This window comes from Macaca thibetana, chromosome 14 (genome assembly GCF_024542745.1).
Source record: "Macaca thibetana thibetana isolate TM-01 chromosome 14, ASM2454274v1, whole genome shotgun sequence".
Taxonomy (NCBI): Eukaryota; Metazoa; Chordata; class Mammalia; order Primates; family Cercopithecidae; genus Macaca; species Macaca thibetana.
In genome coordinates, this window is record NC_065591.1 from 86,225,218 (window position 1) to 86,286,165 (window position 60,948).

The following is a 60,948-nucleotide window of genomic DNA, read 5'->3' on the forward strand; positions in this document are numbered from 1 at the left end:
TCTGTGCTTCAACATCATGCTTGGTCTGCGCTTTGTGCAGCTACCCACAGGTAATCAATAGGAGGCTGACTTTGTGTGTCCTCCCACAGAGGATTCCCGTCATCAACTTTGTATTAGCTATCCATTGCTACGTGTCTTAGTACATTTTTGCTATTATTACAGAATACATGAGACTAGGTAATTTATAATAAACAGAAATTTATTGGCTCACAGTTTTGGAGGGTAGAAAATCCAATATCAAGGTGCAGACATCTTGCAAGGGTCTTCTTGCTGTGTCATATGATGGAAGGAAGGGAGGAAGAATGAAAGAAAGAATGTGTTTAAAGGGGGCCAAACTCTCCCTTTTATAGCAAACCCACTCCCTCAATAATGGCACTAATCCGTTCACTTCACCTTCATGGCCTAATCACTTTTCATTAGGTCCCACCTCCCAACACTGTTGCATTGGGAATCAAGTTTCTAACACTTGCTTTTAGGGGGACATATCCAAACCATAGCACTGTGTAACGAATTACCCCAACAGTTAGTGTCTAAAATATTTATTATCACACATTTTCTATGGGCCAGAAATCCAGGTATGGTTTAGCAGATTCCCTGGCTCAGGATCTCTTACAAGGACATAGTCAAAGTATCATCTGGTTGTGTAATCGTCTTAAGGCTCAACTGGGGAAGGATCAATTTTCAAGCTCACTTACAACTCTGATGTTCACATGGCTGTTGGCAGAATTTAGTTTTTTTGTGGGCTATTGGACCAAGAGCCTCAGTTCCTCACTGGCTGTTGGCCAGAGACCACTTTCAATTCCTTTTAACCTGTGTTTCTCCACAGGACAGCTCATAACATAGCAGCTCATTTCATAAGAGTCAGCAAACCAAGAAAAGCCAGGGAAAAAGAATCAAGACAGACTCTGCAATCAAAACAGAAATGATAGCCTTTTGCAACCCAGTCTCAGAAGAGACATTGAATCACTTTTACCTTATATTCTATTCATTAGAAGCAAAGTATTAGGTCTATCCCAGAAAGATCAACTCGGGGTGTGATGGGGGCGTGGAGCGGGGATTACAGAAGGGAGTGAACACCAGGAATGGAGATCATTGGGGGCTGTCTTGAAGGTTGTCTAATCACAAAACTCTGTCAAATAGAGGCATAACCTGGAGATATTGTGGCTTTGGTTCCAGACTACCACAATAAAGTGAATATCGCAATAAAGTGAATATCACAATAAAGTGAGTCACACAAATTTGTTGGCTTACCAGAACATATTAAAGTTTACACTATATTGAGGTCTACTAAATGAGTGATAGCATTCTGTCTAAAAAAAAAAAGTACATATCTTAATTTTAAAATACTTTATAACTAAAAAATGCTGACAATCATCTGACCCTTCAGCAAGTTGTGATCTTTTTGCTGGTGGAGTTTTGCCTCGATGTTGAACATTTTGCTTTGGATTAGGCTTTGACTTAAGGGAATGTTGTGGCTGGTTTGATTTTTTTATCCAAATTATTAACACTCTCTCCATATAGCAAGAAGGCTGTTTGGCTTTCTTATCATTCACACGTTCACTGGAGCATCACTTTTAATTTCCCTCAAAGACTTTTCCTTTGCATTCACAATTTTTCTAAGTGGTGCAAGAAGCCTAGGTTTCAGCCTATCTCAGCTTTCAACATGCCTTCCTTATTAAGCTATTCATTTCTAACTTTTGATTTAAAGTGAGAGACATGTCCTTCTCACATATAAAACATATTCATTCCATCCCATAGCCACAAAAGCCTTAACCCCTTCAGTACTAACTCAAAAGTCTATAACCTAGAGTCTTATCTAAATATCACCTAAATCAGATATGGGTGAGATTCAGGGTATGATTCACCCTAAGGTAAACTGCTCTCCAACTGTGAAGCTGTAAATTCAAATAATTTATGTACTTCCAAATACAATGATGGAATGGGCATAGGATAGACATTCCCACTTCAAACAGGAGAGATAGTAAGGAAGAAAGGGATAATGGGTTCCAAGTAAGTCTGAAACACTACAGGGCAAATAACATTAAATCTTAAGGCTTCAGAATAATCTTTAATTCAATGTCCTTCCAGACACACTAGGGTGAGGGTTAGGCCCTGAAGCCTCCAGGGTTTTGCTGGGCGCATCCCATACAGCAACTGTCATGCACTGGAGTCACATGCTTGCAGCTCTCCCCAGGTTGGAGCTGCATGTTGGTGGCTCTACCAGCCTGGGGTTTAGGAAGTGGACCTGCCTTCATGACTACACTGAGCATTGCTCTAGTGGGGATTCTCTGCAGTGGCCCCATCCCTGTGACACTTCTCAGCCTGGGCGCCAAGGCTCTTCAGTGTATTTTTTGAAATCTAGCTGGAAGTAGTCATGCTCCTACGATTTGTGCACTCTACACACCTGTGGAGATGGTACTGCATGGATGCTGCCATGGTTTACCTCTTGTGCCTTCCATAAGAACAGGCACTGCCATACCTGGGCATGCTTGAGCCACACTTTAGGTGGCTAAGGAATGCTGCACTGGAATGCAGGCAGCAGAGGCTTGAGGTGGCCTGATGCCAAGCTTCTACAGATGCCCAAAGCCCCTCTTTTGACAAATTTCTGTCTTCCAGCTGTTGCACTGAGCCTGTGCTGGGAGAGGCAACCCTGACTATCTCTGAAATGTGTTCAGGGTCATTCCTTTATTGTCTTAATGAAGAGCATTTGGCTTCCGCCCACCCGTATTAATCTCTTTGGCAGTTGCTTGGTCACACCTTGATGTTTTGTCTCTATTGTGCCATTTTATTCTTTACAACATGGCCATGCTGACAATTTTCCAAATATTTAAGTTCTGCTTGCGTTTTGGTTATAAAGTTCATCTTTAATTTGCTTCTCTCTTTTCGTATTTACTATGAGCAGTCAAGAGAAGCCATGCTGCACCCTGAACTCTTTACCTGTAGATTTCTTCTGCCAAATCCAATTTCATTGCTCATTCATAAATTCCTCTTTTCATAAAACACTAGGACAAGAAAGTAATTCAGTCAAGTTCTTTGCCACAAGAATAGCCTTGGCTCCAGTTTCCAATAATATACTCTTCGTTTCCATCTGAGATCTCATCAGAGTGAACTTTACTGTCCATATTTCTACCAACATTCTGATCACAATCTCTTAGACAATCGCTAAGAAGATTGAGCCTCTCTCTATAGCTTTTCTCTTCTTCTAACCCTCACCACAACCACCCTTTATGGTTTATTCATGGCAACAGAGACCTTTTCTAGCCTGCTCCTCCAAACTCTTCCAGTCTCTGTCCATTACCCAGTTCCAGAATTGCTTCCACATTTTTAGGTGTTTGTTACAGCAGCACCCTACTTCTCAGTACCAATTTCTGTCTTAGTCCACTGATGCTGCTATAATAAAATACCTGAGACTGGGTAATTTATAAATAATAGAAATTTATTTCTCACAGTTCTGGAGGCTGAGGACTTCAGGTTCAAAACACCAGCAGATTGGGCATCTGGTGATGGCTTGCCCTCCACTTCAGATTGTGCCTCTTGCTGCATTCTCACATGGTGGAAGGGGCAAGGCAGCTCCCATCAATCTCGTTTATAAGAGCATCAGTCCCATGAGCGCTTTGCCCTCATTACTTAATTACTTCTGAAAAGGCCTCATCTCTTAAAATACCAACATATGAATTTTGGGGAGACACCAGTATTTAAACCATAGCACTACTACTTATAAATTATTTATAGACTGCAGGCTGAGTGACCCATACATTTTTGCCACTTCCTGGGTCTTCTGTCTTTTATCTGTAAAACCCGACAGTGAAGAAGTGAACATTGTGTTGGGTTGATAGAATCTTAAAAGATTTTCTCAGCTGGCTGAACAGAACTTGGGAGAAACAGGTCACACAAAGTCTCGAGTCTATCTCGGAAAAGGAAACTTTTACAAAAACTGTAGAGATCAGGCTCTTTTCATTACGATAATATCTCCTGCAACATTCTACCAATGCCACCCCTCCCCGATCCCACCACTAATACACCTCACATCCTATAATAAAACAAATGGGCAAGCAGGGAGACTTCTGATATTTGGCTATTTGAGGTGTTTCTTATCTCCTTTCCACAGTTTCTCATAACTCCTTAACATTCCAATAACTTCCTTGCTTCTATAATCATTTCTGAATTCCTGGCACTACCATAATATTTTAAATTCAACAAGAAATAAATTTCTATCAGGAGAACCATAAACCACTGCAGATAAAAGGAAATACAGAATGTAACAAAGGTAGGTAATTACATAAAAAACATTAAGGGCTGTTTGGCCTTGGGGAAAATGTGACTCACTTGTTAAACACAGAGCACAGAGTAGAGAGTAAGCATATTCTTAAAATTTTTTGGTTTTCAGGGCAGCACAAAGCTATTATGTTTGGAAATAGACTTCTGTAAAGATTAACCTTCAGCCTCCACCATTTCAGTAAATATGAACACACACATTATCTTTCTCGGTCCTCGCCATAGCCCTTGGGAGGTTAGTATTACCATCCCCATTTTGTGAATGAGGTTACCAGGTCTGGGCTTTGCAGGAGCCAAGGCAGGGAGAGAAGGTGAGAGGTGAGGCTCCACAGGTGGGTCGGCAACAGGAGCCATGAAAGAGTTTTAAGCAAGGGATGACAGGTTTGGCTTTGAGTCATTTTAATATATGGCATGAGGAGTGAATTGGAGGGGCAAGGCTGGCACATGGAGGCCAGTTTGGAGACCATTGTGTTTTCCAGAGGGAGGCATAGCGGGTGCAAAAATTAGAGATGCTCATTATCAGGGTTGTGCAAGTGTCTGCTTAAATTTGTGTCCTTTCGTGGGGTAGGGGGCTAGAGGAGGGATAGCATTAGGAGAAATACCTAATGTAGATGATGAGTTGATGGGTGCGGCAAACTACCATGGTACGTGTATACCTATGTACCAAACCTGCACGTTCTGCCCATGTATCCCAGAACTTAAAGTATAATAAAAATAAATAAATAAAAATAAAATAAAAATTTGCTTCCTTGCACGTAACTTGCCTCACCAGTTCCAGCTCACTGAGAATATGAACTGCTGAATTTGTAACTGATCGTTTTCCTGTCAGCTGAGGTATTCGCCCTTATGAAAACCCTCAAGCTGGAGGGGTAATTACTAAAAATGAGAGCCTGTAAAATGCTGCTATACCCAACATACAGCAGCATACATAAACACACTTATGAGTATGACAAAGAGAGCTCATTCCTGTGGTGAGCAAGATGGGGTTGACTGCTCAGGATGAGACACTTGGGAAAGTGTAATGACAATGGGGGAAACAGAGATGCTTTTTCTTCTCATGTGGGAACAAGTTTATCAAGAGAGATGGTGGCTCCTCAATGTGGGAGGTAGCTCAGTTTTAAGAGCCAAGATCATGCGAAGGAGGACAGTGTTCATCCATGTGCAAGGCAGCCTTAGAAAAGAATGGAGTTGAACGTTCTTGATATCCACTCGCGTGCTTCACCAGTGGTCTTCAAATGTATTTCCTTGGATGTCCTCTAAACAAACAAATCGCCAACCATAACAAAATCCTCGAGGATAGGAACAAACGGAGGTGAAGAACGGGAAAATTAAAGCCTCGAGGGCTGTTGCAAAAATTAAGTGAGAAAGTGAATGGAAAGTCCTGTTAGCACAATGCCCACTGTTTTAGTTCCCTTGATGTTCATTTATTTCATAATTTCATTCTGAGCTATTTAGGGAATCTGATAGGTGATAATAAGAGCTATCATTTGTTGAACAATTACAAAAGTATAAGCACTTTATCTGCATTATTTAATCTTTACAATGACCTATTTTACAGATAATGAATTGAGGCTCAGAGAAGTTCATTTAGTTGCCCAAGGGCATGCAGTTGTAAATGGCTTTGATGGATTTGAGGCCCAGTCAGTCTGACCCTAGCAGAGCCATGACATTAACCACTGCATCCTACTGCCTCTCCTGGCTTCAGAGCCACAGGATGAGACAAACACCTGACAAAGGACCTCACACTGAGCCCTGTTTCCCAGACCAGCACCTCCAGGGAGAAATTTTTCAGCCTTCCTGAGGAAACAATTTCATGTCTTGAAGCCTCTCACTGGGACTACTCTGAGAACATCTCTCTTCTGTCAAAACCTAATTGTTTCTCGCTTTTATTTCAACTCTGTGCAGCTTATTTAGTTGAGCTGGAAAAGCTTGAAATAATATGAAATTAAAATGTTATTTCAAAATACTTATGTCACTACTCTTCATGACAAACAGCTCCATCCTTTGGACTCATGGGCAACAGTGATTCATTTCTGACTTTCAAGATCATGCCCCAGTTGGTAAAAATAAAATGTATTTTGGGGGTAACAAAATAAAATTATTCATTGCCAAGGGACTGAGGCTCAAAAATCATTTTTTCTTGAATAGAATTTATGAAAAAGAAACTAGCTTGCTTTCCTGACAATTGGACACCTCTTCATGCTTTGTTCCTATTGCTGTGCTTTTTATTCATGCTGAAGTTTGAGGGCGGCTTTACATCCCGCACCACCTCAGATATGTCTATTTGTAGCACCATATGGAATGCCAAATAGTCACCAAACAACATATCCCCAACTTTCATTATTGTACCTTCAAAAGAAGAAAAAGCAAGCCGTTGTAAATGGCTTAGCTGGAATTAAGGCCCAGTTAGTCTGACCTAGCAGACTCCCTGCTAGGGTCTCACTGACACAAGACAGCAGATCCTTGACATTTTCAAGAAGCATTCCCAAGACTCTGACAAATCTCTCAGAATGACGTATATGAGAATGTTTATATGGGAACCTAATTGCCCTCCAAATTACATTTTTATCAAAAGTCAGATGCTTCCTATATACAACCTTACAATATAATTAAGTAGTCATTTTTCACTGAAGGTTTAGCCTCCTCTTAATAAGCAAATCGGGGCTGTCTGGGCACTCACTGAAAGTACCATAAAGTCCTCTTTTCTCTTTTTCAGTGTATGGATTGTTCACATCAGACACCTGAGCCCTTTCTAACAGTCCCTTCTTTAAAGTAACTTGAAGTTTGAATCTCTGGTCAACCACAATGACTTCTTCTTAGAAGTAAGCGGTCATTTTTCATGGTGAGTAATCAAAGTAAGTGGTGTAAATGTGATAAAACAGAAATGAAAGTTTAAGAAAATCATTTATAATAATACTTGTTATAGATTTGTATCCCCCCAACCAAAAAAAAAAAAAAAAATTCATCTGTTGAAGACTTAACCTGCAATGCGACTGTATTTGGAGGTGGGGTCTTTGGGGAAGTAATTAAGACTAAATGAAGTCATAAGGATGGGCCCTAACCTAATCGAACCAGTGTCCTCAGAAAAAGGGGAAAAAATACCAGAGTTCTCGCTCTTTCTTTCTCTCTCTGTCTGCATACACACAGAAGAAAGCCCATGTGAGGACACAGCAAGAAGACAGATATCTACAAGCCAGAAAGAGAGCCCTCACTAGACATCCACCCTGATGTCACCTTGATCTTGAATTTCCAGACTCTAGAATTGTGAAAAAGCAAATTGCTACTGCCAGGGGTGTCCAATCTTTTGGCTTCCCTGGGCCACACTGAAAGGAAAAGAGTTGTCTTGGACCACACATAAAATACACTCACGCTAATGACAGCTGATGCGCTTTTTAAAAATCTCATCATGTTTTAAGAAAGTTTACAAATTTGTGTTGGGCTGCATTCAAAGCCATCCTGGGCCGCATGCAGCCTGCAGGCCGCGGGTTGGACAAGCTTGGATAAAGCCCTCTAGCCTGTGTTTGTTTTTTGTTTTTGTTTTTGTTTGTTTGTTTTTTGCTGTGGCAGCTGTAGCAGACCAATACAATACCACTGGATAGACTTAAAATGATTATTTAACCAACAAAAGTAGGAAGTGGTGAGGGTTTGGAAGCAAAGTCTGGGAGAAGTGAGGAAGTGGAGCATTGTAAGTGAGGTAATTACTCACGGGTTTTGGTTGTTGTTTTTAAAAAGCTTCATTTTTTAAATAGCAGTTTTAGGTATAGATTTCCCATATATCCTCTGCCTGCACACATGTACAGCCTCTCTCATGATCAACATCCCCCACGAGAGTGATACATTTGTTACAACTGATGAACCTAACAGACACATCATTGTCATCCCAAGTCCACAGTTTACATTAAAGTTCAATCTTGGTGTTGTACATTTGTGTAAACATTGGACATTGGACAAGTCATGTATCCACCATTATAGTATTATACATAGTAGTTTCGCTGCTCTAAAAATTCTCTATGTTCATTAAATCATTAATTAATTCATTATTCCCTCCCCCCAGTCCCTGGAAACCACTGATCTTTTTAATATCTTTATAGTTCTGCCTCTCTCAGAATGTCATATGGTTGGAATCCTACAGTATGTATGTAGCCTTTTCAGATTGACTTCTTTCATTTAGTAATATGTACTTAAGTTTTCCATCATGTCTTTTTTTTTTTTTTTTTTTTTTTTTTTTTGAGACGGAGTCTCGCTCTGTCGCCCAGGCTGGAGTGCAGTGGCCAGATCTCAGCTCACTGCAAGCTCCGCCTCCCGGGTTCCCGCCATTCTCCTGCCTCAGCTTCCCGAGTAGCTGGGACCACAGGCGCCGCCACCTCGCCCGGCTAATTTTTTGTGTTTTTAGTAGAGACGGGGTTTCGCCGTGTTAGCCAGGATGGTCTCGATCTCCTGACCTTGTGATCCGCCCGTCTCTGCCTCCCAAAGTGCTGGGATTACAGGCTTGAGCCACCGCGCCCGGCCTCCATCATGTCTTTTCATGGTTTGATAGCTCATTCATTTTAGCACTGAATAATATTATATTGTTTGGATGTACCACAGTTTGTCTATCCATTCACCTACTAAAGGACATTTTGTTTGCTTCTAGATTTTGGGAAGTATAAATAAAGCTTGCCAAAATAAACATTTATGTGCGGGAATTTGTGTGGACATAAATTTTCAAATTTTGGGGGTAAAAACCAAGATGTGCAGTTGCTGAATAGTATGGTTAGAGTATGTTTAATTTTGTAAGAAACCGCCAAACTCTCTTCCAAAGTGGCTGTACCACTTTTTGCACGGCCCCGAACAATGAATGGGAGCTCCTGTTGCTCCATATCCTCATCAGCACTTGGTGTTGTCATTGTTCAGCATTTGGGCCATTCTAGTAGGTGTGTAGTTGTCTCTCACTTTTTTTTTTTTTTTTTTTTGAGACAGAGTCTCGCTCTGTCGCCAGGCTGGAGTGCAGTGGTGCAGTCTCAGCTCACTGCAGCCTCTGCCTCCCAGGTTCAAGCAATTCTCCTGCCTCAGCCTCCTGAGTAGCTGTGACTACAGGCGCGCACCACCACACCTGGCTAACTTTTTTGTATTTTTTTAGTAGAGACGGGGTTTCACCATGTTGGCCAGGATGGTCTTGATCTCCTGACCTCGTGATCCTCCCACCTTGGCCTCCCAAAGTGCTAGGATTACAGGCGTGGGCTACCATGCCTGGCCTGAATATGCTTTCATTTCTTTAAATTGCAAATTCTCTTGGAATACACATCATGTCTGAAATGTGTACATCTTTTCTGTTTGATTTTCTGTTTATGGTGACACCTAAGTAAGCTTTTAAGTTGACTAAATGGCACACCATGTCTTAAATAATTAATACATAAGAGAAGGTGGATTTTAAAAACTTCCTCAAGGAATACTTATGCAAAGTGAATTATGAGATTTTTGTTAAAGATGCATGATGAGGCAGATGCAAGATGCTCTGTGACTACTACAAACAGATAGAAAAGTTCTTTAAAACTAAGAAATGGAAAGGCCCATATGTCATCCACAAGAAGTAAACTAACAGCTAAATGGGGAGTAGGAATTGATGTGATAACTGCTCATGGTGATATCAGGATTGAATATACACTTTAGATGCTGAATTTATATTGCCTTTGTGAATATGGAGGCTACATTCATTGGTGGGGAAGGGGAAGTTGGAACTCCCTGCCTAAAGGCAGAAGCCTACATATGTGCTATCAGAGTGAATGGTGGAAGGCGGACTAGTGGCATGAGTAATGATATAGAAGCTGCTCATTCATCCTGCACCATGGATGGAAAAATAGAGTTACCGACAAGAAACTGGAAATCAAGGACAGCTCATGTTTGGATGTAAGGCCAAATTCACAATAATCGCAGGGTATGGAAAGCCTAAGCTGAGAAACAAATTTAAAACTCATAAGAATGGTAATGGCCAAATAGCTTGGTCAGATTCTCTAGTAACAACTAAATATATGGAAAAAAATATTAAAACAACTATATGAAGGCCCTGTAGAAATTGAATAGGGGTCCACCCTCAAAATACAGCAATTACAATTGGTGTGATTTTTGGGTTTGAGACATTCCCAATATACATGAAACTCAAGGGACAAATGTCAGAGCTTCCATAAAAAGGAACAAGATGATGTCCTTTGTAGGGGTATGGATGGAGCTGGAAGCGGTTATTCTCAGCAAACTAAGGCAGGAACAGAAAACCAAACACTGCATGTTCTCACTTATAAGTGGGAGCTGAATGATGAGAACACATAGACACATGGTGGGGAACAACACACACTGGGGCCTGTTAGGAGTGGGGTTGGGGGAAGGGGAGCATCAGGAAGAATAGCTAATGGATGCTAGGCTTAATACCTAGGTGATGGGATGATCTGTGCAACAAACCACCAAGACATACATTTATCTATGTAACAAACCTGCACATCCTGCACATGTGCCTCAGAACTTAAAATAAAAGTTGAAGAGAAAAAAAAAGCTCAGGGCTTGTAGAGTGGCAAGAAAGTTAGGGGGAAAATTGCAGGGGAGAGAGAGGTGCAGAAGGGATGAATCCTAAAATATGAATATACACCGAGCCCAAATACTGTGCAGACAACTGAAGTGTGCATGTGTTGGAGGCCTCAGAGTCCAGCTAAAAAGCAGCAGGAGAAAGTTGAAGAAAGTGGGTAGAGATTTCAGCTGATGCCCACCACAAGGGACATCAAGGTTAACTTCCTGAAAGACCAAAAAAAGAAAAACAAAACTCTTCAGGGAAACATAAAATCTCTCTCTAACATGCCACTATAATGTCCAGGAGGCAATCAATGAGCAATTACTAGACATACAAAGAAACAGATAAATTTGACCCTCTACTCTACAGGAAAATCAGGCAATGAAAACCAGTCTGGAGATGACCTAGATGTTGCAATTTGCAGACAAGAAAATTTAAAGCACAACTATTGTAAATATTCTAATATTTTAAAGGAAAATATATTCAAAATGGAGGAACAGATGGAAAATCTCTGCAGAGAAATAGATGTTATTTTAAAAATCACACAAGGGATAGATGGGACTTCTGTAATGATGACATAAGAAGGTCACACAATTCCTCTTAAAGATAACAATTATAAAAACTGGACAAAACTATTAAAAACAACTATTTGAAGGTACTACAAAAAGTTCAAGTGACAGGCAGGCACTTGTGAAGGGTTTAATGTATCAGGTAAGAAATGTGAGTTTATGGCTGTTTCTTCTTGGAGCTCCCCAACTTTCCAAGCTCTGGTGAGGAACTAACTATGGCAGCCTTGCTATGTGGGAGGGACACCTAGGTTTCAGAGAGGTAGAACAGCTGAAAATTTAAGAGGGAAATTCTGGACACTAGAACACTACAGAAAGACTGAGATTTAAAATCTGAATATAAATTTTGCCAAAATCCTTGGCTTACCACTAAAATATGCAAATACAAGGCAGCCCTCCAGGGAGCCAGGCTTAACAAAGTAGAACCTGGGAGCCAAAAGAATTGAGCACGGAAGTCTGACCACCACTGCTGCTGAAGCCCGTGACAGCCTCTCTCCCACTGATTACAACTAAAAACTCTAAACCAAATTCTAAAAGCAACTATTTAAGGACTCTCAAAAGTGGAAAAAAAAGGCCAGTTGTAGAGGTAAGTCAAAACTTGGAGAAGTGATACTCTAAGGAGTAGCACTCCCAGGTCCGGGGGTGCTTTTTCCTTTTTTCTCCAGGTTTTGCCACAGTTGCCGAGCAGCATGGTAGAGCAGTAGTGTAGGCAGTTAAAATTTCAATCAAAACTCCATAATTCTGGCCAGAGAAATCTGATAAGGGCCTCTGTGAGCTGGAGGAGTAGTGTGTGTGTGTGTGTGTGTGTGTGTGTGTGTGTGTGTGTGTGTGTGTGTGTGTGTGTTGGTGGGGGGGGGGGCGTGCCCTGAGGAGGAGAGAGTCTGGAAAGGGGACTTATTTTTTCTGAGACGGAGTCTCGCTCTGTCGCCCAGACTGGAGCGCAGTGGCGCGATCTTGGCTCACTGTAAGCTCCGCCTTCCGAGTTCACGCCATTCTCCTGCCTCAGCCTCCCCAATAGCTGGGACTACAGGCGCCCGCCACCATGCCCGACTAATTGTATTTTTAGTGGAGACGGGGTTTCACCATGTTAGCCAGGACGGTCTCCATCTCCTGACCTCACGATCCGCCGCCGGCCTCGGCCTCCCAAAGTGCTGAGATTACAGGCGTGAGCCACCGCGCCCGGCGCAAGGGCATTTGATTTGTGTGTGAACCTGGTACTGGTCGGCTGGGGAAGGTTCCTAAATGCTCCTAAATGCCAGTAGGACCCCAACCCTAACCCATGGTGTCCAGACTCTTGATAGCAGCGCAAGAAGGAATTCAAGGATGAGTCTGAAAATAATGAAAGTGTGGAGATTTACTGCAAAGTAAAAAGTACACACTTAAGAAAGGGGAGTGTGGGTGTACTCGAGAGAGAGAGATGCACAGTTGGGTTTGAGGTTTCTACCTGTATGGATTTCTTTAACTAAGGAGTGGAATATTCATGAAGATTCCTGGACAAAGGTGAAGATTTCTCGAATTGTGGTGTCACCCATTTTATACCAAATGTGAGTGTTCCTGGAACTGTCATGATGCTGGTGGTTGTGTGATTTAGTTTGTTAATGAGCATATAATGAGGTCCTAGGAGAAACCTAGGTCAATCCAGTACCATACTGGGTCCAGTTGATCTTAGCCAGCTTGGCCCACACCCTGATTTTCGGGATCTTATTGGCCCCTACCTTAGGCAGCTATTTCAACAAGTTCCCTTTTTGTTAGTTATCCGAAACTGCTGTCTGGAATTTTCTGTTCTCCTGCGACCACCCTGTATTATTCCTGTCTCAAATCAGCATAGGTCCTGGGCTTACCCCGAGCTTCACATGCGTGGGACAGACTCATAGAAACACAGCAAAGTCGCCCGGCGCGGTGGCTCATGCCTGTAATCCCAGCACTTTGGGAGGCTGAGGTGGGCGGATCACCTGAGGTCGGGAGTTCGAGACCAGCCTGACCAATATGGAGAAACCCCGTCTCTACTAAAAGTACAAATTAGCCAGGCGTGGTGGCGGGCGTCTGTAATCCCAGCTACTAGGGAGGCCGAGGCAGGAGAATCGCTTGAACCTGAGAGACGGAGGTGCGGTGAGCCGAGATCGCGGGCCCTTGCACTCCAGCCTGGGCAACAAGAGCGAAACTCCATCTCAAAAAAAAAAAAAAAAAAAAGAAAAAGAAAAAAAAGAAGCACAGCGAAGTCATTGAGAACTAAATTAAAAATTTAAACCAACACTCAAGTCTCAGACTGGCCACTGAGTGGCGCATACATGAGATAAACCTGAAAAAGCAGAGCAAAGATTTGAAAACTGAACTGTTATTGATACCACGGGTCAAAATAGAAGAGACAGAACTTGTAGTCTAAACTGAAGTGGATCAATTTCCTGCTAAAACGAAAAATCAACATCCTTTACAGAATTATAAAGGGGTTCAAGTCTAAGCAACACAATATTCAAAATGGTTAGGATACAATCCAAAATTATATGATGAACAAGGAACCAAGAAAATGTGACAGATTTTCAAGGAAAATTGACAATGAGTAGATGCTAACCCAAGGAGGGCCCAGATATTAAAATTATCAGACTTTAAGTAAGCTGTTATTACTATGCTTCATGAGATAAACATGGTCTCACTTGAAGTAAATGGAAAAGTAGATGTGCTCATCAAATAAAAACTATGAAAAAAAAAACCAATGGAAAATTTCAAAAATGAAAAATAAAACATGTGAAATAGGATATTCACTGGATAGGCTAAATAGCAGAATGTTTATGACAGAGTAACAAGTTAGTAAACTTAAAAATAGATTTTTAAAAAAATTATTTAATTAGAAGAACAAAAAGGAAAACCTTGACAAAAAATAGAGATGTAGGAACTTACAGGACAACATCGAAAGGTCTGATATACATCTTGTTGGAGTCTAAAAAGTACAGAAAAAAGAGAACATGACAGAAAAATACTTGAAGAAAAAATACACTTGAAAACTTCTCAAATCTGGCAAAAAACATTAACATTCAGGTTAAAGGAGTTCAGTGACATTCAGACAGAATATATTCAAAGAGGAAAAAAGCCTGGGCTTTTTTATGAATAATAAAAAAGCAATAATGAAATTGCTGAAAACCAAATATTTGAAAAAAAAATCTTGAAGTAGCTACAGAAAAACAACAATTCAAATGAATGAAGAGTTCTCTTAGAAATCATGGAGGTCAGAACACAGTAGAATAACAATTTTTTTTTTTTTGAGACAGAGTCTCGCTCGCTCTGTTGCCCAGGCTGGAGTGCAGTGGTGCAATCTCTGCTCACCACAACCTTTACTTCCCAGGTTCAAGCCATTCTCCTGCCTCAGCCTCCCAAGTAGCTGGGACTATAGGGACATGCCACCACGCCCAGCTAATTTTTGTATTTTTAGTAGAGACAGAGTTTCACCATGTTGGTCAGGATGCTCTCTATCTTTTGACCTTGTGATCTTCCTGCCTTGGCCTCCCAAAGTGCTGGGATTACAGGCGTGAGCCACCGTACCCAGTGTCCCCCCCCCTTTTTTTTTTTCTTTTTAAGAGACAGAGGCTTGTTATGTCACCCAGGATGTAGGACAGTGGTATAATCATGACTCATCAAAGCCTCTAACTCCTGAGCACAAGTGATCCTCCCACCTCAGCCTCCCGAGTAGCTGGGATTACAGCCATGTGCCACCACACCCAACTAATTTTTTAATTTTTTGTAGTGATGGTGTTTTGCTGTGTTGCCCAGGCTGGTCTCAAACTCCTGGCCTCAAGTGATCCTCCCACATCAGCTCCCAAAATGCTGGGATTACAGGTATGAGCCACCATGCCCAGAATAGCTTTTTTATTTTTTAAAACAGGGTCTCATTCTGTCACCCAGGATCGTGTACAATGGCGTACTCATGACTCACTCCAGCCTTGACCTCCTGGGCTCAAGTGATCCTCCTGTAGCAGGACAAGCCACAGACGAAACCCCTCAGATACTGAGTTAAAGAAGGAAGGGCTTTATTCGGTTGGGAGCTTCGGCAAGACTCACATCTCCAACAACCGAACTCCCTGAGTGAGCAATTCCTGTCCCTTTTAAGGGCTCACAGTTCTAAGGGGGTCCCCATGAGAGGGTCATGATCAATTGAGCAAGCAGGGAGTAAGTGACTGGGGGCTGCATGCACCAATAATTAGAACAGAACAGAACAGGACAGGGATTTCCATAGTACTTTTCTATACAATGTCTGTAATCTATAGATAACATAACCAATTAGGTCGGGGGTCGATCTTTAACTGCCAGGCTGAGGGTGTGGCGCTGGGCTGTTGCCTGTGGATTTCATTTCTGCCTTTTAGTTTTTACTTCTTCTTTCTTTGGAGGCAGAAATTGGGCATAAGACAGTATGAGGGGTGGTCTCCTCCCTTATTTCCCCCACTTTGAGAACCTCACTCAGTAGTGGGACTTCTCACTTTCATTCTCACTACCCATGTCTTCTTGCAAGACAGATTGATAGTGATTCATATAGTACACTTGTGCTAAAGCGTTTTGGTGACCTAAGGTATCGATGAAGCTTTTTATCATTTGAAGAAGTACAGGTAGCAAACAAGGGAGCAGTAAGCAGGTTCCTATTACTATTATGACTCTTATTATAAGAGTTTTAAATCCTCCTAGCACTGGGAACCATTTTCTAAACATGGCCCCAGGATGAAATCCATGCCCAACTTGCACAGGTACATGTGCCAGTTTTGTCATATCTCTAACTATGTCTTTAACTACTTGCCCTTGATCAATTTTGTATAAACAGCAATTAGTAAGGTTAAATTTCCTACAGATCCCACCTTCAGCTGCTAGCAAGTAGTCGAAAGCCAGTCTGTTTTGATAGATAGCATTTCTCATCTGAGTTTCTTGCCAGGCCAGAATAGTCAAGGCTCTGCCATTCTTATTAGTGATTATTTCTAAGACAGCTTGTAACCATGTGGTTCGGTTGAGCATGTAAATGGGGGTCCGGTATCCCTACAAGCCGTCTTGTGCCTAAGTACCAGGCCTACAATATTGTATGATTCTCTCAGGGGGCTATTCATCATCTTTCCAATTTCCTATAGCTATGCTTCTCTTTTTGCAGGAAGCATAGGCAGGGAAGCCCAGGAGTTTGCCTGTCTTTAAGGGCAGTAGGAAGAAAGATGGTTTAATAGTGCCAGTAACACAACTACCTGCCCACTGGTTGGGTAATTTGGCATAAGGTCTATGCCACCATATCCAGTATAATCCAGTGGGGGCTGTCCAGTCCCCGTGGGACTCCGGGTGGGTCCACACGGTTTGCAACTTTGGGAATTTACTAAATGGATTTTTCTTAGTATGGTTTGAACTCCACTAGGTGGCTGTTTCTGTAGTACTATTATACAGTTTTTTGCCCAAGGCAGCTGCGTCTTCCCACAGGAAGGGTGAAGTCCTTTCCTACTCTTGCTATACAGTATTGTGTAATGATTGAGGCTTTTAGGATGTAGAAGTTATCAGGGTGATTCTTTTGAGCCAGGAATTCATCAGGAACTGGGTCTGTAGGTGCTAATTTTCGGGCTTCCTATTGTCATTGATCTCCTATTACAGTTCCTCCACACAGATAACATGAAGTGACATTGAGAGACTGGGCTACATGCTCAGCTAATTGTAAAAACAAATTTCTTGTTTTTCCTGGAATTTCCAGTACTGGCACATTCAGTTTTTCATAGAAAGTTTGAAATACTGGCTCAGGAGAGCGTTTATAAACTTCTCCTCAAACCACGATATTTACTCAAGGATCTAGTCTGGCCCTATTGATTCCTAGGGTTACACACTCCTCTTTTTTCCAGCGAGGATCAAGGGGGTTGGCTATCACTAGTTCTAAGGGGTTACACTGACCACTGGTGCAGGAAGGGCCACTTTTCCTTTTCTGAAGGTGGACAGGATCCTTTTCATTTTTTATCCAAGTAGCCTAAATACGCAAGACCAGTATCCACATTCATTTATTTCCATACAGGCCTGATTCATGACAAATGTACTTATTTTCTGCCATAGAGCCTCTTTCCTAATTAAGAGAACCACATCCTATTCCTGACTTACTACTATTAATGACAGCACAGGCATCAAACTTCAAGGTGACTTGTTTGGGCACCCCTTTATTGTTGTTTGTTTTAGCTAACACTTTACTCGTATCGTTTATGAGCCCCCACCAGTCCTCAGTCCTTAATCTTATTTTAAAAACTGTGGTCATGGGAGGCTCAGATGGGTCATAACACACATCAGGTTGGTCAATTCCTGGGCTATATACCTTTTATAGAATAACATTATACAAACAAGTTCTTTTTAGAGTCCCGGTACACTTATAATAACCACAAAATAATAGGACTGTAGCAACCTTTTGTCCTACCTCAGTGACTTGATGTATACATTGAGAACAGCCCTCAGTCTGAGGAAGGTCAGTTGAAGTCCTTACTGTACAAGTCCAAATTTTAAGGAAAATGAGTCCCGTGATGAGTTTTCTCATGCTTTGGCTGTACGTGGACCAGTCAGCTTCCTGGTGCGACTGGAGTAGGGCTTGTCGTCTTTTTCAGAGTCACTTCGCAGAGGCTGGCGAAGCTGCTCCCGTCCACGTATAGCTCACAGTCTACTCATGTTCAAGGATGGCCTCGGGGTTGGGCCCACTGGAATAAACTGAGTCCAATACCTCTACACAGTTATGTTCAACTGGGGTCTCTGGAAACAGGAGCAAGGTGGCAGGGTTTAGGGTGTTGCAAACTTCAGTGGTTATGCAGGGATTTTCACATAGCGAGCTTTTGTACTTGGTTAATCTAGCATTTGTTAACCAATGATGTCCTTTGGTAATCATTAAAGTTACCACAGCATAGGGGGCCTTTATATTCAGGTTTTGCCTAAGGGTTAGTTTATTTGCTTCTTGTGCTAACAGGGCTGTTGCTGGCAGGGCCGTTAGACATGGGGGCAAACCTTTCGAAACCCCGTCTAGTTGTTTTGAGAGATAGGCCACTGGCCTTGGCCAGGGCCCCACAATCTGGTTAAAACTCCAACTGCCATTTTTTTTTCTCTTTCTGACGCATAGAGCGTAAAGGGTTTTGTCAGGTCAGGTAGCCCCAGGGTTGGGGCCGACATGAGTTTTTCTTTTAACTCATGAAAACCTCTTTACTGTTGGTTGTAATGGATGTAGTTTATTCAATCTACATTTTTATTAACTGTCACCTACCAAAATATTGACTCAAATCCTGCAGCTCTTTGATTTCAAGCTTTAAATTGATCTGGTATTTCCCATGGGATTCCAATTGCATCTAAATAGACGTGAAAGTCGAAAGACCCATAAGGGTCTTCTCTCACTTTCCCTGTCTTATTTTTCCTCCCTCTGGTTGATGAAATGCCAGGGTGAAAGGGATAGCCAATTGGACTAAAGTATAAGTGCCACTCTGTTATTCGGCAGAATGCCCAGTAAAGGTCCACCATGATACTACCATGCATCCTCTCAGGGATGAACAAGGGCTGACTGATTGATAAGCTCTTGAAAATTCTTAAGCTCACTCCATCCCTTCAGGTCTCCAAGGAATGCTAAGTTTCCTCCCTGTCGTGAGAGACACGAAGTGAACTTAGTGTTGGGAAATGGAAGCTGGAAGGCCCTCGGGGGCTGACCCACAGGGTGCTGGATTTCGGGATATCGTAGAGAAAGAGCTTGGCACGACTTGTTACTCCAGGCTGTAGAATCCTGGAAAAGAGCTACTATGCAGCCCATGCCTGGTCGACTGGAGGACCACCCTAGTGGAAAGGGGACAGTCTGGACCTCTGGCCTGCTGTGTGCAAAAGCATAACAATTGCTTTTGTTTAACGTGCGAATGGAATATTTGATCCATTCCAACCAGGCATTTGCATCTTGGTATCCTGTCTTAATTGCCAAAGTTTGTTTTAAGTCTTTAACTTTTATGATCCTCTAGTAAAATGAATGTATGATTTTAGGAAATTACAAAAACCAGTTGGGGCAGTCCATCCTTGCTCTTTAGTGGTCCACAGAATGTTGGACCAACTACGGCATAAAAGCTCTACATTGAGGGGCAAGACTCCTGGTTGACACTGGAGACCTTGTTGAAATTTCCCCTGATTAAATGGTCCTAATTTACTAATGCCCAGTCTGAGGAGAGTCAGGAGGGGCAAAGGTGCTTTTCTGAAGTAGAGATCTCTCTTGACTTGGCAAGCCCCCACAGGGTATAACGAGACAAGCATTAAATGCAATAGTTTGAGGCAAAATTAACGTAATTATGTTAATAACCAGATGGTCGGCAATGGTGAGGAAAGAAGAAAGAGTAATAGAATAGATGAAAGAGTTAAATTTTTCTTAGCTTTAGTTTGGTAGGGTTTTCCCCTGGGACTGTGGCCAACGACTCTGGAGGGGGTGGCACTTTGACTCGGGTGTGATGAGTTCGTCCCTTTCCTGCTGCACAAACAGCAGTCTCGGTGGGTAGCAGCACAAGGTAGGGTCCTTCCTAGGCTGACTCGAGTTTTTCTTCTTTCCACCTTTTGATGAGAAGGTGATCTTCAGGCTGGTGCTGGTTTACTGGAAATTGTAGGAGTGGTGCATGTGCTAAAAGACTTTTAGTTTTGAGGGAAAGGAAAGTGGAAGATAAACTAAGTATACAATTTCTAAGAAATTGATTTTGTTTTAAATGTGGGGACATCAGCAGTGGACTTTATAATCCTTGGTGCCTTTCTACTGAGAAATTTCCTTTAGCACCTATTTTTATTAGTTTTTAGATCAAAGAAGCCAAACACCATTTTATATCTGACAATGCTTCCTGTATGATTTTTATACCAGATAAGCTAAATTTCACCTTTATGTTACTGTACTATTAATGTCAAACTTAGTTTTAATAAAACTTTGTAGACATATTTATTCAATTTTTAATGTCAGACCATAAGGTAAGATTTTTATAGACTCTTTTTAACCTTTTATAATCTTTGTTAAAGAGCAGATTAGTGCTTTGAGAAAAACCCATTGTGTTTTTACTTTAATGTCCAGTTCACAGAAAAACTGGATGATACCCCTTTAACTTTAGCTAATATGGTTACACACAGAATGTTCTTTATAATTAATGTTTTAAAACTTGCTTAAACTTTCAAAACAATAATTTTTTAACCTTTTAATTGTAGGTAAAAATTTATATTCTTATGCCTCCTTATAATCCTTTAACCAAAGGTACATAAACTGTTTTTTCAATTGTTTTACATTCAGGAGGCCTAGTTACTTTTAAATTATACAACATTTCTTGCATAAATTCTTTTTTTATATTTTTTTTTCTTTCACGACTTTCACAGACAATTCTCTGACTTGCCTCAACTTTCTGACTTATTACAAACATTTCTTTCTTTAAACAGTCAGTTAATTTATTTCAGGACAATAATTTACCATATAACATTCTTTTTACACAGATTCTGTCCCCTGCCCCTTTTTTTCCCCTTTTTTTTTTTTCGAAAATAACCATTCTTTTCCAAAGCAAACTTCCTTTATGTCTGTGGACGTGTCCTCGCTTCCTTCTGATGGCCAACCCACCTCTAATGCTGGCCAGTCTATTTCCCACAAAGTTCTAAGTTTTCCTGGTGTCACAGTAACACCGTAATCTCCCTTAAATACTTTCTTGAAATTTTTCAACATAGTTCCTAGTGGGGTGGGCTTACTTTGTGCCTAACCCATGCTTCTTTGAGACAAAACACCATGCTCACACCACACGCACCCCACAAAAGAAAGAACGGGTAAAAAGGGCACACACACACTTTTACAGTTTATACCAAACCAGAATCAACACCAAAATCAGAGTATCAAGAAATCCAAGCCAGGTCAAAACCAAAACCAAAGTATCAAGCAATCCAAGTCAAGTCAAAAACAAAAACCAAAGTGCCGGTATAGTCACACCATGGGTGATCAAGCCACGCTTCCACTCAAATGGAGTGGGCAAGTTCCAAAGACCAGTCTTACCAAGTTTCAGATGTCTGGACTCCTAGTGCCAGTTCCTTCCTGGTGTTCAGCCACTGTGTTGATCCTCTATGGGGGCCTGCCGCGCGCTGCTCTGGCGAGGTGTTCCACCAGGGCAATTGCCTACCCAGGAGCCCTCTCAGGATCCACATAGCTCAAGCTGACGGCAGTCCCCAGTAGGGATGCTCCACAGGACAGGCCTAAGCCCCCTAAGGGGCTGCCTCGACCATCTGTTAATCACCTCGCTTCCTGGTTCAGGAACCAATAAATGTAGCAGGACAAGCTGCAGACAAAACCCCTCAGACACTGAGTTGAAGAAGGAAGGGCTTTATTTGGCCAGGAGCTTTGGCAAGACTTACATCTCCAACAACGGAGCTCCCTGAGTGCACAATTCCTGTCCCTTTTAAGGGCTCACAACTCTAAGGGGGTCTGTGTGAGAGGGTCGTGATCCATTGAGCAAGTTGGGGGTATGTGAAATCCCTGTCCCTCTAATTACCAGTGCAGCGGTAATTGGGGGCTGCATCCACCGGTAATTAGAACAGAACAGACAGGACAGGGATTTTCATAGTGCTTTTCTATACAATGTCTGTAATCTATAGATAACACAACCGATTAGGTCAGGGGTCAATCTATAACTACCAGGCCCAGGGTATGGCACCAGCTGTCTGCCTGTGGATTTCATTTCTGCCTTTTAGTTTTTACTTCTTCTTTCTTTGGAGGCAGAAATTGGGCATAAGACAATAGGAGGGGTGGTCTCCTCCCTTACTCCTCCCTTACTACCAGGTAGCTGGGACCACAAGCATGTGCCACCACACCTGGTTAATTTTTTTATTTTTGTAGAGATGAGGTCTCCCTATGTTGCTCAGAGGTCTCCCTGTGTTGCTCAAAGGTCTCCCTGTGTTGCTCAGGCAGGTCTCCAACTCTTGGGCTCAAGCGAACCTCCTGCCTTGGCCTCCCAAAGTGCTGGGATTACAGGCAGGAATCCCATTTTTAAGATTCTAAAAGACTGTCAACCAAGAATTATGTGCATTCTTCTAAAGTGAATTACTGAATTTAGTATGGTTGCAGGATAAGAATTATGTGTATACAGACAAGATTTGTCTCAAGAAGGTAAGGTTGTTTTAACATTTTAAAATTAATTAATGTAATTTACCATACTTGTAGAATAAAGAATAAAGGAAACCCACATTATCATCTCAATATTTAAGAAAAAATCATTTGATAAAATTCAGCCACCCATTCATTAATACCGTAAGCAGTCTAAGAATAGAAAGAAATATGTACTACAGAAACTTTATGACAGATATGATACTGGACAGTGAAAGTCTGCATGCTTTCTACTTAACATCCTAAATAAGGCAAACATATCCATGTTCACCACTTCTTTACTATTGTACACAAAAATATAATTAGTGCCCTAAAACAAGGAAAAGACATAAAAGTCATATATATTAGAAAGAAGTAAAACCATTTTTATTTGCAGATGACATAGTGATGTACATAGAAAATCCTAATAAATCTACAAAAGAAATCTACTAAAATGAATTACTGAATTCAGCATGGTTGCCGGATAAGAGTCCAATATATATTTTTTAAGTTTTCTATCTCTTGGATATACAAGAAGTAATGAGAAGTACCAGAAGCAATAACCTAGCAAATACCCTTAGGGGCTGACAGAGGAAAGGAACTTTAATCAGACAGTAATTAAAGTGAGAAAAGGAGACTCAGCAAAACTTTGCACAAAAAGGGAGAGAAGAGTTTCCAGCTTCCACTAGAAAGAAAATCAAACATCTGGCTAATAAAATTGATTTGCATGTATAAGATCTAAAAATGCATACAGCATTTCTGAGAGACAGAGCTAGATAGCTCTTCCTTCGAAGTGACTATGTCTGGGTAAATTACCTGTTTTCTACTAAGAGCTAGGTAGCTCTTCCTTTGAAGTGGCTATGTCTGGGTTAACTACCTGTTTCTCTACCCGAAAGCCTCTGATCTCTAGGATCTGGAAGTGTTACTTACCTAAGAGGGAAATTGGACTCTACTTTCAGTTTCACTGAGGGACAAATTCTATGGCTATCAGAGTAACATCGAAGTATGAGACAGACTTCAAACCATGTCTTCTTTTCCTGAATTCCTCAGCTAAATCAAGAATATAAAAAGGGCTCAGATTTGGAGGAGAAAAATTTTTGGAAAAAAAAAATTTGTAGAGAGCTGTTACCCATTTATCTCCCCCCCGCCCCACCCCCCCGAGAGATGAGAAATGTGAGTTTCTATTTTCTTAATTTCAAGTAATAAAGGAGCTTCCTTGAGATTCTCTGTCCCCTGGAGTTCAGGGACACTGTGGACATGTGTCTGGTCCAGGTGCTCATAGAAGGTAGGATAAGGACTGACTCACTGCTTTGGTGGTATAGCAAAGAGAAGGCTGCCATGCTAGAACTGCCTGCATTGCTTTAGTGTGTCTAAGGAGAGAAGAATGACTGAGTGTTCTCTGTGAACAAGATGTCAATCACATGGAGAGAGAGTAGAACTGGAGTTACTGGGAGAGAGAACAGACTCTAGCATGCAAACCACAGTGGAATGGATCAGTAGTAAACAAGAGGCCAAGGGCAGAGTGTTCCTGGAACACTGATCAAATGCATCCCTTTTGTTTTGAGGATTATGGCAAGAGGTCCTTGGAGAGCCTCTGCAGAGCCATTGAAAACACCCATAAAACAAAGTTAGCTTTAACTATCTGCCCAAACCAGAAAGGATGAAGTCACCCCACCAAGTTAGGAACTCTTAACTCTCTTCCCTCTCTTTGACTCGTTTCTCACTGAAGATCCAAACAGAAGCTAAAGAGTTAAAGTTGTGATGAGGGATGTCAGAGTAGACACCAGTCATACCCCTAATTCCGAGAGTAGGAAACTGCCACAAATGTTAGTGAAGTGGGGGAAGATTTCGCTTTAGATAAAGATTGAAGTATTGACTCTTGTACCTGACATTTTAATTTGTGAAATAAAAATTTGAAACAATTTTTGATGTACAGTTCTATTTATTTAAAAGTAAGCAAAACACATTGTCATAGACCTTACCACATGAAAAACATGATACATGAAAGAAAAAATTAATATATCGGACTTTATTAAAAGTGAAAACTTCTGCTTTGCCAAAGAAACTGCTAAAAGAATAAAAACACAAGTCACAAATTGGGAAAAAGTATTTGCAAAACACACAACTGATAAAGGACTTTTGTCCAAAGTACACAAAGAACTCTGACAACTCAACAGTAAGAAAACAAACAACCCAACTAAAAAGTGGGCAAAAGATCTGAACAGCTCATCAGAAAAAATATGCAGATGGAAAATAAGCATATGAAAAGATGCTCAGCACCATCCATTATTAGGAAAATGTAAATTAAGACAACAATGGGATACATTACATACCTATTAGGATGGCTGAATTCAAAATATTGACCATGCCAACTGATGGTGAGGATGCAGAGCAACAGGAACACTCATTCATTGCTGGTAGGAATGCAAAAATGTAACACCCATTTTGGAAGACAGTTTGACAGTTTCTTACAAAGCTGAACATAGTCTTACCACATGATTCAACACTTATGCCCCTAGGTATCTACCAAACAAATTTGAAAATTTATATTCACACAAAAAATAGCAAGTGAATATTTATAGGAGACTTATTTAAAAATGTCAAAAACTGGAAGCAATCACTATGTCCTTGAATAAAGGTAAATGGATAAACAAACTGTAGTACATTTATACAGTAGAATACTACTCAGTAAAAAGAAAAAAAGAAGGAATGAGACATCAACCCACAATGATGGATGAATCTCAAATGCATATTGCTAAGTGAAGGAAGCCAGTTTGAAAAATCTATATACTACATTATTCCAACTATACAACATTCTGGAAAAGTCAAAACTATATTGATAGTAAATAGATCAGCGGTTGCTAGGGGTTCAGAGTGGAGGAGTAAGGTGAGTGCTGAATCGATAAAGCACAGGAATATCTTTTAGGGTAGTGAAACTATTTTGTGTGATACTATAATAGTGAATATAAGACACTATGCATTTGTCAAAGCCCGTGAAGCTTTACAAAACAAACCTTAAAGTATACAAATTTAAAACATCATTTTAGGAGGTCTCATTTAGGAGGTCCCCAGATGGATCTCAGGATAGATTATAGATAGAACCAAAGAATCTAACTGTATTATAATTATTTAAAACAATATCACTGAAGGGGATAGATGATAAAGTTGCTGAATTTGGAAATTATAACTTTCCAAAAGTAATTTTGGAAATGGAACCTGTAAGACTAAAAGCAAAAAGAACTGCACATATGCATAGTACTCTAGTTAACAAAGTTGTTTCTCACAGGAGTATGAGTTAACAGTTCTGCTATTGCTGTAGATGTATATTGGAAGTGAACAATTAAGTAAATGGATGGCAGATGATGTGAGCCAGGTTTCTCACTGCCAGAGTGGGAGTTTAGAGGAGGTTACAATGATCCCTTACCAATGGTGTAGAGGTGAAGATGTCAATATGAGCTCATAATTAATATATATATATAGGTGGTTACATATACATACACAGAATATACACACATATATTTCCTTGCTCTGCCAGCTGAGAGGTCCTAGAAGTAATGACACCCCAGTAGCAATGAACACACTCAGCACCCAGATCTTGATTTCTAAAGTCATTTTCCAACAAAAGAAACCAGTCTTCTTGGGGAAATAGCTGATTTTAGGACAAGAGCAGGAAATATACGAGATAAGCCTGGAGCATCTCATAGTTCAGGAAAGTAAGAAAGTACTGAAACCCCCCCCAAAACAAAAAACAAAACCCACATTGATGGAAGTATGTCAACAGATACAGGAGCTAACTCAAGGAGCTCCTCACAGCCAAAGCTGGAACAAAATTAGCAAAATTCAGTAGTATTGAATTATAACCAACAGATAACATAAATATCCACTAGTGTATACTGATATAAAAAGTGATTGAATAAATAAATGGGAGAAGAGACAAATCTGCTGTGTAGTAGAATTCCAAATAATTTGTGTAGCTACTTCACCTTCAAGAAGGTGGAGCATAACTCCACTCCTTAAATGCAGGCTGAACATAGTAACTTCCTTCCAAAGAGTACAGTGTGAAAACTGGAATTGGTGGGGAGAGTAACTTTACAATGTGTGATGGTTAATATTAGGTGTCAATTTGATTGAGGGAAGGCTAGATGGCTGGTAAAGTATTTTCTCTGGGTATGCTTGTGAGAGTGTTTCCAGGAGAGATTGACATTTTAGTCAGTGGACTAGGAGAGAAAGACCCACGTGGGTACCATCCAATCAGCTGCAAGCACGGCTAGAACAAAGCTGGTGGAAGAAGGTGGGATGAGTTTGCTTCCTGAGGCTTCTGGCTCTCTTTCTTCTTCTTGAACTGGACACTTGCTTCTGTTCTTCTTGGACATCAGATTCCAGGCTTTTCAGCCTTTGCACTCTGGAATGTGCACCAGTGGCTTCCCGGGGGCTCTCTAGCTTTTGGCCACAGACTGAAGGCTGCACTGTGGGCTTTCCTGGTTTTGAGGTTTTCAAACTTGGACTGAGCCACTACCAGCTTCTTTCTTTCCCCATGCAGATGGCCTATCGTGGGATTTCACCTTGTAACAGCATGAGCCAATTCTCCCTAATACACTCCCTTTTATATATGCATATATCCTATAAGTTCTGTCCCTCTGGAGAACTCTGATGAATACATGGTGGAAAAACCTGAGAAACAGTAACTTAGCCAGATTTTAACATCAATAGTGACAATTCATGTTTTGATATAATGTGATAAAAATAGCACTTTACTTCTGTGGTCTTTTTCCCTCAAAAATCCAAAACCCCACCTAATCATGAGAAAAACATCACACAAATCTCAGTTGAGAGATATTCTTTAAAATACCTGACCAGTACACATTCAGACTGTCGAGGTTATCAAAAGCAAGGAGAAGTGGAGAAACCATCACAGCTGAGAGGAGCATAAGGAGACGTGAAGATTGAAATGAAATGAAATGAAACGAAATGAAATGAAATGAAATGAAATGAAATGAAATAAAATAAAATAAAATAAAATAAAATGTGATGTACTAGAGGGAATCCTGAAACAGGAAAGGGACCTTAGGTAAAACCTAAGGAAATTTGAATAAAACATGGACTTTAGTTAATAGTAATGTATCAATTGGTTCAATATTTTGACAAATATGTCATACCAATGTAAGATATTTATAATAAGAAAAATTAGGTATGGGATATAGGGAATGCTCTGAACTGCCTTTGCAACTTTTCTGTATGTCTAAAACTATTTTAAAAGATAGAAGCTTATTTTTAAAAGTCATGTAGTCTGTCCACCTTCATCTAGGTATGGGAAAAGATTACAGAATGAACACATTTTTAAATTATGATGCAGTCAAAAAATAAAGTTTAATAAAATCACAAAACAATTCATTTAAAATTCATGGGCCCTGACAGAGGTAAATGTCAACTTATTCAGCATAATACCTGTGCATACATACCACTTCCACAGTACTTCTATAAAAAACAATTCTTGCCAAATATGAGCTCATAGGCAAAAGTTACAAAACACACATGGAAACTCACACCATAAAAGAGATTTAACAATTACAACAAATTGGAAAATTTGTAGTCAAGAAATGATAGAAAATAGTTCAATCTCTGAAGAACTTAGAAAATGACTTACCTGTTCAAAGACATAAAAAGAAGGAATAGTGTTCATAATACAAGGAGAGGATATTAAGAGAAAAAAGCAAACATATTTCAAAAAGAAATAAGCAGTCACACCAGGAATATAAGAAAATAGTCATTTGGGCCAGGGAGAGTAGCTCACACCTGTAATCCCAGCATTTTAGGAAGCTGAAGAAGGTGGTAAGTCACTTTAGCCCACGAGTTAGAGACCAGCCTGGGCAAAATGGCAAGACCCCATCTTTACAAAAAACACAAAAGTTAGGATTCTCTCCCAGATGGCCAAATAGGAACAGCTCCAGTCTACAGCTCCCAGCGTGAGTGACACAGAAGACGGGTTAATTCTGCATTTCCAACTGAGGTACCAGGTTCATCTCACTAGGAATTGTTGGACAATGGGTGTAGCCCACGGAGTGTGAGCTGAAGCAGGGCAGGGCATCAGTTCACCTGGGAAACAAAAGGGATTGGGGAATTCCCTTTTCTAGCCAAGGGAAGCCGTGACAGACAGTAGCTGGAAAATCGGGACATTCCCACCCTAATACTGTGTTTTTCCAATGGTCTTAGCAAATGGCACACCAGGAGATTATATCCTGTGCCTGGCTCGGAGGGTCCCATGCCCATGGAGCCTTGCTCACTGCTAGCACAGCAGTCTGAGATCAAACTACAAGGTGGCAGTGAGGCTAGGGGAGGGGTGTCCGCCATTGCTGAGGCTTAACTAGGTAAACAAAGTGGCCAGGAAGCTTGAACTGAGTGGAGCCCACTGCAGCTCAAGGATGCCTGCCTGCCTCTGTAGACTCCACCTCTGGGGGCAGGACATAACTGAACAAAAGGCAGCAGAAACTTCTGCAGACTTAAATGTCCCTGTCTGACAGTTTTGAAGAGAGTAGTGGCTCTCCCAGCATGGAGTTTGAGATGTGAGGATGGACAGACTGCCTCCTCAAGTGGGTCCCTGAACCCTGAGTAGCCTAATTGGGAGACACCTCCCAGTAGGGACCAACTGACACCTCATACAGCTGGGTGCCCCTCTGAGATGAAGTTTCCAGAGGAAGGATCAGGCAGCAACATTTGCTGTTCTGCAATATTCACTGTCCTGCAGCCTCTGCTGGAGATACTCAGGCAAACATGGTCTGGAGTGGACATCCAGCAAACTCCAACAGACCTGCAGCTGAGGGTCCTGACTATTAGAAGGAAAACTAACAAACAGAAAGGCATAGCATCAACATAAACAAAAATGACATCCACACCAAAACCGCATCTGTAGGTCACCATCATCAGAGACCAAAGGTAGATAAAACAACAAAGATGGGGAGAAACCAGAGCAGAAAAGCTGAAAATTCTAAAAATCAGAGCACCTCTTCTTCTCCAAAGGAACACAGGTCCTCGCCAGCAACAGAACAAAGTTGGATGGAGAATGACGTTGACGAGTTGACAGAAGTAGGTTTCAGAAGACTGGTAAAAACCAACTTCTCTGAGCTAAAGGAGGATGTTTGAACCCATCACAAAGAAGCTAAAAACCTTGAAAAAAGATTAGATAAATGGTTAACTGGAATAAACAGCATAGAGAAGACCTTAAATGACCTGATGGAGCTGAAAACCATGGCACAAGAACTACATGATGCATGCACAAGCTTCAGTAGCCAATTCAATCAAGTGAAAGAAAGGGTGTCAGTGATTGAAGATCAAATGAATGAAATGAAGCGAGAGGAGAAGTTTAGAGAAAAAAGAGTAAAAATAAATGAACAAAGCCTCCAAGAAATATGGCACTATGTGAAAAGACCAAATCTACATCTGATTGGTGTACCTGAAAGTGATGGGGAGAATGGAACCAAGCTAGAAAACACTCTTCAGGATATTATCCAGGAGAACTTCCCCAACCTAGCAAGGCAGGCCAACATTCAAATTCATGAAATATAGAGAATGCCACAAAGATACTCCTCGAGAAGAGCAACTCCAAGACACATAATTGTCAGATTCACCAAGGTTGAAATGAAGGAAAAAATGTTAAGGGCAGCCAGAGAGAAAGGTCGGGTTCCCACAAAGGGAAGCCCATCAGATTCACAGCAGATCTCTTGGCAGAAACTCTACAAGCCAGAAGAGAGCGGGGGCCAATATTCAACATTCTTAAAGAAAAGAATTTTCAACCCAGAATTTCAAATCCAGCCAAACTAAGCTTCATAAGTGAAAGAGTAATAAAATCCTTTACAGACAAGCAAATGCTGAGAGATTTTGTCACCACCAGGCCTGCCTTACAAGAGTTCCTGAAGGAAGCACTAAACATGGAAAGGAAAAACTGGTACCATCCACTGCAAAACCATGCCAAATTGTAAAGATCATCAATGCTAGGAAGAAACTGCATCAACTAACAAGCAAAATAACCAGCTAACATCATAATGACAGGATCAAATTCACGCATAACAATATTAACCTTAAATGTAAATGGGCAAAATGCCCCAATTAAAAGACACAGACTGGCAAATTGGATAAAGAGTCAAGACCCATCAGTGTGCTGTATTCAGGAGACCCATCTCACATGTAGAGATACTCAAAATAAAGGGATGGAGAAAGATCTACCAAGCAAATGGAAATTGAAGAAAAGCAGATATTGCAATTCTAGTCTTTGAGAAAACAGACTTTAAACCAACAAACATCAAAAGAGACAACCAAGGGCATTACATAATCGTAAAGGGATCAATTCAACAAGAAGAGCTAACTATCCTAAATATATATGCACCCAATACAGGAGCACTCAGATTCATAAAGCAAGTTCTTAGAGACCTACAAAGAGAATTAGACTCCCACACAATAATAATGGGAGACTTTAACACCCCACTGTCAACATTAGACAGATCAACAAGATAGAAAGTTAACAAGGATATCCAGGACTTGAACTCAGCTCTGCACCAAGCAGACCTAACAGACATCTACAGAACTTTACACCCCAAATCAACAGAATATACATTCTTCTCAGCACCACATCTCCTTGTTCCAAAATTGACCACATAGTTGTAAATAATGCACTCCTTAGCAAATGTAAAAGAACAGAAAGTATAACAAACTGGCTCTCAGACCACAGTGCAATCAAATTAGAACTCAGGATTAAGAAACTCACTCAAAACCACACAACTGCATGGAAACTGAACAACTGGCTCCTGAATGACTACTGGGTAAATAACAAAATCAAGGCAGAAATAAAGACATTCTTTGAAACCAATGAGAACAAAGACATAATATACCAGAAACTCTGGGACACATTTAAAGCAGTGTAAAGAGGGAAATTTATAGTACTAAATGCCCACAAGAGAAAGCAGGAAAGATCTAAAATTGACACCTTAACATCAAAATTAAAAGAACTCAAGAAGCAACAGCAAACACATTCAAAAGCTAGCAGAAGTCAAGAAATAACTAAGATCAGAGTAGAACTGATGGAGATAGAGACACGAAAAACCCTTCAAAAAAATCAATGAATCCAGGAGGTGGTTTTTTTGAAAAGATCAACAAAATTCATAGACCGCTAGCAAGACTAATAAAGAAGAAAAGAGAGAAGAATCAAATAGAAATAATAAAAAATGATAAAGGGAATATCACCATTGATCCCACAGAAATACAAACTACCATCAGAGAATATGATAAACACCTCTATGCAAATAAACTAGAAAATCTAGAAGAAATGGATAAATTCCTGGACACATACACCCTCCCAAGACTAAACCAGGAAGAAGTTGAATCTCCGAATAGACCAATAACAGGCTCTGAAATTGGAGCAATAATTAATAGCCTACCAACCAAAAAAAGTCCAGGACCAGATGGATTCACAGCCAAATTCTACCAGAGGTACAAAGAGGTGCTGGTACCATTCCTTCTGAAACTATTCCAATCAATAGAAAAAGAGGGAATCCTCCCTAACTCATTTTATGAGGCCAACATCATCCTGATACCAAAGCCTGGCAGACACACAACAAAAAAGAGAATTTTAGACCAATATCCCTGATGAACATCGATGCAAAAATCCTCAAAAAAATACTGGCAAACCAAATCCGGCAGCACATCAAAAAGCTTATCCATCACGATCAAGTTGACTTCATCCCTGGGATGCAAGCCTGGTTCAACATACACAAATCAATAAACGTAATCCATCACATAAACAGAACCAAAGACAAAAACTACATGATTATCTCAATAGACGCAGAAAAGGACTTTGACAAAATTCAACATCCCTTCACGCTGAAAACTCAATAAACTACGTATTGATGGGACATATCTCGAAATAATATGAGCTATTTTTGACAAACCCACAGCTGATATCATACGGAATGGGCAAAAACTGGAAGCATTTCCTTTGAAAACTGGCACAAGACAGGGTTGCCCTCTCTCGCCACTCGTATTCAACATAGTATTGGAAGTTCTGGCAGGGCAATCAGGCAGGAGAAAGAAATAAAGCGTATTCAAATAGGAAGAGAGAAAGTCAAATTGTCCCTGTTTGCAGATGACATGCTTGTATATGTAGAAAACCCCATCGCCTCAGCCCAAAAACTCCTTAAGCTGATAAGCAACTTCAGCAAAGTCTCAGAATACAAAATCAATGTGCAAAAATCACAAGCATTTCTATACACCAATAATAGACAAACAGAGAGCCAAATCATGAGTGAACTCCCATTCACAATTGCTTCAAAGAGAATAAAATACCTAGGAATCAAACTTACAAGAGATGTGAAGGACCTGTTCAAGGAGAACTACAAACCATTGCTCAATGAAATAAAAGAGGACAAAAACAAATGGAAGAACATACCACGCTCATGGATAGGAAGAATCAATATTGTGAAAATGGCCATACTGCCCAAGGTAATTTATAGATTCAATGCCATCCCCATTAAGCTACCAATGACTTTCCTCACAGAATTGGAAAAAACCACTTTAAAGTTCATATGAAGCCAAAAAAGAGCCTGCATTGCCAAGACAATCCTAAGCCAAAAGAACAAAGCTGGAGGCATCATGCTACCTGACTTCAAACTATACTACAAGGCTGTAGTAACCAAAACAGCATGTTACTGGTACCAAAACAGAGATATAGACCAATGGAACAGAACAGAGCCCTCAGAAATAATACCACACATCTACAACCATCTGATCTTTGATAAATTTGACAAAAACAAGAAATGGGGAAAGGATTCCCTATTTAATAAATGGTGCTGGGAAAACTGGCTAGCCATATGTAGAAAGCTGAAACTGGATCCCTTCCTTACACCTTATACAAAAATCAATTCGAGATGGATTAAAGACTTAAATGTTAGACCTAAAACCATAAAAACCCTAGAAGAAAACCTAGGCAATACCATTTGGGACATAGGCATGGGCAAGAGCTTCATGACTAAAACACAAAAAGCAATGGCCACAAAAGCCAAAATTGACAAATGGGCTCTAGTTAAACTAATGAGCATCTGCACAGCAAAAGAAACTACCATCAGAGCGAACAGGCAACTTACAGAATGGTAGAAAATTTTTGCGATCTACCCATCCGACAAAGGGCTAATATCCAGAATCTACAAAGAACTTAAACTAATTTACAAGAAACAATCAAACAACCCCATCAAAAAGTGAGTGAAGGATATGAACAGACACTTCTCAAAAGAAGACATTAATGCAGCCAACAGACACATGAAAAAATGCTCATCATCACTGGCCATCAGAGAAATACAAATCAAAACCACAATGTGATACTATTTCACACCAGTTAGAACGGCGATCATTAAAATGTCAGGAAACAACAGGTGCTGGAGAGGATGTGGAGAAATAGGAATACTTTTACACTGTTGGTGGGACTGTAAACTAGTTCAACCATTGTGGAAGACAGTGAGTGATTCCTTAAGGATCTAGAACTAGAAATACCATTTGACCCAGTCATCCCATTACTGGGTATATACCCAAAGGATTATAAATCATGCTGCTATAAAGACACATGCACATGTATGTTTATTGCAGCACTATTCCCAATAGCAAAGACTAGGAACCAACCCAAATGTCCATCAATGATAGACTGGATTAAGAAAATGTGACACATATACACCATGGAATACTATGCAGCCATAAAAAAGGATGAGTTCATGTCCTTTATAGGGACATGGATGAAGCTGGAAACCATCATTCTGAGCAAACTATCACAAGGACAGAAAACCAAACACCGCATGTTCTCACTCATAGGTGGGAATTGAACAATGAGAACACTTGGACACTGGGTGGGGAACATCACACACCGGGGCCTGTAATGGGGTTGGGGGAGGGGGGAGGGATAGCATTAGGAGAAATACCTAATGTAAATGATGAGTTAATGGGAGCAGCACACCAACTTGGCACATGTATACATATGTAACAAACCCGCACGCCGTGCACATGTACCCTAGAACTTAAAGTATAATAATTAAAAAAAAAAAAAAGTAAGAAAAAACAAAGTTAGCTGGGTGTGGTGGTACATGCCTGCAGTCCCAGCTACTCTGGAGGCTGAGGCAAGAGGATCGCTTGAACACAGGATGTTGGGGCTATGGTGAGCCATGATTCCACCACTGCGCTCCAGCCTGGGTGACAGAGCGAGACTCTGTCTCCAAAAAAAAAAAAAAAAAAAAAAAAAAAAAAAAAAAAAAAAAAAAAAAAGAAAAAAGTCACTTGAATTTTTTAAAATGCAATAAGTAGTAGACTCGATTCAGCTAATGAGAGAAGAAATGGAATAAAAGATCTCCAGAAATTATGTGGATGTACCACAGAGACATAAAGAGATGAAAAATATGAAAGAGAAATTAAGAGTCAAAGGAGATCTAATAGGAAGCTCCCCAAAAATGACAGTGTTCCAGAGTGAGGAACAGAGAAAATGGGGATAGGTAATTTATATGGTTTGGATGTTTGCCCCCTCCAGATCCCATGCTGAAATGTGATTCCCAATGTTGGAGGTGGGGTGTGGTGGTAGGTGATTTTATCATGGGGATGAATCCCTCATGAATGGTTTAGCAACATCCACTTGGTGGTAAGTGAGTTCTCTCTCCATTAGTTCATGCACGATCTGGTTGTTTAAAAAAAATCTGGGACCTCCCTGCCGCTCTCTTGCTCCCACTCTTGCCATGTGACATGCCTGCTGCCTGATCCCACTTCATCTTCTACCATGAGTAAAAGCTCCCTGAGGCCCTCACCAGAAGCCAGGCAGATACCAGTGCTAAGTTTCTCATAAAGCCTGCAGAACCATGAGCCAATTAAACCTCTTTTCTTAATAAATTACCCAGTCTTAGATACTTCTGTAGAGAAACACAAAAATGGACTAATGCAATGATATTCAATATGATAATGTCATTTTATTTTTCAGAACTGTAAAATCCATAAATCTTTAGAGTGAGGATTATAGAGTTCTAAACAGAATAAATAAGAACAAATGTACACCCAAATACTCAATAGTAAAAATTCAAAATGTCAAAGATAAAATCTTAAAAACTACCTACAAATGAACCTGAAGAACTTTATGTCAAGTGAAATGAGCCAGGCACAGAAATACAAATACTGCATGATTTCATTTATATGTAGAATCTAAAAAGTTGAACTCATAGAAGTAGAGAGTAGAATGGTGGTTACCAGGGGCTGGGTCATGCCAGGAGGGAGGTGAGAGAAATGGGGAGATGCTGGTCAAAGGGCACAAAGCTTCAGTTAGCTAGACAGGATGAATAAAGGCTGAAATCACAGGACAATGACTACAGTTAGTAATAATGTAGGATATACTTGAAAATTGCTAAGAGTAGATCTTAAATGTTCTCCCCACTAGTAAAATGATTATTTTATGAGATGATGGGTATGTTGACTATTCTGATTTAATCATTTCACAATGGATATTTATGTCAAAATGTTATACTGTACACCATAAATCTATATAATTTTCTTTTGTCAATTATGCCCTAATAAAGCTAGAAAATAAAAAATAAGATAAAATAAAAAGGAAATAATTTTTCCTACCACGGAAAGATATTCCAGCAGCAGATTCTGCATCACTAATAACAGATGCCACAAACAATAAAATAAGGTTCTAAAAGTGTGAAGGGAAAACGACAACTTGCTATTCATCACACAGCTTAACTAATATTCCAGAGTGAGTGCATAGTAAAGTGACTTTTAGACTTTCAAACTCTGAGAGTGATTACTTCCTATAATCTTTGCTATAACTAATACATCAGACTGGTTCCTTTTTGATATTCATTCCAATGGCTTTCTTACATTATAGAGGCTGGAATGCTTTTAAAAAATGACATACCCTGAACCCTTTTGTAGTTAGTGATCTGCATGTGACCCAGGTTCTGGTAGGGGGACAAACTCACAGGGACTTGGAAGGCAAAAGAGCTATGTAAAGTAGAGGCTGGGAGAAGGTCAAAGAGCTCTTCTAGTGAACACTAAGTTGGGGGCATTTGGTTTATTTGTGGCATCTGCAGCAGAGATTCTAGTGTTCATTGATAACCAATTGCAGCAATATATTTTCTTCCAGTGCAGTCCCACAGAATAACTGGGCATTTCTCTTGGCTGACTATTTCTGCTTGTTAAACTTCCAAACCTCTCTAGTGTTCCTGAAAATCTTTTAATCTCTCAGATACTATGTAAAATTGCTTTTATATGTAAGCTAGCTAGAATGATTTTTGTTTTCTACAACAAAGAACAGTGATCAATAAAGAATTCATTCCAGAAATGGTGGCAGACTACAGATTTTAAGGACCTGGGAATCTGGAATTTATTCTTATTTCATAGGGTTTGAAGGCAATGAGGATTGGGTAGCATTACAGGATGAGGCACAGGTGTCCCAGAGCATACAGTGGCCAAGCAGTCACCGTTCACATTCCCATGTGAATTTGTGAGGGGTCAAATGATAAAGGGAATTTCGACTTACGTCCTGCTTATGGTTGGAGGCATACATCTAGCCTGTAATTAGTCCCTGACTTCCTAAGTGTAGAGTTGGAATACACATGAGAACAATTATAGTAGTGTCACATGCAGGCCCCTGAAGCTTCTCCTTCCAGTGAAGACAATAAACCAAAAGCAACATCGTGTCCTTGGAGGAACCACAGAGGCTTGTGTCAACATCAAATATATGAAAGGTACAGAGATGGGGATTCCTATTAAAGTCCGTTGGTCTCTACCTAAGACAGAAGGGGCTTAGTTCTCATACATAGAACTGGGAATAAGCAAAGTATCCAGTTTCTCAACCAAAGTGCTGGAAAATAGAAGAGAAAGGAGAAATGCTGATTGGCAGCATAATGGCCTCCCAGTGATGTTCATCCCAATCCCTAGAAGCCATGAATATGCTCGGGCAAAGGACAAGTAAGTTTGCAGATGGATTTAAGGTTGCTAATTAGTTGACTTTAAGACAGTAATAGATTATCCTGGATTACTAGGTAGACCCAATGTAATCACAAAAGTCCTGAAAAGTAGATGGCAGGGGTGGAAGAAGCAAGTCAGGGAAATATGACTATGAAAGAAGTTCAGAAAGGTACAAAGTGGATGGCTTTGAAGCTGGAGGAAGGGACCAAGGGCATGGGATATGCACAGTCACAAGAAGCTGAAAAAGGCAAGGAGATGGATGCTTCCTGGAGCCAGTAGAAAGGAGTGCAGCACTGATGATGCCTTAATTTTAACTCCAGGACACCTGTGTCAGACTTCTGATGTACCTACAGAACTGTAAGAGGATCCATTTGTGTTGTTTAAGCAACTAAGACTGTGGTAATTTGTTAAGGCAGAAATATAAAACTAATACAAATGTCTTCAAAATTCTAAGAGAAAATGCTTTTCAACCTATTATCCTGTATTTAGACATACTACTAATTAAATGTGAGTTTAAATTAAAGATATTTTCAGGCATTTGAGGTCTCAAAAAAATGAGGTCCTATGCATCTAAGCAGTCTTGGGAAACTGCTGAAAGATACGGACTTCCAAAATAAGGGAGTAAACTAAATAAGAGGAAGACAGGAACCTTGGAAACTTGACTAGAGCTAACACTGGAGAAAGTAGAAGGGAAGTCCTGGGAGAACAGGTATTCTGCAGATGTAAAGAGCAACTAGCTCGGAGCAAAGCAGCATAGATAGCTCAGGAGGTCGAGGGGAACCAGTTCTGGTGATGGCTGGCAGAGCACTCGATGTGTGTGGCCATGTCGCAAAGGGGTTTTAACTTGGCAGTGAACTGTATTTCCATGTTTTAATAATGGAAATATAGATGTAACTTGATTGGAAGATGTAGGGTAGAAAAGTGAAGGCCTAGACCTCTAGGCCTCCATTTTCATTGGTGTACTGTTTGTTTGTTTATAGACCACAGGGTTACAGAACTGGATTGATCATACTCCAATTCTAGCACCCTTTTAATGTTCGTCCATGTATGACCTGCTTTTAGCCATCTGGTTATTTTAAATAATGTAATAAGAACCCATGAACTCACTGCCCAAAACAAAATCTAAAACCTAGACAATTATCTAACCTTGTTCCCACCCCACACTAACCCATACCCCTTCTCTCCCACCTGAGGTCACCAACATCCTGAATTCGGTGTTCAAGATTCATTTGTCTTCCTCATGTTTCAGCTGAAGATCTTAAATTCATGACTAGTCTGAAGACAGTGTCTCCAGTGGACTAGAAATAGAAACAAAGAAGGAGCTATTAACATCAAGGCCTTGTCCCAGTGAAGTAGCAGATAGCTTCTTCTCTGCAAGAGAGTTTATAAAACTTCAGAGAGGAGACTGGGCCCCAGAGTTTTCTCACATTAAACATATCATTGTTGTTTTTTTATTCTTTCAAAAATGCATATAGCATTGCATGTATTCCATTTCTTCCTTCCCTAACTACTCCTTGAAATGAAAGAGAATTGGGGGGTGCACAGAGATGCAGAAGATGATGAAGTAAGATGCTAATGATCAGGACTAGGAGGCTGGCAGCAGCCACCTGCCACCTTTAGGCTACACTGTAAGCCACGCATGTTTCACCAGTGGGAGCTCCAAGACCCCCAGTCTTCTCAGATTTCTCCCTGAATCCAGACACCCCAGAAGGACTCCTATCACCATACAGGTCTGTGTAGCACATCACAGTAAGCTTAGTAGCAGTGAGGGTTTAGTGGCGTTCTACCTGTGCTACCTGAGGACCTTGAGGCCCAGGCTGGCTGTGGAATGGCAGTTTTCCTTGGCAACCTGCCATAATCAGTGATGTAGTTTAGATATTTGTCCCCTCCAAATCTCATGTTGAAATTTGATCCCCAGTGTTGGAAGTGTGGCACGGTTGGAAGTGTTTGGGTCGTGGGAACAGATCCCTCATGACCAGCTTGGTGCCATCCTTGTGGTAACGCATGAGTTCTCACTCTGTTAGTTCCTGGGGGAACTGATTGTTAAAAAGAACCAGGCACCTCCCTCCTCTCTCTTGTTTCCTTCCTCTGGTCATGTGATGCCTTGTCCCTTCGCCTTCTGCCATGAATGGAGTTCCCTGAGGTCCCTCACCAGTGGCAGATGCTGGGGCCATGCTTCTTGTACAGCCTTCAGAACTGTGAGCCAAATAAATCTCTTTTCTTTATAAATTAGTCAGTCTCAAGTATTCCTTTATAGCAATTCAAAATGGACTAAGACAGTCAAGCAGGCTTCAGCAACTTGGGAGTCACTTAGAAGCTTTTTTGGAAGACAATTCTAACGAGAATTGACCTCACAAAGCAGCCATAGATCTTGCCTGTACTAAAATGATGGATTCCTCGGCCATTGAGCTGCAAGAGGCTTTGGAGCTCATCTAGTCAAACATTTCCCAAAGTATGTAACTCAAGCACTAGTTTTTTAGGATGGTTGATAGATTTTACCCAAAAAGGTGTCTCTTAATCAGGGAAATTTGGGGAATCCTAGATTTTTAAAAAATTAAGATTCTATTCTACGTACCTTCTCAGAACCTAATCTCCAAGAGGATAGCCTTTTCCCAGTTTAGCTGTGCATGATCTTTAGCAGGTTGCTTAAGTTAGCTGAGCCTCTGTTTCCTCATCTGTAATAATAATGCCTACCTTGGAGGACTGCTGTGAAGGTGAGTGAGATAATGAGCTCTGAGGCATTTAGTACAATACTGCACATAGGCAGTAGTAACAAATTCTTAGTTCCTTCTCCTTCTCCTACGCCTTTCATTTTTCTTTCAAATTTTCCTCTAAGCTTAGCAAATTAGCCCTATTTACAACCTTCTGTGAAATTGTTTGAAACTAATTTCCTGAACTCTGAATGGCATCAGGTAATTATGTATGTAATGAAGGCTTACCCAGCTTACCTCGTAGGATTGTAGGATCCCAGGCTACAGTGGGTAGCATGGTAAACACAGGGAATGTGGTGTGCACTGCACACTGCCAAGTGGGAGAATTGCTCTCAAGGCTTGAGTGGTAGCTTTGCCTCATCCTGAGTCACTGAGGAACAGATGGAGTCCCAGGTTAAAACACGCAGCACAGAATTATAACTACAAAAGCAGGAACTTGGGCAGCTGATCAATGGAAGAAACACTAGACAGAGAGGCAGAGGTTCCTCAACTGGCTATTTAATTTCTCAGGGCTTGAATCTCAGCATCTGCAAAATGCGGGGTTGAGTAGATATTCTTCATGCTCCCTTCCTCTAATCCCTGCTGACCCCATTTTAAAGGTTACCAGTTGTGACATAATTGCAAGACCAAGAGGCACAGTCCACACACCTGAAGTAAATTTTATTGAGATGAGCAATTTACAATAAAACACTTTACAGCACATTGGAAAAACTCAAGTTTCACAAATTTTACATTCACAAATACAAGTCACTTTTCGCTCAAAGGCACACAGGGACTTTGGGGAAGGGACAGACCTAATGAGCCATCAGTGGGTGCTCCCCAGAGAAAAAGGTTTTCTCTGGGACTTGGCAGAACTGAAGGTCCCTGACTAACAATGGTTCAACTTAGGTTTTCAAAAATTTTATGATGATGTGAAAGCAATACACATTCAGTAGAAACCATACTTCACATATCCATACAACCATTCTGGTTTCACTTTCAGTACAGTACTCAATAAATTACATGAGCTATTCAATACTTCATTACAAGATAGGCTTTGTGTTAAATGATTTTTCCCAACTGTAGTCTAATATAAGTGTTCTCAGAACATTTAAGGTAGGCTTGGCTAAGCTACGATGTTCAGTAGGTTGAGCGTATTCAATGCATTTTCAACTTCCAATATTTTGGACTTACGATGGGTTTACTGAGATGTAAGTCAAGGAGCTTCTGTATTCCTAGACACCCTCAGAGAGGAGTGAAGTGCAACATCCTCCATGCTTCCCAGAGCAGAACAAACCTTCTGTATCCCTGCTGTCTTGTTTCATTCTGGTTCATAGAATTATTTTTTTTTTTTTGAGACAGAATCTTGCTCTGTCACCCTTGCTGGAGTGCAGTGGTGTGATCTCAGCTCACTGCAAGCTCCGTCTCCCGGGTTCACGCCATTCTCCTGCCTCAGCCTCCCTAGAAGCTGGGACTACAGGCGCCCACCACCACGCCCAGCTAATTTTTTGTATTTTTAGTAGAGATGCGGTTTCACCGTGTTAGCCAGGATGGTCTCGATCTCCTGACCTCGTGATCCGCCCGCCTCGGCCTCCCTAAGTGCTGGTATTTCAGGCGTGAGCAACCGTGCCCAGCCAGTTCATAGAATTTCTATGGCAGCTTTCAGGTGAAACCATTAGCTACTTCTTGACACACCACAGAGACAATAAGTACAGGTACATGAGCCTTTTGTCCTGAAAAGTCAATTTGGGGATCCCTGTGGGCTTAGAAGACTCTCTCTGCCCAGTGAAAGTCACGGTTTTGCCCATAATTCAGTAAGTGAGTTTTCAAAATTTTGTGTCTTGAAAATTTTCAACCATCTTCATAAATAGAAACTAGGATAATGAACCCTCATAGTCCATTACAGGGAAGCAGATGATGTGACCAGGTTCAGTTTCAGTTAACAGCCAAGAGGTCTAAGTGACAAACTCTCCCTCAAACCTTAGTTTCCTACTGAGCTCATATCCATGCTTTGCTTTCAGAGTTTATCTGGTGCTCGAAGAAAACCTAAAAGCAGTATGTCAGTAGCAATTGTTTAGAGCAGGTGAATTAAGCTCGATTCTGCCTGACAGGTCTCTTTTCTGGGTGATACAGTGAGTCATTCAGGACCAGATGGAAGGTGATAAAAACAATCAGTCCCTGGAATGAGATTTATCTGGCCAGTTAGACCTTTAAGAATTGAGGTTTCTTAAGGATGCATAGGTTTCTGTAAGTCAAAGTGACATCTGAACCACTAAAATGATATTGACAGTGAATCTCCTTTTGAGAAATGGTGTGAAAAAACTCCCATTATTCAGACAGCATAGCAAAATGCCTTTCTAGACAGCTCGGGAGGATGAGGTGTCTAAGCACAATTACTTACAGCATATTGGAAAGCCTGCTCCCTCATCTCTTGTGAAAACAGAACAATGTTTCACCACCTCTTGTTTTTGTGCAATAGCAGGAGAGGAGGAATCATGCCTCCTGGCTGAGTTTGATTCCCTGGTTCATTGTGAGGCTGCCTCTAAGGAGGGGCATGTGAGCCAGGCCCTTCCCACCACTGTCTACAATAGGGGGCAGTTCTGTCTGCATGGTGACAGGCTTCACCTTGGGTTCTTCTCACCTCTTCTTCAACTCTTCTGGTGGACACCCCTGGGAAAGGTACCCCTGTTTCTGTTAATCATTACAATCTAAATGAAAAAGTATAAATGAAAAAAAAAAAAAGGTCATGCACACATGCACGCAGTCACACACACAAAGGAAAACATTGCAAATAGAGCCACAGCATGTTCACAGATGTTATCACAAATGGATGGGATAAGAGAGTGACTGTGTGTGTGTGTGTGTGTGTGTGTATGCTTTTCTGAATTTTTCTAAGTGGTAATAATAAGTGCCCTTTGTTTTAAGGAACCCAAGTGGGTCCTTTCTTGTCTGCGTATTGCTAGGCCACTGAAGACTTCTGATTCATCATGGCCCAGTGACTCCAGAAAGTGAGGCATAAAAATCTCCACGCCCACTCTGGCTTGCTGGCATTTCCCTGGCCCGTGTACTTGTTTCAAGCAGAGCTCTGTGCATCTGGGTCACCACACCCAAAGTATGATGCAGGTCTCCCTTCGGGATGCTTAGCAGTAGGAAGGGCTGTAGGGCAGCAGCTGCCCCACAGATGGAGGCAGTTGAATGATTCAGCCCCCATCTGGGCCAAAGTTGTCCTCGCTCCTCTTCCTCAGAGATCCCGACTGCTGTGCCTCCCAGTGTTCCTTAGATGGGAATTTATGAACACATGTCTAGTTGGTGGTGCCTTTTAGTTTTCACATCACATGGGGCTAGGAGGCTGGACAGTTTCCTAGGAATTCAAGAGTCCTACAGCTTCTGCAGGAGTGTGTTTCAAGCACTCTGAAGATCATGTGTGAGAATAGGCTCTCTTTCCCTGCCTTGGGTGGAGACAGACCCCTTCCACTCCCTCTTCCCAACCTCCTCTAACTCATTGTCACAATGGGTTCCACAGATGACAGATCTGTCTTCCCAGACTGGAGTTGGGAGGTGGGCAGGAGGTTGTTGGCGAGGGGAGCCCTCTGGCCATCATTCTTCTCTGTCCAGGCCACCCTGAAGGAAGGAACCGGGGAGGGTGGCCTGTCCTCCTGAGGCTTGGGAGGTCTTTGACACATGCTCAGTAATGCCTTTAGCTCAATCCTGAAATTCTCGTTCAGCCAGCAGTATATGAAGGGGTTATAGCACGTGCTGCTCATGGCAAACCAGTGGAAGGCAAAGTAGAGGGCATTGTTGGTGTGGATGACCTTGCTGGACAGGAGGAGGACGTAGCAGTTGAGGGGGAACCAGCAGAGGGCAAAGAGGACCACCACCAGCATCAACATTTTGATGGTCTTCTTCTTTTTGCGCCGCAGGGCAAGGTACTGCTCCGTGGTTACATCGCCAATCATGTTACACAGCCACAGTTTCTTGGCCACACGAGCGTAGGCCACAGAGATGATGAGGAGGGGCAGGATGTAGAGCAGGATGAAGGTGGCCAAGTCCAGGTACTTCCAGAAGAGGTCAGCTGGCTCAGGGAAGTCTGGCAGGCAGAGGGAGCGCACAATGTCCTCACTGGGGGCAGGAAGTAGGGAGGGGGAGAGAGGTAACAGAAAGGAGAGATTAGTGTGGAAAGCCTTCATCCCAAGAAGCACTGGCCTCTCCTTCCACCGGGCTCCTGGTACATCCATCTAATAAAGCACTTTTGATGCTGTAGCCTAATTATCTGATTACATTTCTGCCTCCCCCACTAGGCTGGGAACTGCATAGAGGTAAAGGATACACCTGAATTTCTCTGTGTTCTCTTAATCTTGTGCAATTCCTAGCCCATAGTAGAGACCCAATAAATATTTCTTGAATAAATGAATGAAATGCTCATGTTCCCAGATTGAAAAGTAACTCATCCTTGAGGAAATCCTAGAATTTCCCATTGTGCTACTTCCCCATTTTAAAGGGAAAACTAAGGCATAAAGAAAAGAAATGATGGGTCTTGAGCATATGAGTGGTAAGGCCTGAACTAACATCTCTTCAGCCATTCATAGAACAAGTATTTATTTTATATGGAATGTACCCCGGTCCTCTTCAGCCTTTTTAGGAATATCCATGTGGCTTGGTGCTCTAGTTCTATGTGCTGGTGGTCATCACTAACAAAAGAGAGAGGAAACTTCCTTTGCTTTTGTTAGGGGGAAAAAAAATAAGTCCTCTATATGGAAAGGTAGAAGGGCAGCCTGGATGTTGGGGGCCTGGGCATGTGATTCATTTCAATGTCCTAGAATTCCTGGAGGGGGCCTTTATAAATTAGGTGAAATCCACCTTCTGGGCTTATTTCTCTTGACCTTGCTTTTGTCACAGAAGTGTGTGTGTGTGTGTGTGTGTGTGTGTGTGTACACGCGCGCGCACGTGCTGCAGGTGGGGTGGAGCATGGCTCCTGTGACAGACACTCCCTGGATCCCTGCAGAGCCCCTTTGCCAGTCTGGAGAACAAACTCCCCAGCAAGAAACAGCTGGCATCTGTGATCTTCTAGGTGCCTAGGACTCCCCTAAGGCCACCCAAGGCCCTTCCCACGATTCAGTACAGCCATAATTGGCTGGGAGTTTCCAGTTTTCCTAGAAAACACCTGTTACAAAAGACTGAGAGATGGAGAAATAGGAAAGCCCAGTTACCTGGCCTCAAGGTGAGGCCAACTCTGCATTTTCAGTTGGCCCCAGAGCCTCCTGTGGGGCAGGGACAGCTTCCCCTGAAATCATACCCTTCCTTAGTCTCTCCCTGGTCCCTGTCCAGCCTCTGCCACTCTCTTTCCCATTGCTCTTGGGAGCACTGCCTCAATTAGCCTCTTGCAGGTGTACCTGACTTTAAGGCAAAATCTGTCTCTAAGGAAGGTCATCTAACACAACAAATGAAGCCCAGCAGGGTGGCTCACGCCTGTAATCCCAGCACTTTGTGAGGCTGAGACGGGCGGATCACCTGAGGTTCGGGAGTTTGAGACCAGCCTGACCAACATGGAGAAACCCTGTCTCTATTAAAAATACAAAATTAGCCAGGCATGGTGGCGCATGCCTATAATCCCAGCTACTCGGGAGGATGAGGCAGGAGAATCACTTTAACCCGGGAGCCAGAGGTTGCGTTGAGCCAAGATTGTGCCATTGCACTCCAGCCTGGGCAACAAGAGCGAAACCCCATCTCAATAAATAAATAAATAAATAAATAAATAAAAAGCAGGAGTTACAATCCTAATCTCTGATAAACCAGACATTAAGCCAACAAATATCGAAAGAGACAAAGAAGGGCATTACATGATGGTAAAGGGATCAATGCAGCAACAAAAGCTAACTTTCCTAAATATATACATACCCAATACAAGAGCACCCAGATTCATAAAGTAAGTTCTTAGAGACCTACAAAGAGACTCAGACTCCCACACAATAATAATGGGAGACTTTAACACCCCACTGTCAATATTAGACAGATCAATGAGACAAAAAATTAACAAGCATATTAAGGACTTTAACTCAGCTCTGGACCAAATGGACCTAATAGACATCTACAGAACTCTCTACCCCAAATCAATAGAATATACATTCTTCTCAGCAGCACATCCCACTTATTCCAAAATTGACCACATAATTGGAAATAAAACACTCCTCAGCAAATGCAAAATAATACAAATAATAACAATCTCTCAGACCGCAGTGCAATCAAACTAGAACCCAGGATTAAGAAACTCACTCAAAACCACACAACTACATGGAAACTGAATAACCAGCTATGAAATGACTACTGAGTAAATAACGAAATGAAGGTAGAAATAAAGATGCTCTTTGAAACCAATGAGAATGAAGACACAACGTACCAGAATCTCTGGGACACATTTAAAGCAGTGTGTAGAGGGAAATTTATAGCACTAAATGGCCACAAGAGAAAGCAGGAAAGATCTAAAATTGACACCTTAACATCAAAATTAAAAGAACTCGAGAAGCAACAGCACAGAAATTCAAAAACTAGCAGAAGACAAGAAATAACTAAGATCAGAGCAGAACTGAAGGAGATAGAGACACGAAAAACCCTTCAAAAAAAATCAATGAATCCAGGAGCTGGTTTTTTGAAAAGATCAACAAAATAGATAGACCACTAGCCAGACTAATAAAGAAGAAAAGAGAGAATAATCAAATAGATGCAATAAAAAATGATATAGGGGATATCACCACTGATCCCACAGAAATACAAACTCCCATCACAGAATACTATAAATACCTCCACACAAATAAACTAGAAAATCTAGAAGAAGTGGATAATTCCTGGACACATACACCCTCCCAAGATTAAACCAGGAAGAAGTCAAAACCCATAATAAACCACTAATACGTTCTGAAATTGAGGCAGTAATTAATAGCCTACCAAGCAAAAAAAGTCCAGGACCAGACGGATTCACAGCCAAATTCTACCAGAGGTACAAAGAGGAGCTGGTACCATTCCTTCTGAAACTATTCCAAACAATAGAAAAAGAAGGAATCCTCCTTAACTCATTTTATTAGGCCAGCATCGTGCTGATACCAAAACCTGGCAGAGACACGACAAAAAAAGAAAATTTCAGGCCAATATCTCTGATGAACATCAATACGAAAATCCTCAATAAAATACTGGCAAACCGAATCCAGCGGAACATCAAAAACCTTATCCGCCACGATCAAGTCAGCTTCATCCCTGGGATGCAAGGCTGGTTCAACATATGCAAATCAATAAACATAATGCATCACATAAACAGAACCAATGACAAAAACCACGATTATCTCAATAGATGCAGAAAAGGCCTTCGACAAAATTCAGCACCTTTTCATGCTAAAAACTCTCAATAAACTGGGTATTAATGGAACGTATCTCAAAGTAATAAGAACTATATATGACAAAGCCACAGCCAATGTCATACTGAATGGACAAAAACTGGAAGTATTCCCTTTGAAAACTGGCATAAGACAAGGATGCCCTCTCTCATCACTCCTATTCAACATAGTATTAGAAGTTCTGGCCAGGGCAGTCAGGCAGGAGAAAGAAAGAAAGGATATTCAAATAAGAAAAGAGGAAGTCAAATTGTCTCTGTTTGCAGATCGTATATTTAGAAAACCCCATCGTCTCAGCCCAAAATCTCCTTAAGCTGATAAGCAACTTCAGCAAAGTCTCAGGATACAAAATCAATGTGCAAAAATCACAAGCATTCCTATACACCAATAACAGACAAACAGAGAGCCAAATCATGAGTGAACTCCCATTCACAATTGCTACTAAGAGAATAAAATACCTAGGAATACAACTTACAAGAGATGTGAAGGGCCTCTTCAAGGAGAACTACAAACCACTGCTCAACAAAATAAAAGAGGACACAAACAAATGGAAACACATTCCATGCTCAGGGATAGGAAGAAATAATATCATGAAAATGGCCATACTGCCCAAAGTAATTTATAGATTCAATGGTATCCCTATCAAGCTACCACTAAGTTTCTTCACAGAATTGGAAAAACTACTTTAAACTTCATATGGAACCAAAAAAGAGTCCACATAGCCAAGACAATCTTGGGCAAGAAGAACAAAGCTGGAGGCATCACGCTACCTGACTTCAAACTATACTACAAGGCTACAATAACCAAAACAGCATGGTGCTAGTACCAAAACAGATATATAGACCAATGAAACAGAACACAGGCCTCAGAAATAACACCACACATCTACAACCATCTGATCTTTGACAAACCTGACACAAACACGCAAGGGGGAAATATTCCCTATTTAATAAATGTTGTTGGAAACACTGGCTAGCCATATGCAGAAAACTGAAACTGGATCCCTTTTTTACATCTTATACAAAAATCAACTCAAGATGGATCAAAGACTTAAACTAAGACCTAGGATCATAAAAATCCTAGAAGAAAACATGGGCAATACCATTCAGGATGTAGGCGTGGGCAAAGACTTCCTTGTAGTGTCTAAAACACCAAAAGCAATGGCAACAAAAGTCAAAATTGATAAATGGGATCTAACTAAACTAAAAAGCTTCTGCACAGCAAAAGAAACTACCATCAGAGTGAACAGGCAACCTACAAAATGGGAGAAAATTTTTGCAATCTATCTATCTGACGAAGGGCTAATATCCAGGATCTATAAAGAACTTAAACAAATTTACAAGAAAAAAAAAAAATCAAAAAGTGGGCAAAGGATATGAACAGACACTTCTTAAAAGAAGACATTTATGCAGCCAAGAGACATTTGAAAAAATGCTGGCCATCACTGGTCATCAGATATATGCAAATCAAAATTACAATGAGATGCTATCTCATGCCAGTTAGAATGGCAATCATTAAAAAGTCAGGAAACAATTGATGCTGGAGAGGATATGGAGAAATAGGAATGCTTTTACACTGTTAGTGGGAGTGCAAATTAGTTCAACCATTGTGGAAGACAATGTAGTGATTCCTCAAGGATCTAGAACTAGAAATACCATTTGACCCAGCAATACCTTTATTGGGTATGTACCCAAAGGATTATAAATCATTCTACTATAAAGACACATGCATACATATGTTTACTGCGGCACTATTCACAATAGCAAAGACTTGGACCAACCCAAATGTCCATCAATGATAGACTGGATTAAGAAAATGTGGCACACATACACCATGGAATACTATGCAGCCATAAAAAAGGATGAGTTCATGTCCTTTGCAGGGACATGGATGAAGCTGGAAACCATTGTTCTCAGCAAACTATGACAAGAACAGAAAATCAAACACCACATATTCTCACTCATAAGTGAGAGTTGAACTATGAGAACACATGGACATAGGGAGAGGAACATCATACACTGGGGCCTGTCAGGGGATGGGAACTAGGGGAGGAACAACATTAGGAGAAATACCTAATGTAGGTGACAGGTTGATGAGTGCAGCAAACCACCAGGGCATGTGTATACCTATGTAACAAAACTTCATATTCTGTACATGCATCCCATAATTTAAAGTATAATTTAAAAATTTTAAGAAAAGACATACCAGTGACCAACAACAACAACAATAACAAATGACAAAAATCACTCTAAGAGGCTGGGCACAGTGGCTCATGCCTGTACTCTCAGCACTTTGGGAGCCCAAGGTGGGCAGATAACCTGAGGTCAGAAGTTCGAGACCAGCCTGGCCAACATGGTGAAACCCATCTCCACTAGAAATACAAAAAATTGGCCGGGCGCAGTGGCTCAAGCCTGTAATCCCAGCACTTTGGGAGGCCGAGATGGGCGGATCATGAGGTCAGGAGATCGAGACCATCCTGGCTAACATGGTGAAACCCCGTCTCTACTAAAAAAATACAAAAAACTAGCCGGGCGAGGTGGCGGGCACCTGTAGTCCCAGCTACTGGGGAGGCTGAGGCAGGAGAATCGCTTGAACCCGGGAGGTGGAAGTTGCAGTGAGCTGAGATCCGGCCACTGCACTCCAGCCTGGGTGACAGAGCGAGACTCCGTCTCCAAAAAAAATAATAATAATAATAAAATAAATACATAAAAAAAAAAAACCCAAAAAATTAGCCAGGAATGGTGGTGCGTGCCTGTAATCCCAGCTACTTGGGAAGCTGAGGCAGGAGAATTGCTTGAACCCCGGTGGCGGAGGTTACAGTGATCTGAGATCCTGCCATTGCACTCCAGCCTGGGCAACAGAATGAGACTTTGTCTCAAAAAAAAAAAAAAAAAAAAAAAAAAGTCACTCTAAGATCATTTATTCAGTAAATGCATACCAAGAGCTTGTTATGTGGAGACAGTAAGCTAAGTGTGGGGATCACCGAGATAACAAAGAAATAAGGCCAGTTCTTCCCAAACTGACAGTGCAGCAGGGAGATCACCTAATGAAGCAGTTTAAGTTTTAAAAAACTGTGTGTTGAAAGAAAGACGTTCTCATTCAGTAGAGCATAAGATAAACATGTACAGGAGGTGGGGGAGATAGAGAAGCCTGCCTCAGGCTCAGACTTGCATGCAGGTTTTGTTTGTAGATAGTGTGAGCGGTTTACACCTTGCTCCTTTTCAACAAGGCCTTGGTGACTGGGATCTCAGGCTGCATGAGTACAGCACCCTGGTGACAAACGCTGATAATTATTGCTTTGTCCTTGCAGAGAACCCGGAAAGAGAATAGGGGAGAAGCTAAAGAAGAGAGAAAGCAGACAAAATGTAGAGGACAGGCATGGACCAGGAGGTAACAGGACGGGAGCGAGCCAGAGAAAGATTCAGTGAGGCAGGTACTAGTTACTCAGAGAGTTGTGAGCTCCTGGGGGCCTCAGGTATCCCTTGGTCAAGCCTGACTCAGGAGAAGACGCGAATCACCAGGTGGATCCCTACGAATTCATCTCACCTGTATTTGAAGGTAAATAATTTCTGGCAGATAGCATGTGGGAGTGAAAAGAATGTAGCCATGGTCCAGATGACAGCGATGTAGATGACACCCTTTGTGATTGAGATCCGAGGTTTCAAAGGGTGCATAATGACCTGGAAAACAAGCAAACCGCATCACTAACTGAAGACGTTTTGGAACAAATCAGAAATCGGGCCAGGTGCAGGAGCTCACGCCTGTAATCCCAGCACTTTGGGAGGCTGAGGCAGAAGAATCACTTGAGCCCAGGAGTTCTAGACCAGACTGGGCAACATAGTGAGACCCTGCCTCTATATATTTTTTTAAAAAATGAAAATACATAAATAAATAAAAAGAAATCTGGATGGCACAGCTCACTTGTCACATAAGGCAGGCCCTATTGATAAAGTCAAGCACCCCTTATGTTCATTATTGAGCCCCTGAGCTACACCAGGTAGCTGCTGCGGGAGAGGAGGCCCAGCCATGTCCCACCCAACAGCCCACCTCCAGAGGAGGAAAGAAAGGGTCATCTGGATTCAGAGACCCGGGGCAGGTCATCTGCCTCTTGCTGATCATACTCAGGCTGAACCAGGGTCCAGTGAGAGGACTGGGGAGGGATCCAGGAGGAAGGCTGCTCACATGGCATCACAGTGAGGCTGGGAGAGGAGCAAGTCCATGGTCAGCTCCCATCTCCTCGGGACCTGAGCTCATCTTCCCTTGATTCTAGACCCCTTAGGTTATGATGGACTCTGAGAGGGTCTGACAGACAGGAAGAGACTATTCTCATCACTCATCCTGGGAAGCTGCATGGGCACTTATGTGGGAACTCCCAACATGTTTATGAAAGCCATTACTAAAATTGCAACAGGGCCCAAGTCTCACACACCCATAATAAACTCAATGTTGCAGGCTTCAGGCTGAAATGCATCTTGGAGTTGCTGCTGTGTATCAATCAATTCTCCTAAAAGGTTTAAATAAAGACTTAGGGATTTAAAACCATCCTCATTTTCAGATGAGAACATTCTTTTTTGAAAAAGGCATTTGGGATAGGTTAGTCCAGTGTTAGGGGGAAGAGGTCAGGAAGAGGTGCCACCACCTCTAGATGCCATCCCAGAACACACTGGACATTCTGGCTGTGTCCTGAACTTTTTTTTATTCCTCCCAATGTTTTCAAGGTTTTATGGGAAGAAGCAATGAGGCTTCAGAAGCTGACAGCATATCTCCGTTCTGGATTCAGCCATCTCTGCCCCTCACACTCTTGCGTTCAGATTGCTGAAGGGAGTGGCAGCCTGGGGCAGAGGCTCCAAGCACTTCTCAAAGACTCCGTTGACCTTGGGACAGAGCCCCTTGTTGGGGTATATGTTGCAGTAACATGGTCAACATGAGCAAGACTTTGCCCCATTCCCCAGACCCACCCTTAGCTCATGGTCAATGCTCGGTTGCATTAATCTGGGGTAAGCATAGGCCAGGCAAAAGTAATCAGAAGTCCTTCTAGTTAAATTAAGGGAGACAGTTAAGAAAAGGCAGGAAATATTGATATGCAAACTTTTCACACTTTACACTAAAGCATCTGCAACATACATTAAGAGTTGATTCTTACAAAATTATGGCATTTCAGAGATAAAGAGATCTCACAATTTGACTAGTCCCATTCCTTATCAGATGCAGGAATCTCCTCAAATACCTCCCCATCAAGTTGTCATTCTCACTTTGCTTAAATATGGCTGGTGACATGAAACTCATTACCTCCCAGGCAGCTTTGTCTACCTTTAGACACTTCTACGAGAGAATTCTTCCCACATTGGACTGACTGTATCTTTGAAACTGCATCTTTGAAGCCTCCTATCCCGTGGTCCTTGTTGCATCTCATGGTGCTACTCAGAATGAATCTCATCTTTCTGTGTCTGGTGGCCCTCATAATACTGGCCTTGTAGATTCCTTTGAGCCTTCTCAGAACAGCATGGTCTAGTGACTGGAACATGGGCTTGGAGCCAGACAGACCTCAGTCCTAATCCTAGCTTCACCATTCATAGGCACATGATCTTGGAAAAGCTACATATGCACTTTACTGAGCCTCCATTCCATAATTCAGCATAGGTCTAAGCATACAACGTGAGTTCATTGAGTAAGCATGGAAAAGGCCCCTGGCATGAAGCTGTCCTACTTAGATGTCCTGGTCAGTTCCTTTCACCATATATACCTATGAGCTTCCCATGGGGGCAGAACTGTTAGAATACCTTCCTGACCCAGAGCTGCCATGCTCCACTGCAATGCCTGCTCTTGCCACCTGGACATCCTGGCTTGTTTTCCGCCTGAACAGCCTGAATTGGTAAATATTCATTTCTCACTCTGAAGCCTCGTCTCTGACCTGCAATTACTCCTCTCCTTTAATCTGTGATTTTCCGGGTTTGCTTTTCTATCCTCAAAACAAGCTCACTAATTTCTGAGACAGAAAATGCCAGCAATGGCCGGGCACGGTGGCTCACGCCTGTAATCCCAGCACTTTGGGAGGCCGAGGTGGGTGTATTATCTGAGGTCAGGAGTTCAAGACCAGCCTGGCCAATATGGCGAAACCCCACCTCTACTAAAAGTACAAAAATTAGCCGGGCATGGTGGCAGGCACCTCTAATCCCAGCTACTCAGGAGGCTGAGGCAGGAGAATTCCTTGAACCCAGGAGGCAGAGGTTGAGTCAAGATGGCGCCACTGCACTCCAGCCTGAGCGACAAGAGTGAGACTCCATCTCTCAAAAAAAAAAAAAAAGAAAAGAAAAAGAAAAAAGAAAATGCCAGCAATGAGTATTCATTGGATCAACAAACTAAGAATAACTTTCTGTGACAATTAGGACAAAGGGTTTAATATCACTAACTTATGTGTTCATGTTGATCAATAAGAAGAGAAACACACTCATTGAAAACTGGGTTAAAACACTGTCTTCAGAGCCCCTGCAACTTCCAGGAAGGGGAAGCAAGACAGGGAAGAGCAGAGCATTAGGGGTAGGTACCCTCACCTGGTGGCGGTCTACCGCAATGGCTGTCAGCGTCAGTGCTGAGACGTGCAGGGAGCAGTACTGGGCAAAGCGGCTGACATGGCACATGCCCTTCCCAAATATCCATGTGCTGTTCACAAAGCGAACCTGGAGATGAGCCCAAAGATGTTAGGAGACAGACAGGCCTTGACTTTGACACCCATCCCTAGAGGTCTCTGAGGAGCATGCCCTTAGGAGGATTCCTCCAGCTTCTCCCTTCTTTCTGTCTATGAGACTGAATTGTGGAGTAAACATGATTTTCTCCAGCACAACTCATTTTCATTCATTCAATTCAGCAAACCCTGATCATGCTTCTGGGCCAGGCTCCGTTAGATGCCAGGAGAGCTTGGGAAGGATGTGGGCTTTGGAGTTGGACTTCCCACCTCTAACAGTTTCTTACTGTGAGGGCCTGCGCAAGATAGGTAACCTCTCTGAATCTGTTTCCTCATTTGCAAAAAAAAAAAGGCCATCAAAAATCTCTTCCTTATAGGCTTAGTATAAGGTTTAAATTTTTTAAATGTCTGTAAAGGGCAAAACACAATGTCTGGCAGATTGTTCAGCTATTATTAGAAGTAAATAGTAGCTATTTTTATGTGCAATAACAAAATTCACTCTTGGTCTACACAAGTTCACTCTAGTAGGGGAGACACATCTGAATTGTCACAACACAGCATGCATGCAGGCTGTGCTGGCAAATCTTGGCTAAACTGGCCTTGCAGGTCATCATCTGGGGTGAAGACCCAGGGACCTGGAGAGGTGTTGACAAGTGTGGGGAGAGAAGACAAGCTCTCAAAACCTTGTAGGGCCCTAGAAGCAGGCCCGGTCCTTATCCCACATCACCCAGCACTATTTACTCATTCAATTAGTACTTGAGCAGCTCCTGTGAGTAACATCCCATGCCTGAGAGATTGAGCATTGATTCTGATTAAGGAGTTTGCAGCCAGGGCAGAGGAGGGTCAACTCAAGTGCAAGACAGAAAGTAATCAATGCTTTGTAGGGACCCAGACAAAGGGCAATGGGGCCACCAGATAGGGATGGGAGGGGGCAGAGGCACAGAGGCATAGAAACAGGGCAAGTCGGCCCAAGAGAAGGAGTATAATGTAGTGACTTACAGCAGAGTGTTTGCCACTGATCACTGTGACCTTGGGCAAGGCATTGGGCCCTCTGAGCCCCACTTTCCTCATCTGTAAAATGGGCTAACCCTTTTCACATGGTTGTTACATCAATCAAGATTGATAACATATGTAAAGTAGGTACAATAGTGCCTAGTACATTAACGCTATCAACTGCCATTATTACAACATATGAGACATACGACATAGTATTATTACAACATATGAGGCTTCTGCCTCCCCTGCCCACTCCTCCACTGTGCTTCCTGCTGCTCCAACTTCATTGAGCCACTCAGCGTTCCCACAACACACCATGAACTTTGATGCTTCAATGCCTTTGTTCTCCCTGGTCCCTCTGTCTGCACTAAGTGTTCATCTCGACCTGGAAAATTCCTATTCAGCCAGGTCCTGTTGAAATGTCACATTCTTTGCAGTCTCCTTTAACCCTCTCATGGGACTCCGATGGGTCAGAATGAAAGACTCCCTCCTCCAGGCTCCACTACATTCTGTGTATATCTATCTCTTATCTACCAGGGGAACTGTAAGTAATTGCTTTTCTCTCCATTATCAGAGCTGGGTTTCATGCTGACTGCAGTAGATGAAGTGGATAGGAAGGGAGACCAGGGAAGAAGGATATCATTGCCAATCAGCCAAAGGCAGGCATGCCTTTCCCAGTGGGGGAGCCTGAGCTGAGTAGGCCGAGGGGTTGGAAGCCCCTCCCCATAACCTTCTCCCTTTCCTACCTGCCAGCACCCTATAAGCTGTAATCCAAATTTGGATTGGGGCAGTTTGATGGATCAGGTTCAAGGCTAAGCTGCTTTGGCTCATACTGGAGGGGGTGCTGGGTTCTGAGGACCTTGACATCCTATAGATCTCTTGCAGGAGATCCTCTGGAGCAGGTATTGCCAGCTGTCAGGTGTAGCCTGTCCTTGAGTCCATGGCCTCCCTACCCCTTCTTGTGTCTGCTGCAGATCCAGCCCTGCATCCTGGCTCTGGGCAGCAGCAAAAAAGGCCATGTTCTGTGGTTTCCCAGTGCCCAACCTGAATAGACCAGCCCAACCACACCATTGTAGGTTCTCAGGTCAGAAACCAAGGAAGGGGCAAGGGTTGGCAGGGATGCTGTTGTCTTGTGCTTTGAGACACCCAGGGAGGAGGGGAGTATTTGAAAGCCCACTCATCCTTGGGTAATGCCCAGGGGATATTGAGCAGCTATCAATACGTTAGATGTAGGCTGAAAGGAGATCAGAACAAGTCCAGGGTTTGGAGTAGCAGAAGCTAAACATGGTCCAAGAGTGTTCTTTACTCCCAGCTGGCTGGCCTAGTGGACCGACGTCTGGATTTGAGTTAGGGGATGGAATTCTCATCCTGGATCTGCCAGCTACTGGCCAGGTGGCTTTGGACAAGGGACTGAACCTCTCTGTGCCCTAGTTTTCTCATCTGCAAAATGTGAGTAATATTCTAATAAGTGAGGATGAAAAAGAGAATGTGAGTGTACTTTTTCAATATAAGATTTGGAAGGATGTTCACACAGGTGATGGACTTGTGGGGGTTCATCCTGTGTTTTTTGCTTGTCTGTGATATCTGGTTGTGTGTGTGTGAGAGATAGCGGAGAGAGAGACAGAGAGGGATTAACAGATATTGCTTTAGTAATCACTCAAATAATAGTTATTCCATAAAATGAAAAAATATAACACACTAGAGAAACATGCAGTATAACTGTCACTATGGTTGCTCAGTCATCGCCCTTACAGTCCCAAAGCATCCATGAGAGCCACACTCCCTGATCACAGCGGGACACCACCAGTGCTAAGTAGCCAGGGCTTGGGGGAGGAATCCCATCAGCTGCAATGTGCAAATGCCCCCAGCCTGCCCGATCTCTGTGGCCCAAGCCCACTCCCCTCATTTCTTCCTCAACACAGACCTCAAACACAGCCTCATGATCAACCCACAGAAGGGAAATGCACTTTAAATAAGTGGTCTGGGAAAATGCACTTAATGTTCCATTAAAAATTAGCAGTTGTTTGATATTTCAGTTGTAGCACAAAGCAGCATCCCATGGGTACGGATGGGCACTGAATAGGCTGCACTTCAGAGGGAGGGGGACCTGATCATCTCTGCTGACATTTCAGGGGCATTGATTTACTGCTCAATTATCAAGCAAGCCCAGACCCAGTGAGATTAAACAGGAAATGGTCATTCATTTCCAGCTGGCTGCAGACACTCAAACTATTGACCCAATGCCACCTCCGCAGCAGCTCTGGCTTATAAAGTGATGAGACAGAAAGAAGTGGGGAGGAATCAGAGTGTGGCAGGGGAGAGAGAGGAAGAGAGGAGAGGAGGGGAGAGGAGAGGAGAGAGAATAGAAAAATAAAATCACAGAGAGACTGACAAGAAGAAAAAGAGATAAGAGGTGAGGAGACAGAGACAGACGAATAGGGAGACAGAAAGACAGAAAAAAAAAAGATGAGGACACACAGACAGAGACGGAGAAGACAGACAGAAAGACTTCAGAGAGAGAGACAGAGACTGAAAGAAAGACTAAGAAAAACAGAGGAGAGAGTCAAGAACCGAGATGACAGAGGAGAGAGAAAAGAGACTAGGACAGGAAGACAGAGGCAGAGGACAGGAGAAATAAGGAGGAAGAAAGACGTGGAGACAGAAGTGGGGACCCACAGAGAGACACAGAACGGCAGAGGGAGGCCAGAGAATTGAGATAGGAGAGGGAGACGAAGAGAGAAGGTGGGGCGGCAGGCAGCGGGCCCCTTACCAAAGTGAAGGGGGTGTTGAGCAGCGTGATCATTATGTCGGCAACTGCCAGGTTGACGATGAAGAGGCTGGTGGCCGAGTGCATTCGCTGGTTCTTAAAGATGACATGACAGACCAGGACGTTGCCAAAGAGTGAGAAGACAATGATGAAGGAGTAAGCCACGATGAGCAGGGCTTTCACCGTGGGGTTCTGGGACTCGGCGCCGTAGCGCCTCCTGCCCACAAAGTTCTGCCAGTCGGAGAAGGTGTAGTTGTTCCAGGAGAAGAAGTGCGAGGCATTGGGCACGGCCAGGGCCGCCTCCAGGCTCTGCTCGTCGGCCCGGCCCTCGTGGGGCTCGGTGGCTCTCACGAAGGGGAGGAGACAGAGCACCAAGAGGTGAGGGACCATTTTGCAGGAGCCACCCCTCCCCTGGGAGCCTGCGGGTCGGGCGCCCTCTCGCCGGGCTCGGGGCGCGCAGCCGGAGTGCAGGGCGCAGAGCGTGCAAGGCCGTCCCGAGGAGCCAGTTAGCCCGGACCCGCGGAGCACCGCGCAGCCCGCCAGCAGCCCGCGGTCGGCACCCCAGCTCCGGGTTTGTTGGAGCACTTTTATATCTCTGCTCCCACCAGGCTGCTAGGGAGCGCCTCTGCCTATTGGGCAGCGCGGCGTCTCTCGCGGCGACGGTGACGCGCTCCAGCTCTGACAAGCCTGGCTCCCCGCACCCTGCCGGTGGCGCCGTTGCTGCCCCCACACCCAGCCGTTCCCACTCCCGCCCGTAACTCCTCCGACAGGGCTTCGCTTCGGGGGCTCCTTCCCCAGCGCGTACATGCTTGCGTGGTGTCGGCTTAGCCTCTTGTAAAGGAAGTAGACAGGCGGGTGGAAGCCCACAGGGGCATTTGGGATGATGAGGGAGCATGCTGGCAAAGCCGGGTCAGTAACAAGGATATATTCCATTTGTTTCCACTTAAACCTTAGCTTTGCCACAGTTTCAATATCGAAGTGGATGGCTGCGTCCCGGCGGTCCCAGGAAAAAGGCAAACCAGAAATTAGAGACGTTAAGGATTCTCCAAGTCCCCCGAGTATCCAGGTGTCAGCGGTGCTGGAGGGCTTATTAAAGGTTGACGGTTTGACAGTCCCCAGGAATGCAATCTGGGGAGCTTTGTTTTCCAAGGAAACTCTTCAAAGCAGTTCTGATGGCATCAAAGAAGCGAAGGAAAAGAGTTTAGCTATGTGCTTACCTCTTGGGTAATAGTTTTTCTGCCATGGAAGTCCGTGAAGCTGTATCTTTATAGGGGTATTATGAGCCATGCTGTTTTTCATTCCCCACCTAGTTCTCCAGGAAACCTTGCTATCATGCTCACCTGTTTTCACTTCCACTGTGAAAACTCTCCCAGTCACTGGGTCCTCTGCCACCCACATGCCTGTGGTAAAGACCATGGGCTCTGTAATTAGGGTTTAATCCCAGCTTTGTCACTTCCTAGCTGTGAAACCTTGAGCAAGCCATTTAACATTTTTGTTCTTGGTTAAAAGGCTTTCTTTTCCTAAATGTGAGGTTTTCAGAGACCCCTGTATACATCTCTCACTGCATTGCCCTCTGGTGCAAGAGATGCAATATGTGGTTGACTACTTGTAACCACCCCTGACCCCCAACAGGAAACACCATGTTGATTCTTTCCATTGTGTCAACGTGCCCTGGGGAGCAGTGTGCTTGGGCTGGGACCCAAACAATGACTCAAACCTAGGTTTCACTCTTGTCTCCAGTTTTCCACTTCACATGTACTCTTCAAGCAACTGTGTCTGGAGGACAGGATGGCTAGCAGATATCCCTCAATTATACTGAAGGACCTGGCAGGTCTCACAGGATTAAGTGGCTGAAATAGGGGATTATGTGACAGATCCTAGAAGGGACGAGGTGCTAGGCTGATGAATAATACATCTTTAGCTCTAGGAAATAAACCAAGAGACTGCCTGTAAACACTTAAAGCTTTGGTAGACTTGCTGCTCCATCAAGATGACTTGGCATCATCTTGAGAGGCAAGGCTGGAATATGATGGTCATTTAGAAAACAGAATCCTAGTCAAAAGAACTGTGCCCAGTGTCAAGAAAGAGTGTATGGATAGAAGAGGAATAGTCAGCGTCGAGCTCAGAGAAAGAAATCAAAGGTAGCCCGTGCCCTTCCAAGCACTCTCTTCCAAGTACCCCAACAGGTGCTTGCTAGCAGGCATATTTGTAATCTGGGCCACCTAACTAAGGTCTTCACTTTGATTCCCTTCTCATCATGCCCACCTTGTAAGTGTGAGGGCATTTACACCAGAAGCCTGAAACTTTCTCTCTGAAAGAGGTGAGGTGTTTTAGTTCTTCTTAGCTTTCCCCAAAAGCATCTCCTGAGCCAAATACTCTAGTGAGAGGGTTCATTTGAGAGATGAAGGCAAACACCAATAGGGAAGTGGAGAAGCGTGACAAGAAAGGGAAAGCAACCAATAAAGAGTGTTGTCAAGCCAGCTACCACGGTGGGTGACAAGCTGAAGTCTGCTGGGAAGCCAGTGTAAGGTGTACACATCAGCTATCCAAGCGAAGGGGTGACAGAGCTGTGATATCTGTACTCCACCTCCTGTTAGTTACTGGTTGAAGGCTTCTCCCAGGGGTGTGCTCCTTCTCCCAGGATGCTCCTGAACTTCTGGCCTGCCATGTGGATAGTCAAAATGGGCTCCAGAGGCAAAAGGACTCAGGCAAATAAATGCTACTGCTGGCAGTTACAAGTTGCACTGGGGTGCTCTGAAAGGGGGAGGAGGTCCTGAGAAAATCCAAGGGTAGGCATGAGGTCTGGAATCACTTCCTCTTCCTCTTCCCCAGGCATTCAGCTCTCCACTCAGCCAGGCCTGGGCCTCCTGAGCCCTGCCAAGCCCTCCTCTCAGCCCAGCACTACTGCCCCAAACTTATCCTGAACTTCTGAAGTCACAGTCTTTAATGAAACAAGAATATCCCCCCACCTTACCCCACACGAAGGCTGAGTTATTAAAAGAAGT

The 60,948-nt window shown here is 42.4% G+C and overlaps 1 protein-coding gene across 2 annotated transcripts; it reads right to left on the reverse strand.

Annotated features, from left to right (window-relative positions):
- Positions 1–41,925: 41,925 nt before the first annotated feature.
- GPR83 (G protein-coupled receptor 83) lies at positions 41,926–58,552 on the reverse strand. Of its 2 annotated transcripts, XM_050758918.1 has the most exons (4): positions 57,947–58,552; positions 54,050–54,175; positions 51,045–51,178; positions 41,926–44,238 (listed from the first exon to the last, which is right to left on the reverse strand). In XM_050758918.1, the coding sequence occupies exons 1-4, from the start codon at positions 58,331–58,333 to the stop codon at positions 43,614–43,616; spliced, it is 1,272 nt and encodes a 423-aa protein (XP_050614875.1). In that variant the 5' UTR covers positions 58,334–58,552; the 3' UTR covers positions 41,926–43,613. The 2 variants fall into 2 exon arrangements, with proteins under 2 accessions (XP_050614875.1, XP_050614876.1); XM_050758919.1 differs by lacking the exon at positions 54,050–54,175.
- Between the last annotated feature and the right edge of the window lie 2,396 nt (positions 58,553–60,948).

Excerpts from the sequence above, each read along its gene's own strand:
- GPR83 (XM_050758918.1), bottom strand. The coding sequence starts at position 58,333 with ATGGTCCCTCACCTCTTGGTGCTCTGTCTCCTCCCCTTCGTGAGAGCC. Across the intron at positions 54,176-57,946 it reads TCAACACCCCCTTCACTTTG|GTTCGCTTTGTGAACAGCAC; the intron begins GTAAGGGGCCCG and ends GCTCATCTCCAG. Across the intron at positions 51,179-54,049 it reads TTGCGGTAGACCGCCACCAG|GTCATTATGCACCCTTTGAA; the intron begins GTGAGGGTACCT and ends CTTGTTTTCCAG.